This window comes from Mauremys mutica, unplaced genomic scaffold (genome assembly GCF_020497125.1).
Source record: "Mauremys mutica isolate MM-2020 ecotype Southern unplaced genomic scaffold, ASM2049712v1 Super-Scaffold_100166, whole genome shotgun sequence".
In the NCBI taxonomy this organism is placed as follows: Eukaryota; Metazoa; Chordata; order Testudines; family Geoemydidae; genus Mauremys; species Mauremys mutica.
This window is the reverse complement of record NW_025423279.1, coordinates 4056-67921: the sequence shown is the minus strand read 5'-3', so window position 1 is coordinate 67921 and position 63866 is coordinate 4056. Positions and strand designations below refer to the sequence as shown.

Below are 63866 nucleotides of genomic sequence, written 5' to 3'. Positions count from 1 at the left end.
AGGCATGTCTATCCAGCAACTAGACACCCATGGCTGTGCCAGCCAACTCCTGCTCATGGAGCTCAGGCTGCAGGGCTGTGTCATTGCTGTGTAGAGTTTTGGTTTCAGGTTGGAGCCTGAACTCTGGGACCCTCTCATCTTGCAGGGTCCTAGAGCCTGGGCTCCAGCCTGAGCCTTGAAGTCTAACCAGCAATGAAACAGCCCTGCAGCCTGACCCCTGCAAGCCTGCGTCATCTGGCACAGGCCAGCTGCCAATTTTTCTTTGCTGTGTAGATATACCCATAAGGGCCAGGCACACTCTGGCTGCGGTTCTTTTATGTCAGTACTTTCCCTTGTCTGTATGGCAGAGAAATGTTCTATTACATCAGACCATGTCAAGGCAGGTAGCATCTTTGAAATCCTTTACCTCTTGTGCTGTTCTGTATAGGGATCACTTGGATCCTGACACTAAAATCCGTAGCCTTTTCTACTTTCTCATTTTGTGTGCTTACTGCATTATTATTATGGCGCTGCTATTGGATGCTTGGGTTGTTTGTTGTTTTTAGTGTAATTCGGGTATAACAGAGCTTATGAAAACCCAGTTCTGCTACATTAGCAGAGTCCCCTATCTCAGTTACAGCAAAGGGCATATTGGTTTAAATATAAGCTCTGAAGTACAAGATGGGCGCAGGAGTTCTTGAGGTTGTTAGTTTTGAGATATATGCACTGAGGGTCAAATCCCACAAACTCTCTGATTGCAAAATTCCCACTGGAGTCAAAGGGAGTCCCACATCCTGAGTGACGACCTGAAGACTTGATCCTCCATTTCCTATTGACAGGGGCGGCTCTAGACCCCAGTGCGCCAAGCAGGCGCGTGGGGCGGCCCTTTCCCGGGGGGGCGGCATTTGGCTCCGGTGGACCTGCCGCAGGCATGCCTGCGGGAGGTCCACCGGAGCCGCGGGACCACGGCACCCGCCGCAGTCATGCTTGCGGCAGGTCCGCTCGTCCCAGGCTCCGGTGGACCTGCCGCAGGCATGCCTGCGGGAGCTCAACCAGAGCCGCGGGAAGAGGGGACCCGCCGCGGGACTGGGGAAGGGCGGCGCAGCGCACCGCGCTGCTTCGGGCAGCCTGATTTCTAGAGCCGCCCCTGCCTATTGATGTTGCAAATTGAGGTTTCTTCAATCCATCATTGAATTTTCTTAAGCAAAATTGAAGCCTTTGTTTATATAACTCTAAATGACCTCCAGGGGAGCTGTTGGGTGCTGTTAAAAAGCCCACTTATTTAGGCAGCTAAGTATGGATTTAGGATATTTACTTCAGGTTCCTATTTTTAAAAATCTTGGCCGTGTGTGTGTGTGTGTGTGTGTGTTTCTTTTAGTCCTTTTCAACCCTCTTGAAACTAAAGAAGGGCCCAAACTAAAACCCGAGATCTGCTCCCTTACTCCTTCTCAGGTGTATCCTGGATCCTGATCTGAGTTTTACCAGTGGCCTGTTTTATAACAGACGGAACCAATCACCCTTGATCAAAAAGATCCCAAACTTTGGAGAGTCCAAAATCCAGATTATGCAGCCACATAAAGTGAAATCCAAAGTCCTAACAGAATTTTTTTTCTCTCTTCAACACACAGGGTGAAATCCAGTCTGGTGTAGAGGCTCAGCAAAAGGCGTATGCACTAGTTATGTCCTGCTGAAGCTGGGGGGTGCAGCAGCCTTGTGGTAGCCCTTTGCACCAGTATGAATTTCACCCACCGATTACCTGTGACTGGGAAGCTGCGATTCTTTCTTTTACTTTTTAAAGAAAAACAAAGAGAATTGAAACCTTTGTTTAAAAACCTCTTCCCAGCCCAGTAAGGATTTACATGGACTTTGCACACAAATAATGGAGAAATATGGATCACATTTTGAGCCTACAGATCTGGACCGTGTCCCTTTTAGTCACAGAGCTAGAAAAATGTTGCTTGCTTGTTTCATGACACTAGCCAAATAATATGTATATATTGATTTGCACTAATATTTCTATTTATTGTTGCACACTCATGGTTTTCATGGATAAAAATCTTGCAAGGAATATTTATAAAATGATTTAATTGTAAATGAAATGTTTAGGTTCAGCATTAGGCAATCTAGTCAATAAATATTGTATATATGTGTAGGGGAAAGTGGATGAAGGTTTTGTTTGTTCTGGAATATTTTGCACATATTTTGGTACCAAAGATGCTGATAGCATAGAAAGGACACATTAAGAGCCTAAGTGCTGAATTGATGAAATTCCCTCCCATGCAGACAGCCAGCACGGAGCTCATACATTACTCAAATCATGCTGAAGTATAGTTGGGGGGTTTATATGGGACTTCACTTGCTGGCCCTCTACAAGAGGTGATTTTCACCCTTATAGAGAACTCCCATTCACAAAAATGGGAGTTTGGTGTGTGAAGAGCTTTTTGGTTCAGGCCCTTAATTAACTCAGGATTCTATGAAATCATCAGCTACCTCAGCAATGAACCAAATGTGTCTGACTTACTAAGAATTAGCTAGAAGTGCTGTGAAATGCATACAGATAGTTTCCCGGGTAGGTAACGCTCACCATCGCACATATGTGAGGATTATTTATGGAACTGTGGGGCCTCATTGTTTGTAGTCCTTTAGTTGTCTATACTTTCCTCTGGTAGAAAGTTACACTCTGTATGAAACCACAAGCCGTGGTTTTGAAACTCTGCTATAGCGCAGTTTTATCAAACTGTGAGGGGGAATGCGATTCTGATAGTAGGTATCCTGTTTGTTATATTGCATTTCAAACCTGTAAATCTGTGTTTTTATGTTAATTATTAAGAATGCTACTAATGCAGAAAGCACTCAAACTAAATAAATGCTATGAGGTTCTGGCTTTCAGAAGAGGGCTGCAGAGTTTCTCCATTTGATTGGTAATACATGTATTTACATTCTAAATCCTTATACAGAAATATAAAATGAAGCAATTGACATCTTGGCAAACTCAGCTAAATGCATCTTGAGTGTAAATCACATATCCCTAATACAGCTGGAGCAGCTGGTCTCTGTGCTGGGAATTAAGGGCTGGCTAGATGGCAGTTGGCTTCAATGGGAGATGAGACTGCCAAGCACTTTACAGGAATGGGCCTAAATGGATATGCCTGAGTTCTGGCCACTGAATCATAGATCCAGCTTCCTCCCCATTGTGAATCACGTGATGATCCCAGGCTTATGCCAATAAAAGCCTTTTGCCACGCGGAAATATATGTGTGGAGAATCCCAATTCTACCTGCAATTCCCATTACACAGCACCTGAAATGCAACTGTCTCTGGGACGGAGGGTGGCAACTGACCAATGCACTAGAGTGGAGAAAAGGAAATAAAGCCGCGTGGCTCTGCAGAACACAGCAAGCGTGAAAGTAGCTTGAATTGCTAGGGTGGGACAGGGCTGTCAATTCTTAGTCTCTGCCAGGGGAAATGCAATGATTGTCAAAGTAAGCATATGCACATGCATTGAGGTTCCTGCAGCGTAAAGCAGGAGAAAGATGAGGCTTATATTAGGGAATGCTCCTTTTACCTTCTGTAGTCTATGCATGTCCTGTTTGTGGACAATGTGCTAATGTTTCCTTCTAGAGGATTTAAATAGTAAAATAATGCTTGCCCCTTCTGTTGAAATGCTGCTAGGGGCCTGGCAAAAATAGCCCCAGACGGCTCAGCTGCGAATGGGATTTCATGTCCATGTATTGGGGGCAGGGGGCAGTGTTTAGGGAAGGGTGTGCTGCACTTTTTCATCTGGCATGTTCTCCGAAGGATGTAGCAAGGCACTGCCATTAAAGCAGCTGTGCTGTTTGTCCAATGTAAGGGAGAATATTCATGACAAAGCTAACTGTAAAGTCTCAGGATCCTTTCTCCTGGGATTATCCCAGCTGTTAGATCCCTTTGCACCAAATAATTAAATTATGCTAGCCATATCTGAGGTAATACATAAAACACAGCATTTCTATCCAGCTGCCTTAACAGAAACTAGGAGGAATCTTTGGTTAACATACACAATTGTATGTTCCATATCCATGCAGATCCTAGAGGAGGTTTGCAGAGAGTTCTCTGGGAGCAGGATCTGGCCCAAATACTGTAGCATCCTTTTAGCTCAGGTGAAATCAGGGCCGGCTCCAGAGCCCAGCGGGGCAAGCACCCGCCTGGGGCGGCCCTTTCCCGGGGGGGCGGCAGGCTGGGCCGGCGGACCTGCCGCAGTCATGCCTGCGGGAGGTCCACCGGAGCCCCGGGAGCAGCGGACCTGCCGCAGGCATGACTGCGGAGGGGACGCTCGGCCGGCGGCTCCAGTGGACCTCCCGCAGGCATGACTGCGGACGGTTCGCTGGTCCCGCGGCTCAGCTGGACCTCCCGCAGTCATGCCTGCGGCAGCTCAACCAGAGCCGCCAGACCAGCGAACCGCCCGCAGCTGCGGGAGGTCCAGCCGAGCCGCGCGACCAGCGGACCCTCTGCAGTCATGCCCACGGGAGGTCCGCTGCTCCCGCGGCTCGGGGGCGCCTCCCGGGCATGACTGCTTGGGGCGGCCAAATTTGTAGAGCCGCCCCTGGGTGAAATGACCATGGGACTTGCCTTATCACACACAGCTTGTGGTGTTCTGCCAATTTTTGCCATGTCTGTGAAGAGAGGTGCCTGACAATGGGAGGGGTAAGTAAAGTCATCATGATAAATCTAACCTTTGGGAAACTAATTGATTTAAGTGCTTTGCTTCATCTGTATAAAGGTATTTTAAATGCTAAATGGGAGGTGATCTAAATAGAAACCAGAGGGTGATAGCAATCTCAGCCCTTCCCTTGGGTTTCAGGGGCAGGGGAGTGTATAACTTCTGAAAAGGCACAATGTGAATGACAATAGAGAGACTACAACAATAAGATGGTCCTAAAGCTCTGCCTGACAAGTGCAACAAAACGAAAGCCACTCCAGTGACATCTGCTGTCCTTTGGCTGTGTCCAGCATGTTACCAAATGTTCAAATGCTTTTTTTTTCTTCTTCAAAGCACTGTCCTGTATTCAGTAGGGGAATGAGTGAAAGATGTAGGCAGTTAAGTATCGTGGAAAGCAGCTTAGTGAGTTACAGATAATGCAGCAAACAAATATTGATTAAGGCAAACTGTTCATTAAACAAGGGAAATCATTCTACCTAGGGGGCCCGAGTGTGGGGTGTTCTCTCCACCTGACAGAAGTTTCTCTGCAATCTCCTGTTTAGCCCTACAAACACTTGGAAACTTTCTCTCTAACAAACATGCTAACTCTATCTCACACACACACACACACACACACACACACACACACACACGCTATATCTCTCTCTCACTCACACACATACAAATTATATCACTCTCTCTCTCTCACAAACACTCTCTCTCACTCGCACACAAAAAATTTCACCCACCCTGCCCAGCAGCAAATACAGGAGCAGTGGGAGACATACAACTGGTTTCCTATTGCTCTGCTGACAGTCCAAATCTGCATTTCCATAGAGACTTGAACAAACCATCTAAGTCCTCCATTCAGCTGTCATCCATGTACCAAAACAAAACAATTTCTTTAGAGATCTTTCCCCCAATTCTCTCATAAGTGACCATGGGAAAGTAAAGAGACAAGGTGGGTGAGGTGATATATTTTATTTGATTATCTCACCCGCCTTGTCTTGCTAATATCCTGGGACCAACACAGCTACAACTACACTGCATACATGGAAAAGTAAGGCATGAAATCACTGGCACATATTCAGGTGGAAACCCTCTACAAGGAAGAAAAATCAGGCTACAGATTCAGTGGGAAATGTCCCAGGTGTTAGTCTGATGCCTGATTCAAAACCTGATTGTTGCTTTTAGAACAACCAAATCCCACAGTAGCAAATAGGTACCCACTGTGTTCCTTCCACACCTGATTCCATGGCATTCTGATCACAGTGACTAGTGCAATACGGAAATGTGGATTAGATCAAATACATTCAATCTTCTTCCCTCCCTGCTCTGCTACCTTACCCCCACCCCCACCGCCAGTGTTTAAAAACACAGGCTTGGAGAAAGAGATGTTGATCCTCTAACCCCTCCCTGATCCTGGCAGGGTCAGTACCAGACATTCCACTGTGGAACCCCAGGCAGCACCTGGTGTAATGGTGAAAACTCTGTTACTGTCTGGGTTGTGTCACCTTGTAAGTAGGGTGACCAGATAGCAAGTGTGAAAAATCGGGACAGGGGTGGGGGGTAATAGGAGCCTATATAAGAAAAAGCCCCAAATATCGGGACTGTCCCTATAAAATCGGGACATCTGGTCACCCTACTTGTAAGCCACTTAGGCCAAGATTTTAAAAAGTGACTAGTGATGTTGGGTGTCCACCATAAGACATCTTAAAGGGGACTGATATTCAAAGAGTAGGTGCCCAGTACTTTCTGAAAAGTGGGCCCCTTTGAGGTGAGTAAGGTTGGGCTCCCACAATGTGAGGTATGCAGAATCACTTGAATATCCTGGCCTTAACTTTTCTGTTCCTCAGTAATATGGAGCAATAATACATAGCCCCTGTTTATACCAAGTTTCTTAGCATTGGTGTAGCTACATCAGTTTAGTCACACTGGTAAGAACCCTGAATGTAGCTGAGTGGGAAGCAGGTTTGCATTCCTGAGACTTTTACTCCAGTTTATCTCAGTAATTTGCCAGAGTAAATCACACAGGTGCTAGCCCCATCTTGCACCAGATCAACCCAGCTACAAGGTGAAGATCGAAACAGCATCTCTACATACATGAAAAAAATCTTCAGTCTAGACAAAGCCTAGGGTCTGAGAGCCTTGGGGCAGGGACCGTATCTGCCTATAGGTTTGTACAGCGCCTCGTACAGTGGGTCCCCTATTCTGACTGGCAACGGTGGACACTGCTGGAATATTAAATTTTCATGCTGATCCTGTTTACCCTGCAGGGGACTAGTAGGACATCGTTCAAGCCTTTGAGATTCTGCATGGAAGGTGCTAGAGAGGCACAAAATAGATCATCCTCACGCTGCAAAGGGGACAGGGAGGGAAAGCCATTCTCTGTGGACTTCGACTGCCACAGAGGTTTGCAGACTAGTCAGCAGAGATGCAGGAGTTAGAAAAATACATTTCATGGATCAAAAAACTAAAATCTAAATTAGCCTTTCAGTAGTAAAGAACATTTCCTCTGTCCATGCCAGCTTACTGGATGTATTGCCACTGTTGGATTTAACTGGGCCTATTTTGAAGCATCTCTATAGAACTAGGGTCACTGTAACCATTAAAATCAATATTAAGCCAAAGAGGAAATGACCCCGGATTATAGTTAAACAATAGATCCAATTAAAAGGTATGATCTCTTAGGTGACTTCAAGATAGCAATCCTGTGAGAGGGACTGGGCTGAACTCATTCTGAGTGTAAGCCCAGGGAAGTCAATGGAGTGATATTGACCCAGTACATCTCTGTGATTTGCTGTACAGGGCAGCAGACAAGACACCAGGCCTTTTGGCAAGGTGGTAAGCACTGTACTCTGTGTGGTTTTAAGGGAGTCTGGCCTTTGTGCCTTACCTCCTCCAATCTGCTCCCAGTGCTGACTGGGGAATGATGACACTCCCTGGAGACGATGTGTTTGACCCACAGACTCGCTCTAAGTGGCTACCTGTCAGTTTCCATTTCAGCCCCACCTTACTGTTTACAGGAGTGCTGACCACTAGCTGACATATTACCTGTATTGATTCTCTAATAGCTGTCAAGGTGGAGAGAAAGACTATTCTAAGACAAGCGCTGAGCTCTTAGCTGAGTGGGATCATAAATGCCCCGTTAAAGGTTTCATTCAATAACAATCTTTACTAAAGTAAATGGACATCAGTGGCCTCCCCCTCAAGCCCCCTAATGCAAGGGCCATTATAAAATGGGCAGGCAGCACTGAAGCAGACTTATTTCTGCAGTATCAGTTTCAACAACATTTTCCAACGATTCCTTTAATGAAAAGCTGATTTTTTTTCAGGGCCATGAACCACCAAGGAAATAAGCAAAGCATCCATTCACCTTTTAGAGCTCGCCAGGTCTCCTTACGGCTGATTTCAGCAACCACATCTGTCAGTATGTAATTACAGTTTAGAAATGTAGCACTGGGTAAGAAAGCCGGTAGCAGCGTTAGCTGTAGTAGTAAATATGTATATTATAGTGGCAACCAAAGACCTCAGTCAGCATTAGTGCCCCATTGCGCTGGGTACTGCACAAACCCAGGAAAAAGACAATCTCTGCCCTGAAGGGTTCGCATCCTTCTCTAATATGCATCCACATAAAAAATATAGACACGTGGTCAGTGCTGGCCTAACTCTGCTCCCTCTGAAATCATTTAAGCAGCCAGACCAGTGCTGAGTGCTTTTGAGCCTAGTGCATGGTGACCCTGATCCAAAACCCATCGTAGTCAATGGGCGTGTTTCCATTGACTGCAATGAGCTTTGGGCCTTGGCTCAGCCCCACTAAGAAAATATGTGTAAAGATTATTATATTTATAAGGCCATGTCTACACTACCCTTTGTATTGGCAAAACTTAAGTCGCTCAGGGATGTGAAAAAAACACACCCCTGAGTGACATAAGTTTTGCTGGCATAAGTAATAGTGTGCACAGCGCTATGTTGGTGGGACCGCTTCTCCTGCCGACATACCTATGGCTGCTCGTGGAGGTGGTTTTATTGTGTTGATAGGAGAGCTCTCTCCCATCGTCATTGAGCAGCTACAAGAGCGATCTTACAGCGGCGCAGCTGCATCGCTATTCGCTACAGCTGTGCTGCTATAAACCCGCTAGTGTAGACATGGCTTAGTCTGGGCTAGATTTTTCCATTAGCCCCCTCTGCTGCCTGTAAGCATTAAGCTCTTTCCTTTCCTTGTCAGCTTAAAAAAGACATAAGAATCATCTGAACAAAACTGTATCTCAGTTACTTGTCTGAAGACCACACAGGGGAAAAGTCCACAGTGAAAATTAGATATGAAAAAAACCACATGGCAGAATTCATGCCATTGTTTAATTTTTGAAGCAGCTTCAGAATGTAAGGCTAACTAAAATAACTGTTAAAATGTTTTAAATCGCCTCAAACCATCTGTGCATTTGATCAATGGCACTTCAGTTTAATTATGTCTGTTGTGTGGATGGACTATACCCTTGTTTTCTCATTAAAAGCAATAATAAGAAAATCAAAAGTGTTATAAAGGTCTTGTAAACTTTACTCATTTTCTCTCTTTTGAATCTGTGGTTTGGGGCCCAGTCTTTGGAAGCAAGAGAATTTTATTAATTTAGTACAAATTGTAAATTTCCAGTTCTGAAATAGTATTAAAACATGTTACATTTAAGACAGAAAATGTTAATTTGTAGTTTTGTAATATGATTTTTCTACAAAAAAATAAAGTGCACCTCAACTCAGCTCTATAATACTAAGATTAGAATAGACACTAAAGTGTAGGCTGCCACAAAGTTATAACCAGAATATTAAAATCAAGCAAAATCATTCAAAGACCCTCTTATTTGCTTCTTTTAATCCACAATATACTATGTGTTGCATTAATAATCCCTTATTATGTGTTACATTTAGTCAGTGTTTTGCATATATACTTGCCACTCCTACCAGATTATAAATTAAATTTGATTTACCTCTTGTGATATAACCACATATTTTAAAAAAAAATCTTGGAAGATTCAGGAGTATGATCCTGTGGTAAACCAGGCAATATTGAATTGACGGACTATTACAGAAAACAGATACTAGAACTAATCATTATTTTCATACCTGATGTTATTTCTGTCCTTGGTAGCTTTAATGTGGTAAAAGTTAATGGCTGCAATGGAGTTCACTACTATTGTGGTTTCTTTTCAAGAGATACTGTGGCTTTAAAACCAGGTACTTAGTGCCTGCAGTTTATTTCCAAGCACAACTTGAAAGGATGCTGAGCAGATGACTTTACAACAATGACAGATGGTTGGCACTCTTCTTGTGGGGCTGCTGATTACGATTATGTTCCCTCTAGAGCCCAGTGGAGTAGTCACTGACTCACCCTTCCCAACCTCAGTTTTGAATTGGCATAAACTGTATTGTACCTTTCTTGATCTTTGTTGTGTTTCTAAATATGGGACAGTCTGTTTAAGTGAAAGCAAAGGTCTCTGAAGACGCTTCCCTGGCAGCAGATCTTGAGGACAGATTAACTATTTTCTCATACTGATACCCATGATACTAATCACGTCAGCCATATCGTCAGAGGCTCATTCACCTGGACATCTCCCAATCTGATATATGCTATCATGTGCCAACAATGCCCTCTGCCATGTACATTGGCCAAACTGGACAGTCTCTACACAAAAGAATAAATGGACACAAATCAGACGTCAAGAATTATAACACTCAAAAACCAATTGGAGAACATGTCAACCTCCATGGACACTCAATTACAGACCAAAAAGTCACAATTCTTCAACAAAAAAACTTCAAAACCAGACTCCAATGAGAAACTGCAGAACTGGAATTAATTTGCAAACTGGTCACCATTAAATTAGGCTTGAAAAAGACTGGGAGGGGATGGGTCATTACACAAACTAAAAACTATTTCCCCATGCTAATTTCCACCACTACTGTTACTCACACCTTCTTGTCAACTGTTTGAAATGGGCCATCCTGATTATTACTACAAAATATTTTTTTTCCTCCTGCAAATAGCTCACCTTAATTAATTTGTCTGGTTAGAGTTGGTATGGCAACCCTCATCTTTTCATGTTCTCTGTAAGTATATATCTTCCTACTATATTTTCTACACCATGCATCTGATGAAGTGGGTTTTAGCCCATGAAAGCTTATGCCCAAATAAATTTGTTAGTCTCTAAGGTGCCACAAGTACTCCTCATGCTTTTATCAGTGACCCTAAAAAACTAGAATGCCTTAATCTTAATAGCAGAGTGCCTATTGTCCTTTATCATCAGAGTAAACAGTAAAGAATCTTAAAAAGAAATAGATAAAGATAAAACAAATAATCTAGTGAAGTCTGTCATTCCCCACCCTTTCATTAAAGACCTACAGAAGTACTCAACACCTTGCAGGTTTGAGCCCTGTGATTCTGTGTTGCAGCCCAAAACATCTCCATATGGAAAACCTACTCCTAGAGCATGGAAACACAGCGCTTACATGGAAAGAACAAAAAGTCACGTTTAGGACAGGAGGCATATATGAATGTAACAAACTATAGAACCAAGGTTCTGTGGTGCTCATCTTCAATACCTTCTGCACAAAGAGTGGCCCAGGAGAGATGGGGATGGCTGTTTTGTTCGGACCCTAAGTGGCATCCAATAATGCAGGAAGGATTTGGATTCAGATGTGTGAAGAAAGGAATATGACAGGCTGGCACCTCCATGGGGCAAAATGTAAACTAGAACCAGACATCCCAACTACAAGTACAACTGTAACACAACATTTCCTGCATTTCTAACCTTTTAATTGTACTGTTATCAATAGGCAATAAATATACTTTCAAACCACTGATGTGCCTGCTACCTCAATTTCAGTGTTAAAGTTTTTCTTATGGGCATGCTTTTATAGGCTTGCATTCAACATGGAAAGAAGAGCTGCACATTGTTCTTTATCTGCAGTATTTTCTTTTATTTTTGATTGTTACTTGAAAACAACTTGTTTTCTGCAATACTGGCAACAACTGAGATGTTTTACCAATAAGCTTTGCCAGAATGTAGAGACTTGACATGGAATTGGGTGTAACTCCCCCAGTGGTTTGTTTATTAATCCTGATTACTCATGCTGTCACTGAGAAAACATGAGTGAAACTAACTTAGACTTGGGGAAACTGAAACTTGACACTATATTAACAAATATTCTTTTCCTTAATAAAAAAGAGTCCAGGTCCTCAGTTGGTGTAAATAAGCCTAGCTCCCCTGGTTGCAGTAAGTCTATGCTGACCTACACCAGCTGAGAATCGGACCCAAGACTTGTAAACTTTTTTGATTAATGAGAAGCTGCCATGTCATTCCCTGATCAACTTTCAGAGCAATATTTTGGTTCTGGCAACACCAAAGATCATGGATTATCACAGGTTAGAAAGAAGTCAATAGATTTCTCTTACCTATTGTCTTAATTCTATAATTCTATGAATTACAGATCTGTGAACATTGTCAAGCACATTAATACCCAACGTTCACTGAACTAACATGGCTCATTTCTATTTAAATTCACACAGTATGTGTAATAACATGGTTGGGACTGTTAAAGCAAGACTAGTACTTTGGGCATGCAACTAAGAGTCAGAGCTTTTGGGTTTTTTTCCCATCTCTGTAATGGATGGCTTACCAAAGAGCCCTATATGAGTCAAGGTCTGAAAGTTTTGGCCTTAACCTCTCTGGGTTTGTTTACCTATCTCAAAGGTTGTAAGAGACTCTCTGGGAACTGATCCTGTCTCTCGGTGGCATGGCATGCTAATCATAGAATGTCAGGGTTGGAAGGGACCTCAGGAGGTCATCTAGTCCAACCCCCTGCTCAAAGCAGGACCAATCCCCAACTAACTTCAAAGCCACCTCATGGTGGCAAACTTAACACGTAACTACCAAAATATTTGCTTGAATAAGAAATATTGACCCTAATGTGAACTGTAACTTTCTGCACAGCCAGTATAAACCATATCTTTTCAACTGAATGAGTGCGGTTGTATGTCTGTGAGGCTAGTAGGCGCAGTCCTGCACTCTCTTTCAGAGCCCTAATGAAGTCTACACTCCCATTGTTTTCTGAGGGAGTTTTTTTCCTGGTGAGTACTACAAAACTTGGCGCCAGTTCAGGGAACAGTTATCAGGAAACTAGATGCTACCTGAGACTGTGGAATTCCCCATCCCAGTAGCTGAAGGAACAACAGTCAGAGTTCGTCAGTACAAAAGTGAACACCACCTCTGCTGGTGTATAGGGTAGCTCTAGATCCTAGAGACAGCATGGCCTAGTCGGTAGGATTACTGGACTGGAACTGTGGAGATGTGGATTCTATTTGTGGCTCTGGTCTGCTAGGTGATCCTGGGCAGGCCACTTCACTGCTCTGTGCCTCAGTTTCCCCATCTGTAAAATGGGGAAAATATTACTGCCCTCCTCTGTAAAGCTCTTTAATATTTACTGATGAAAAGTTCTATAAAAGAGTTAGGCATTATTTATTATTAAAGTTAGTGGATCTATGCTGGTTTATATCAGCTAAGAACCTGGTCCAAAGATTTTGCATTACAGTAACTATTGCATTTACAAGCTCTTTTCCCTCCATAAGATGCTTATCTTACTGCACAGCAAATGTCTCAAGGTTATTGAAACTTGATACAGACACTTCGGAGGGGGGTGATTAGCTATTAATAGGAAGAATACCATTTATTTTAGCTTTAAATGTTTCTAGTCTGAAAAGTGACTGTACAAATATATTTGCAGATCCCTTTAGCTAAAAGCTCTCAACGATTTCTGTATCAAATGTGCTTCATTTACACACAAAAAGTTCTTTCCAACTTCCAGCTCTGCAAACTCATGCTTGGGTGTTTGAATCAAGCTGGATTCCTTCCATCTCATTCATCATCACCAATGATAAAGCAACACCTGTGTAATCCCATTGTCTTCAGCTGACTGGCATTTAGCAACAATTGCGTTGGTGATGCATAAGAAGGAAGCAAATCCAATAATGTTGGCTCTCTGGTTAACAGATTTACAAAAATCAGTAAACATTTATTTCACTAAAGTCAGCAGATACACCGGGGGGCAAGTCTGACTAGCATCCAGAATACCTATTCTGGAGTAAAGTCACTTTTATTCCAGAATAAAATATCTACATGGAGGAGTTCTACTAGCTGTGCTGTAGTCAGTTTTCCTGTATAGGCAAACCCTAAGTCAGAGCAACAAGAAACAAACCATTAATGCTTTACAGAGACAAGGTGGGTGCGGCAATATCTTTTATTTGGCCAAGTTCTGCTTGCAAGAGAGACACGCTTTTGAGCTTATACAGAGCTCTTCCTCAGGTCTGGACAGATATTAAAAGATATTACCTCATCCACCTTGTCTCTCTAGTATCCTGGGGCCAACACGGCTACAACACCGCATACAATTAACACTTTACAGCAGCTCAGTCTTAAATAGCAATAAGATAACAGTGTTTGCTTCAAGCGAATCCTCTCAAGGTCTATGGCAGCCAAGAACTTCTCTCCCTCATAGGCAGAAAGAGGTCTAACCATGCTAAAAACCATCTTATTACACATGGGAAGATCCTCTAAGGACAAAACTTACCTCAGTGCCCAGGGGTAAGCTTCACCCTTACAGATGTGAAAGTAGAATTAATTATATTGTAAAAATAAGAATGGATTAAAGAAATGTTGTATGTACCTTTAAGCAGAAATAAAAAATGTTGAAATACAGGTGCCAGGAAAAGAAACATTAGGCATCAACAAGGGTGCTAATGGCAAAACATTAACAGAAGATCAGTAATAGTAAGGAAATAAGATATGCATACCTAGCCCAGGTAAACTTATCTGATTCAAATTTATATTATTTGCATCATTCTGTCAAATCAGAATTTTTTCTATAGTGCTACTTCTTTAGTGCTAGTGCATCAGCATTACAGTGTGCTTAATTAAGTTAAACTGGTTTTAATAACGTGAATGTGGCAAGTTTTCCAATACTGTATGCTTATATTTGTGTTGCTAAGAGCAGATCAGGCACAGGGGCACCAGTTTAATAATCTTGCCTAGGGCACCAGAAATCCTAAGGATGGCCCTGTTTGAAGTGCTAAGTGTAGCCACAGCCGGGCGCACCATGAGGCTGCCAACGGCCGGCCCCAGCACTGGCCAGACCTGTGGGCTTGTGCTGATCTCCGCTGTGCTGCTGCAATCCATTTGCGTGGCGGTGACTTTCCTTTCCTTCACTAATGAGCTGAAACAGGTAAGTACCACGGCGGCGATCTAGGTTGCTGGATCCAGCACTGCTCAATCTGCAGGCTGATTTGGCCAGCCTACAGGCAGTTCCTCGTTCTCTCTCTCACTCTCCCTGCAAATCTAGCCACGAAAAACCAACGCATCGTGTGTGCCCTTGTCCTGCTCAAAGGAAGGTTGTATGGGTTCCTGCACGAGTGATCCGGTTCCCACTGACGGCAGTGGCAAAACTCCCAGTGTTTGCAGGGAGCAGGATTGGGCCCGAGCTGAACTGTAGTGTGGCAGTGTTTATTGTAGCAGGCAGGGCCGGCTCCAGAGCCCAGCGGGGCAGCCGGTGGACCTGCCGCAGTCCCCTGCAGCAGCGGCGGCGAGGGGGGGGGGCGGCAGTCATGCCTGCGGGAGGTAGGGTGACCAGACAGCAAATGCGAAAAATCGGGACAGGGTGTGGGGGGTAATAGGAGCCTATACAAGAAAAAGACCCCAAAATCAGGACTGTCCCTATAAAATCGGGACATCTGGTCACCCTAGCGGGAGGTCCACCGGAGCCCCGGGAGCAGCGGACCTCCCGCGGGCATGACTGCGGACGGTTCGCTGGTCCCGCGGCTCGGCTGGACCTCCCGCAGGCATGACTGCGGCAGCTCAACCGGAGCCGCCGGACCAGCGAACCGCCCGCAGCCGCGGGAGGTCCAGCCGAGCCACGCGGGACCAGCGGACCCTCTGCAGTCATGCCCGCGGGAGGTCCGCTGCTCCCGCGGCTCGGGGGCGCCTCCCGGGCATGACTGCTTGGGGCGGCCGAATTTGTAGAGCCGCCCCTGGTAGCAGGAAAGCCTTAGAGATCCAGCGCTTTTGCTTTCATTGTAGGAGAAGTGGGTTAGGCTGGGTTTGTTTGCTCTTTATGCAGAACACGAAGGTCACGAAAAGAGAGGTTTTAAAAACTCACCTTAGGCTTTTATTCCCCCCCCCCCCAAACAGAAATGCGCTTTTCATTAATGGTCCAAAGTCGCTTTTCTTCTCTCCAATTTGTGCCTTGTCAGCACTGCTGGAACATTAGTAGCGCTCGGGGCTAGGAGGAGAGTCAGCCTTCTCACCCGAATAGTCACACGCTTAAAGAGAAACCCAACGACACTACTTTGCTTTCAGACAGTGACTAATCCTGATAGAATTTCAGGCAGACACAAGCTGATCATTGCCCCCACGCAGAGAGTTGGGGAATGTCTGTGGAGGGGGCTGCGCCTTCCACACTCTGCAACCACAGGTTCATCTATCAGCTCAGCCATTTATCTTTTCTTTTAAGTACGTATTTGAAGGTCCATGCAACGTTTGGCTGGTTGACTTTTGCACAAGACTTTAAAAACCATGGTCCTAGATGGACATTCATGACCCCATGGCAGTTCTGTAGGGATAGTGGGTTTGTCTAGGTGTCCATCCACGTTTCCTATCCTGCCATCCCTACTATAGTGTGCTGTCCATCTGGGTGCTCTCCCTAGCTCCAGAGGTGGCTGAACACAAGCAGCATTCTAGGTATATCATTTCTGTAGGGTTTTGAGATCCTTGCATTTGAAAGGTGCTGTATAAGTATAAAATACTATTGCAACCCTTGAATTTACCACCTGCAAAATTTAGTAGTACTCTACTCACCGCTTCTTTTGAGATGGCTAAATCAGATGGTTTGGGAAATTCTTATCAGATGATTTGCACCACTCTACAATCAATACCAGACTTCTTAAGTGTATAAATCTGGGGACCTGTCTGCTGAATTTGTTGCTCTGATAGCTTCATATCTGGTGAAATTAGGAATCTACAGAAACATTTCATTTGTCTTAAGAAAATAGGTTACACTGTACTGGCGATAAGAGAGAAATGTAGGCAAAGTTGTTCCAACCCTCGTCTACTTGGTTCAAAGTTCTTTGTTATCAAACTTTTGAACATCAGTGTTGAGTCTGAACTTTTTATGAGTTTAAACTTAATCCAGACTTGATGTCTCTATCTGAAACTTTTAATCAAAGTTCTGACCTGCGAACTACTCATGACACCTCCCGCTCCCAACAAGTAGCCATTTCCCCCTTTGTCTTTTCTAATTTACATTTTAACCTGTTTTGTCCTGTAGAATCTTCATTGATTATGCATGACCATTATGATCTGTTAATCACTTTGTTTACTTCTGTGTATAAACATTAATGCTCACCCCTAATAAACTTGCCACACTTACTCCGAAGCTTTTCTCTTAAGCTAAGGATGGTGTGAGCCCGTTGATCAACGAATTATTGTCTGGTCTCTGACAGTTTTCTGAGCCCTATACCAACTCCGCACAAACTCGGGTGCTGGAGAGGTGAGTAGGACTTGCTTTTTACCTAACATCAGCAATTAGTAACCACAGCACCTTCTCCTAGTTGCTTTTCCTCCAACTATGTATGGTTTGAACTTTTGAAAGAGTACTTTACTATTCTGAATAAACCACGTCCAACAATTTTTACCTCAGATATAGCTCTTATTATTGCAGGAGAATAACTAACCCTTTTGTGGTGTGAAGGCTGACTCCAGTCCTTCGGGTGCCTGCTCATGTCCATTGCACATTGTGTGAGTGCTCTCCACAAGCACCGGTGCGGGACGTTTTTCCACCAGCAGTATCCATAGGGGAGCTGCTCCGGCCCCCTCTGGAGTGGCGCCCACATGGCATGGTATAGGGGGTGCTGCCGGCTCCCCCCACCCTCAGTTCCTTCTTGCAGCCAGTGGCGGTGCATGGGACGTTTGCCGCTCTTACTAGCGTTGCTTAGGCTTTATTCGTGTGAACTAGAGTTCTTGTAAATGGAGTGTTTTATGAGGACAAGGTCCAGCTACGGCCCCACCCAGCCTTCCTACCAAAGGTGGTATCTTCCTTCCACATGAGCCGGGACGTATTCCTGCCTGTGCTCTGTCCCAGGCCACACAAGACTGGACGTCCAGGGGGCCTTGGCTTGGCAGAGCTGTATTACAGTCTGTGTATCTGTGCACTCCTACCCACCTACACAGGAACTGCTGGGTCACCTAATGTGGAATGGATATGAGCAAGCGCTGGCCGAAGAAAAGACAGTTACCTGTTCCGTAACTGGTGTTCCTGGAGATGTGTTGCTCATGTCCATTCCACGACCCACCCTCCTTCCCCTCTGTCAGCGTTTCCAGCAAGAAGGAACTGAGGGTGGGGGCAGCTTCCAAGTTTACACAGATCCCTGTGTGGGCAGTCAGGCCATGCTCCTGTCTCGGGAATTCACTCCAGCTTGGGATCCTTGCTGCCCTGCTGTTGTCCTCCCCATGAGGTGATCAACTGAGGTCTGTGTGGTGACAGAACTGGTTTGTAACAGGCTTGTCTTTCACATTCTCCTCTCAGGCTTGCTGGCAGACTTGTCTGAGGATCTGACAGAGGTGAAGCACAGGGACTACCCAGAAGAACACAGGCAAATCAGAATCACTCCTCTCCTGCAGCAATGGGTTGGCTGGAAGCATCAAACTGGCAGCTTCACGTTTCCTTGATCTTGCTACTCTCCATGCACACAAAGGGTAAGGAGAAAAAAGTGTTCCGCAATGTAATTCTGACAGGGTGGTGAGCTGAAAGATAACCGCTAACTGTTCAATTTTATTAGGAAAGGAAAAGTTCAGTGTGGAGAATCGCAGCTTAAGAATCTCCAAACCACAGTGCAGTCTGGGAAAGTACAGCATTTTAGCTGTCAGTACGGCGCTCCTGCAGCGCACCCCGAAGGATCCTCTTGCGCACCCCACTTAGGAGACCGCTGTATTAAACAGTTCAACGTTCTGTGACTCACCTACAATCCTTCAGTACTGGACATGTGGTTTGTTTTGCAGGATTTTTTTTTTTTGGTGCTTTAGGGAATCTTACTCTGGCTCCCTAATAAGACATGATACAGTTAAACCAAATGGCCAGAAGAAACAGCAGTAGTACCTTTGTATAGTCAGTTTGCTCTCAATGATTTAATGTGTGATAGGAAGGTAGTAATCAGTAGGAGAAAATTAACTTCATGATTCTGCTCTGTGCACTGAGCCCCAATAAAACTTTGGATCCCAACACCCTGAACAGCTCAAGGTCCCACCTTCCCTATTGACAACTATCTTGGAATATGGTTCTTAACTTAGTGATTCGGACCCATCTCTCAACTAACATAACATTTCTTTGGTTTTAGGTGCCTTGGCTGGACCAGTTGTTGATTCACATGTAACAGCAGTTTGGGGGAAGAATGTCACCCTGAAATGCCTAATTGAAATAACACAAATCTCATGGGAGAAGATGCATGGTAAAAGTAAACAGCCCATTGCTGTTTGGGGGAGGGATAGCTCAGTGGTTTGAGCATTGGCCTGCTAAACCCAGAGTTGAGTTCAATCCTTGAGGAGGCCACTTAGGGATCTGGGGCAAAAATTGGTCCTGCTAGAGAAGGCAGGGGGCTGGACTCAATGACCTTTCAAGGTCCCTTCCAGTTCTAGGAGATTGGTATATCTCCAATTATTACCTATGCTCCGGGTGGCCCATATGCAGGGGCGGCAGGGATCCAGCATGGGAGCTGAGAATGAACAGGGGGGCCTGGGAGCTGTAGTTCCTTCGTTAGCTCCCTACCTATAGAGCCAGCCCTGGAGCAGGGAAAGAACTACATTTCCCAGCATTCCCTTGGCTGCTATCAACAGGAAAGGGATGGGGGAGTGAGGTACTGAGACCTCATGCTGCAGCTTGGTGTGAATGGAGAGCTACACTGGGAAGGGCAGGGAGACCCCAATTCCCACCCCCTGACTGCCCCCCCCAAACCATCCAACCCCCCTGATCACCCCCTGAAACCCTGCCCCTGACTGCCCCCCCGGGACCCCACCCCTTATCTAAGCCTCCCTTCTCCCTGTCCCTGACTGTCCCCTCCTGAGACCCCCTCACCTTAACTGTCCCCTGACTGCCCTGGCCCCCATCCACACCCCTGCCCCCTAACAGACCCCTGGGACTCCCACACCTATCCAATCACTGCCTGTCCCCTGAGCCATCCAACCCCCCAGCTACCTGTCCCTTGACTGCCCCCGGGACCCCCTACCCCTTCTCCAACCCCCCAGTCCCCTTACTGTGCCGCTCAGACCAGTGTGTCTGGCTCTGTGCAGAGCCCAACACTCTTCCGCAGACACGCTGCTGCGCTCCCCTGTGGAGTGCACAGCCCCGCCCTCCCCAGAGCGCTGCTGGCGTGGCATGCTGAGGCTTCAGGAGTGGGGGAGCAGAGGAGGGGCACTGGATGCTGCAGACCCCGATGCAAGCGGCTCAATCTGGCTGAGCCACTATGTCAGCCATGCTGCGCTCTGCATTGGGAGGAAAATCCCGGACCTTCTGAGAGTTTGATCGCTATTTAAAACCCCCAAAGCCGGACATGTCCATGAAAATACGGACGTATGATAACCCTAGTCGTATGCTCAAGGAGTAGGCTTTGGCCCAGATATCCCCTTCAGAAGACGTCACCAGACTGGATTAGGGATACTGGTGTGACCTCGCCTTGCAGCCCCCAAAGAAGGAATTGGGGGGACTAAATGGACAGTGCCCCTCTCTATCTGAAGCCTGGCAAGGGAGGTACATGGATCCCACTAGAATTTAAAATGAAAAGTAAGGGATGGGAGGCTCTGGACCTGGGCAGCTTTAGATACAGTACCAAGCACTTAGAAAGCAGCTGCTCTACCCCATGTTATGCTCTGCAGAAATAAGCCCATTTGTTTTGTGTCTTTCACTTCTCAGGTGCTCCTTATTGGACCCATTTAAAAAGGATGGAGAAGAAGCTGCTAGCTGTGCCGGCAGCAAGTACTGTTCGCTTCCATTGCCCTGCAGCAGGCAACCCCACCCCATCCATATACTGGCTGAAAAATGGCAAAGAATTCAAGGGAGAACATCGAATTGGGGGCATCAAAGTAAGGCATTGTGGGTCTAATCTTGGCTATGCTGTGTTCATTCATCTCTGGAGCTATTATTGATGGCTCGATCGGAGCCAGCGTTCACTGAGCAATCCTGATAGGGGCAAGCAAGCATGAGATCCCTGGCTTTACATAGTAAATATTTCCATGACCATTAGGGCTTGTGACATTTTTCTGCTCAAGATGTTTTTTCTATGATATGTACAAATTGCATTTCCCGTAGTACTGCCCATAATCCTGGCAACTTTGTCATAAGTGAGAGAGAAGGATATCAGTGTGTATCTTCATAAACCACAGTCACTGTGGTTCAGAATGGGGGTATTTTTGATAACCATACTAATTGTTCAAATAACTCTTAAAATTAGCTGCTGCCCGTTCTGGTGGAATTCCAACTCTGAGCATTTGCTCATGTTGCTAGTCTCTTTTAAAAGTAACCTTGAAAAAAATAGATCAGGTGTATTGCTGTGCTCGCTGCAATAACTAGATGCAACAAGGTACAAAGAGATTGGGTTTACATTTTTGTAACTTGCATAAAAACCTGAGTGATACCACTGAAATCAGTGAAGTGATTCCTGACTTACACCCATGTAACAGAGATCAGCATCTGATCTAAGCTCTTAAGCAGACCTCTCTCTGTCATCATTCAGACGTGTAACACGAGCCCGGCAGAAATACTGAGACTCGATTCAGTAACATTCTTGTGGTGAAATGCTGGAAGCCCCTTTGCCCTGGGTAATAGCAAAGAGGGACCGGTTGGCAGTGTGATTTTGATGTCTACAAACAGAGCCCACAGACACCGAAAACCAGTAAATGAATGCCTAACCAGGCGACGTATCTGACCACAATTTCTGTGCCACCTTGTAATTGTACATCAAAATAAGGCAGTAACTTAGCAGGAAAATCAGTTGCTCTTGATTTTTTTCCCCCTCTTGTACTATACAAATGCCTTCCTGTTTACCATTTTGGGGAACAGAATAGTTGGTGGGATGGTTATAAACACAGCAGAGTCATAAGAAAGAAAAATCTCTCTCTTTCCAGACTGTTTCCTCCTCCTTCACTCAGGCTCCTCCTGGAAGAGCTGAATATGTTTGTTTCACTTAAACCTTTGAAGCTTCCTAATCAGCACATTGTGGTTTGTTGACAAGGTTGAGGGCACACAGGCAGTTCTAGATCTTTGGAGAAGTTAAGGCGAGAGGAGAATCAGGGAGGTAACTCCTCTCTGCAACTGATCTGATAATAGATAACATTTCCAAGTCACCCAGTGCAGCACAAACATTTTGTACTAATTACATGTAAATACTAATGTACTAATGTACTAATTACATGCTCTTTCAGGCTTGCATGTGCATTTATAAAAATGTGTGATGACAGCTGCACTAAATTATGCTTGCAGAATTAAACCTAAAGGTAAAAGTAATTCCACTTCCCACTTTCCTGTGGTGTGAATCTACCCTTGAGTTCAGATAGAAAAGTTTCATCCTCTGCATCACAGTCACATCTCTTGCACCATAGCACTTTATTTTCTCTAGAGGCACCTTCCAGCAATAAGTAAATGTTTAAAAAGCTATCGGAGGCAGTGTGTGGTCTGTTAAACCAATAGGAGTGTAATCCCTCTGTCTGCCTAGAAAAAGATCTCTCTCTCTCTAGATACAGAAACATCGCTTTGTTTCTCTCTTTCTTGCCTCCTACCCTTGTAGAGCTTAGATGGATAGATATGCCCATTTATATCAGGTGAGGATCTGCGCCAGAAAGAAAGTAAAAAATAAATCAGTTCAGTGCATCATTTATTGAAGATTAAGCTCTTCAGGTACGATGGAGTTTCTATCCCAGGATTTAGGCCCGGTAAAAGTGAATGGCCAGATCAACAGCTGGTGGAGCTTGGACAGTTTACACCAGCTGAGGATCAAGCCCAGTGGATTAACCTGCAAAGACCAGAATCACAAATTAACATTTCCTCTTTCTCTTTTTCTCCAAAGTTCAGAGTAGTTTAGACTTTGCTCTTTGGAAATCCGTGGCCAGCAGAAGAAAGCTGGAACTTGCAACATGCAAGTTTGGATTTTTTTTTTTTATTAATATCCCATCCTAACCTCTAATTTTTACCTCTGGTAAAAGGCATTTAGATACCCCCTAATGTGCATCAAAACTCAAAACGGGGGAAGAGAAGACTTCCAAACATGGCTGAAATAAATTATATACAGTTCATTCTTAAATGGCAGAGGAGTGAAATTCATATGACTTATCACATGAAATTTCCCAAAGAGAATTAATATTATAGAATCCTTGCTGGAATCTATAATATTGTAAGCCTGTGTGTGTTAAATGACCCTAGAAAGGAATGGGGGGCTGGAAGGGGGAGACTGAGGATTATCCCTTCCCCAGACCATTGCACCGGCTTGCGTATCAGTCTAGCAAACACAGTCTTAGTTTCTAAGTGTGTCTGCAAATGTTTGTCTCTCAAGGAGCCAAGAGTGACAACCAGGGCCACCGAGAGCGGGTTCGGGCCCCAGCGAATAACAATTTTCAGGCCCCCCAGCAAGAGTGGACTGGCTAAACAGGGCCGATGAAGCTGGGGAAGCCAGGGTCCCATTCTAGACTGCCGGGCCCCGGTAATTTGTACTGGCTTCCCCCTACCCTCTCGTCAGCCCTGGTGACAACACCAAATAAACCAGAGGGATTTCCAGTGTCTCACTGATTTGATTAAAGTCTGCAACGAGTTACTTCATGTTTCTAATGGTTTATCGAGTACACTGACTGCCCAAAATTGGGAACATCCTTCTTGTGATCCCCTGGGTCTGGACTCAGCTTTTGACTAAAACTTTTCCTTAGTTGTTTTTAAAAAACCTTTCCAGACACCTTCTGTGTCACAGGAACAGAGCTCTGACCCACAGTTTGAATCTGTATTCAGAGCCCACTTCCCCAGAGCTCAAGTCCCATACAATGAGGTGATGGACACTTTATATCTAGAATAGGCAAGACACGTGGTTGGATGTTTGGAGTGTTTGGATCTAGGTTTATGACACATGCTTCGTATCTGGAGCCAAGCTTTACCAGAGTTCAGATCCTAGATACTACCATGATGGGTGCTTTACAAATGCCTAGGAGAGAAGGATAAAGAGGGGTGTGAAGATGCAAGGCTATGATATAAGCCACTATAGAGACAGATCAGTAACAGGTTTAGATCCCCACCCCAAGTTCTGGCATCAAATCTGGTCCAGTTTCAACCAGAAAATTACTTGACAGAATGCCCAGTGAAATCTCCAGGAAGAGCATCAGAATTGAACCCATCATCGTCAGCAGCCAAAACCTTTCTTCAGTCAAAACCTTTCTGTCTTTCTATTACGTATACATTTAAATGCAGTGACATGCTTTGTTGTCAACACTTAGAAACAAGTTAGGAATGTAGGCCAGTCAACACAGTTACTTGAGCAGATGCCGAGATACAAAAGGTGGGGGGAAAGTATAGTTTTATGGCAAGAGCGTGACACCCTCCATTAAAACCAAGCCATATTTGCTTCATAGCCCTTACACCCAATGTCCAGTGCAGTAACGCTGCTTTTGACAGGTTAATTGTGCTCTGATTCCTTTCAAACAAGGCATGGGGATCCAGATAACAACTAGTGAAAGATGGTTACAGTGGCTCCGTTTGAATTCACCTGCTGTAGCTAAAAGTGCTGACAGCTGATTAACCACTCATTTTCTGCATCAGCCCTTGGTTTTCTGTAGTGTGCAGAACTGGCATCACTGATGCCAGTTGATTCTGTGTACCAAGAATACGCTCCAAAACGCGTTGTTAAAATACTGTTGACAGCTGTATGGGGGCAGTTGGCTTCTAACTGATGTCCAGAGGCTTGGGAAGGTTAACTAACTCTGCTCACGGGGATTATGCACACCGAGCACGTGTGCATGTGCACGTGCATGAATCACTTTGAGGCAAGGACGCCAACATTCATTTTCCGCCCTGCAACTGATGGGCCCCCTGTCACCTTGGCCAAGTCACTTAAAGTGGACACCATTGGTCTGAAATCCAATCAGTTAAAGAAAAGTACTATGTACTATACTCGAGCCAGTGTCGGACACCCTGGCAGTTTTGTGCTTTACACTCATGGTTTTCCTATGGTTTTTAATGTTTGTCTCTCACCTGTTACCCACTGGAAGACATACCCATTGAGAAAGGGAAACAGATAACTATATAAAGGAACTAGTGAGGCTGACTGTACATAAAGTGCTGCCTAATACCCAGAGTAAACAAACTGTAAAAAATAGAATTTTTTTTCTCACTGGTCTCTTTCAGTTCTAGTGATCGGCAGGTAGGTGTTACTGGTAACACAAGTAGGTTAAAGATTTGCCAAAAAAACCAACCCCAAAGGTGTGGTTCTTTAAGCTGATGGAGTCCATTTAACTTCTCTGGCCCTCAGTTGACTGGAGTATGTGATGCTATCTTATTTAATGTCTTTGAAGCACTTTCAGTTCCTCAGATGAAAGGCACAAGATAGAAGTGCAGCTAGCAATTATTTGTTTTACCTTAGCTCCTGTGAGCTCTAGCTGTAGACCTGGCCCTCATTGTGCTTGGTGCTGTACAAACGTAGAACAAAAAGATGGTCCATGTCCCAACGGGCTTACAGCCCATTATTTATATTATGGGAGCATCTACAGCCCGCGGCAGGATCCGCGCCTGTAATACAGCCCACTGTACAGTTGATTCATTGGGCTTGATTCTCACATAAAGACCACTTTCCACCAGGCAGGCAGCGTAAATTGTCCTTAAAGTGGTCATAACTTACATTTACAGACGTGCTGCAGCCCTAGCACGCTGGCAGAGTGGGGAGCGGGGGAAGAGGCCTGGGAATAAACAAGAATGAGGCCCATTGTGTTTTGCCATTTGTTCATTGATTATAATGGTCCAATGAAATATTAGCTGGTGATATCTTATGATTGGCTGATCTGTTTTTTCCTCCCTCTAGTTACGGCATCAGCAGTGGAGCCTAGTGATGGAGAGTGTGGTTCCGTCAGACCGAGGGAACTACACGTGCATTGTAGAGAACAAATATGGCAGCATTAGGCACACTTACCAGCTAGATGTAGTAGGTAAGATTTCTCTACTTCCTCTTCACTTCTGATACACAGTCGTCATCAAGATGGCTTATGTGCAATGATGATTTTGGGCTTAATCATATAGTCCGTCCCCTGAAGTGAATGATGCGGGTCCATAACCACAAACCCAGCTGGCCCTCCTTCTCAGCAAGCGTTCAAGGAGTGAATGCACTATCCTGGACATAATGCTTCCTGTTCAGGACTGAGGCACGTTGACTGGGGCAGTGTCTGGGAAGCCTACGCTGCATCTCCCCAGGCGTACCCTTTCTGTGGGTAAGCAAAGAGCTGTGTTCTCAGGGGTTGCTCATCCAGCACCTTTCATGAGCCCTAGCCCAAGCTCCTGTGCAGACATTGGTAGTGGCACTGAAAGCCACAGACAGGCATGTTCAGTGGGGAGAGGTGTTAAAAACGGGTTCCCCATTTTCACTTCAGAAAGGTTCCGCCACCGGCCTATTCTCCAGGCTGGACTGCCTGCCAACCAGACTGTGGTGGTAGGGAGTCATGTCGAGTTCCACTGCAAGGTGTACAGTGATGCCCAGCCTCACATCCAGTGGCTGAAACACGTGGAAGTCAACGGCAGTAAATATGGATCCAACGGGGCATATGTCACGGTGCTAAAGGTTGGTAGACTAATTATAAAGTGAGAGGCAAGTCAGCCAGTCTAGCTCCCTGATAATGTAGGAATGTTCCCTAAAGGACGCTTTGTAATGGAGATCCAGAATTACATGATAGCATCAAGAGCTGTATTAATAGATAGGTTTTGGTGTTGAAATTGACATTAAAACAATGTGTCCCTCCATAAATATTTTTCTGTAGTAAGTCACCGTTTATCTGGTCAGCACTTTACCCTTTTCTCCCCCACACTCACCCTACTAACCAACAGTCAGTCCTGTTGTGGGGGCAATTTTTCCTTTTGAATTTTTCAAAACAGTCAGTCCTGTTGTGGGGGCAATTTTTCCTTGCTTGCATGCTTCATTAGTGGGACAGCGTAAGAGCCTGGAGAAGGGAACCTTTTGCTTTTACGCCAGGTTTCAAACGGGAATGAATAAATAAATGTGGAAGATGGGCCACTGAGAACAAAGAAACAAAAAAATCTTCATCTGCTTTTGAATTTTTCAAAACAGTCAGTCCTGTTGTGGGGGCAATTTTTCCTTGCTTGCATGCTTCATTAGTGGGACAGCGTAAGAGCCTGGAGAAGGGAACCTTTTGCTTTTACGCCAAGTTGCAAACGGGAATGAATAAATAAATGTGGAAGATGGGCCACTGAGAACAAAGAAACAAAAAAATCTTCATCTGCTTTTGAAATTTGCCTGTAAATCTGTGTGGTGTCCTCAAACGTGCTGGGAATGTGGCTTATCCTGTGTTTTTCCTCTTTCTATATATGTGTATTTTTCCCCCTTGTAGACGTCAGGTGTTAACACAGCGGATGAGGAGCTAGAAATTCTGTACTTGCGAAATGTTACTTTTGAGGATGCAGGGGAATATATTTGTCTCGCTGGCAATTCTATGGGGTTTTCACATCATTCTGCTTGGCTGACGGTTCTACCAGGTATTTCCTTCTGCGCTGTGCCCTTTCTTTCCTCTTGGTGATGCTTCAGTGTTCAATTTAGAAATGCCACAGCTCATCTGCTAAGCTGGCTCACAGCCATGTAGCTTGCTGCACAGTCTGTACGTGTATGTATAGACAATAGTGTGAAAGTAGAATGAATTATATTGTAAAAATAAGAATGGATTAAAGAAAATGTTGTATGTACCTTTAAGCAGAAATAAGAAATGTTGAAATACAGGTGCCAGGAAAAGAAACATTAGGCATAAACAATGGTGCTAATGGCGAAACATTAACAGAAGATGGGTAATAGTTAGTAAGGAAATAAGATATGCATGCCTAGCCCAGATAAACTTATCTGATTCTGCCTCCTTTGTTATCTTGTTAAGTTCTCACCCTTTTATCTGTATAAATAAGATAGTTTGTGTCTTGCATGGTGCTCACATTATCTGGGTGTTATTAGCAGAGCGCTGTGCTAATAAAACAGAGTGGTCTGACAAACTGTGAGTCCTGAGTCTAACTTTGACAATAGCCATGCCCTGATTATGGGTGGAACCCCCATTTTTCACATTGCTATGTTCCTTCATGGGCGCAGTCACTGAGAGCCTGATCCAAAGTCCAATAAAGTCAGTGGAAAGACTCATTGAAATCAATAGGCTTTGGGGTGGAGCTTGAGTGGTTCCATATCCCCTTTGCCCACAAAGGATTAGTGTTCCCCCGTGAGTTTTCTTCATTACTGTGCCCATGAGTGCAGCTGTACAACTGCTTTCAAGTCACATGCACCCAGCTTACCCAGCTCAGCATTTAGCCCAGAGTGAAGTGACTGTGTGAAAGGAAGCAGAGTAATTTCACTATAAGGAGTTCCACTGCTGATTAAAGAATCATGGTGCATCTTCTTTCTGTTAGTATGTTTTTGGTTTTGCCTTGACCCCTTGTAAATTCAGAAGTGCCTGGACTGAAGGGAGCAGGTGGGGAATCATTCTTGATTTGCGCTTTGCTTGAGGGGGGTTGCAGGATTGAGCTCTGAGTGCATGATGCTAATTATGTTCTAGCCATCAAAATGATTGCGCTCATGCCTGTTCAAGGGGCCTACGGGAAGTTCCGACTTTCTGGAATCCTGGGGTGGGATTTTTGCTAAAATTATTGGGATCATCTGTCCTTCCTTTACTTGTCCGAACAAAATATTTACATTATGAATTATAATATAATTAAGCCAAGTTTCCCATTTATCCTCCCCCAAGTATCGTGTTTTTAACCTCACCATACTTTGGAGACAGGCGTGATTCAGGTGGGATAAACTGAAATCTTAGCTTGAGTTGCCATGTTAATCCCTTGTCTGGGGCACATCTGTTGCCAGCATTGGAGTCAAAACTGATGAGTGAAATAGAGGAAGGGCCTGATCCTGCATTGTTTGCAAAAGCAAAACACCTGTTGTAGGCATTCAGAGTTGTGGATTTGGGAGGGCTCCTGTGTCAAGTCCAACGGGGTTACGCATAGACAAAGAGGTGTCCAACCTAGGTCTGATCCAATTCGCACTGAAGTCAATGGGAAGATTCCCATTGGTGACAGTGAGTTTTCGCTCAGGCCCTACCAGAATTTCTCGCACTACATGTGTACATGTTGGCTGCTGTCGCCTGTCCTCACTTCCGTCTCTTGTTACTCTACAGAGCTAGTGGAGGCGGATGATTCTGGCTCCGTTTTTGCTGTGATCCTCCGCTGTGGGGTTGGCTTCGTTTTCTTCTTCTTGGTGGTTGTCATCATGATTGTCTGTAGGGTGAAAATGACCAACAAAAAAGCCATGAACACCCCTACTGTACAGGTAACAGAAAGTAGATACAAGATTCCTATAGCCCCAACCTACCTTTACATTTCCTTTCTACGTTAGGAACGTGACCCTATGTTTTTACTCAGGCAACAATCCCATTAACATCAGCGGGCCCTTTGCCTGAATGAGGGTCAGGCCCCGTGTCTCAGTTTGTTTCACTTATTCATTTATTTTTTTCAGTGAAAACTTAGTGAGTGGCAGTTAACTCTCTTTTTAGTTTGCAATTATTGTTTGTCAGAGGCCAGCAATTCCCCAGAGCCCTGGGCTTACCTAGGACTAGTAAAACAGACCCTTAAACCAGCCCTGCTGGCCACTCGTAACAACACCCCAGGGAAAATGGACCTTCCAGAGAATAGCCTACAGTCCTGTGCCCGTAGCCAGCATGAAGGGGAGGAGTGGGAAAAGAAGTGCAGTCCTGGTCCTGGTCCCACTGAAGTCACTCGCAAAACTTCCACTGATTTCTGTGGGTCCAGGATTGGGCCTTCTTTCCGCAAGGGACAATGATGGCACTCTGTACAATAAAAATCCCATCCAGTCGTGCATCAGGGACTGGCACTGCAGAGCAGTAAGCGTAGGAATTAAAAAGGACTGCAAACCCTGCTGGTTCAGCCTCTCTGGCTGTAAACCACCTATTGGGACTGGAAAGCTGGGACTGACTCCATGGACACAAACACACTCCATGCATATAGGCCAGAACTTTAGCTGCTCTAAACTGATGTAGCTGGTGTAAATCAATAGAGTACTGTCTTCAGTGAGGCTGCTCTGGTTTACACTGTCTGAGGATCTGGCTCTGCCTGCCTAGATAGATACACTCCCATAATATGAGACTGATATTTTTAATTTCCAGGTTACAATTGATTGTAAGTCTTCAATAATCAAAGATTAGTTCAAAGTGATTTTCTTGGCTGGTTCCTTTTCAAGCACCGCTGCGTGTATCTGACACAGAGGCAGTTGGCAATAACATTTTATTTGCTCTATTGAAGCCGGTGTCATTGGAGTCAAACCCTTCCATGAATTCCGGTACCCCGCTGGTCAATCTCACCCACCTCTCATCCAGCGATGGGCTGAAGCTAGCAAATGTCTCAGAGCTCGAGCTGCCTGCTGATCCCAAGTGGGAATTAACAAGATCTCGGTCAGTTAAACGTGTCGTTCTTCTGTCTTCATTCCAGTCCTCAGCCCGGTCACACATTAATTCATTTGTTTGTGTCTGTCACTTCAGCCTGACTCTGGGGAAACCTCTGGGTGAAGGTTGTTTTGGTCAAGTGGTGATGGCAGAAGCGACTGGGATCGATAAGGACAAACCAGACAAGGCCATCACTGTAGCTGTCAAGATGTTAAAAGGTACAGAGAACAGCACCATGAAGGAATGGCAGGAGTTGGGGCTGTTAGGCATTTGCCCTTGGCATTTATCTTGGTTTGGGGTTCATTTTTTATTTAAAAAATATGACTACATAAGAAGAGCAAACCTAAGGCCAAATTCTCCCTTTGGCTTCCATAACTGATGCTTGTTTCCACAGATTTCTGTTAGGTGGGTCACAGGAAGTGCTGAGTGTTATCTTAAGGGTACCTAAGCGGATACAGCATTGGACTTGGCTACAGGAGACCTGGGTTCAGTTCAACCACAGGTTTCCTCTATGATGTTGGACAAGTCACTTTCTTTACCCTTTGTCGGAGCACCTGGCCTTTAAAATAGGGATACTGCTTCCCGATCTCATGGGGGTATTGAGTATAAAATCCATTCAGGGTTGTAAAGTGCTTGTCTACTTGGGTGATGAGGGTCATATAAGCACTTCAATAGATCTTCCTATCAAATTGAACCCTGGCCAAGCTCCCTGAGATTACATCTCAACAGCTTAAGAAGAGGCAAAACAATGAGATTGGTTGGGCTCCTCCAGATTCTCCTGTTTTCCCTGCCTAAAGCACTGAAGCTGCAGTGACTTGACTAGCTGTGGAAAACACCTGGAGGGGAGTGGCATGGCTAAGCCAAAGCAAGAAGTGCTGAGGTTCTGCGCAGTATTAATACTAACACCAGCTGCAACTTTTTTCAAATGAAAATTTTTTCCATGAGAAAGTGGGGTTTGACAAAACCTCATTGATCAATTTTGATTAAACTTTTTTTGATGGGGAAGATTTCAACATTGCCAAACTGAAACATTTTGATGTTTTGTGTTTTGGTTTGATTTTGAAAACTAACAAAAAAAAATTGGTTTTCCAATTTATTCTGGGGGCTTTTACCCCACGATTCCAGACATATTTTACCTGCCCCTGGTTCTTTTCCAGTACGAAAAAAATTGGAGAAAGTTTGTTTGTATGTATGGGAAAAGGTGGGGTAGAGTGGCGGTGAAGCCCCAAAAATCCTAAAACTGAAGTTGACAATCCAATTTTTTTTTCAGTTTCTAAACATCAAAACAAAACTCACAATGTTTTATTTCCGTGTCAAAATTTTTCAGAACTTTTTGTTTGGCAACAAGTTTTGATGTTTCAAGTTTTCACCCTGATTTGGGGCAAAAGCAAATAGGGATTTTTAAGAGCAGGCTGGACAAACACCTGTCAGGGATGGTCTAGATAATACTTAGTCCTGCATGAGTGCAGGGAACTGGACTAGATGACCTCTCGAGGTCCCTTCCAGTTCTGTGATTCCTGATTAACATTTCCTGCAGGATGACCAGCTCTCAGAAATGCTCAGATGGCCACATGGCCAGCCTCCGTTCACTGAGTGTATAACATACTGTATAGTACTAATGCAATCTAGTTATGCTTTTACTCTCTAGACTCTAAGAAACGCCTATTCCCTTCCTAACAGTTTCTTTCTCTTTTTTCCCCCCGTCTTCTCCAGATGATGCTACTGACGAGGATCTTTCTGACCTGGTGTCCGAAATGGAAATGTTGAAAATGATTGGGAATCACAAAAATATCATTAACCTCCTAGGCGCCTGCACGCAGGATGGTATGTTTCAGAGAAGGCCATATGCTACCATCGTACTTCATGATTTCAGTGGGAAGCAGTCCCATTCTGCTCTGTGGTGCACACCGTACTAGCTCAGCCTTATGTGTACACAGTTGCTTTTCCATACCTCTACTGCAGGTTTCTGGCCCAGCAAGCAGAGGGGTTTCCTCCTGTAATGTAATATTGTGCTACTGGAGCCTCTTATTCCGGCTGTGTAGAGGCCAGGAGGATTTCACCCTTTCTTCATGCATCTGAATTAGCCACAAGATTAGTTATGTCTGTGCACACAATTAAACTGCTTTGCTCAGTGAGAAGTTGGGTGGCTTTTAGATGTTGGAGCAAATATATATATGGCTCTACCTGTTATCGATACTGGTTTTTCAAAAGCTTTTCCTTATTGTCCTCCTTTTTTGGGAAAAAAATGGAGCTGGAAGCAGAGAGAGTGGTGGTTGGACTGTCATTTATTATTATTTACTCCCTGAATGCCCAAAATATGCTGGCTTTGAGTCCCAGCCCTGTGGGTTTAGGCAATTCACATAATACTCTCTATGTCTAAGCCTTCCCAGCCATCAAACGGAAAGGATAATGCTCGCCCACAGGGCAGTGAGGCAGTTGAGTTAATGTTTGTGTGTCGGTTCTGAAGAGAGATGTTTGTCAGTGGCCGCTTGGCTAGGGAACCTGACCCGAGTCCTGTCCCTATCTAACCTTCTTAGGTACTTCGGTGGCCCTCAATACTATAGTATCTGAGCACCTCATAGTCTTTAATTCATTTACCCCCAGAACACCCCTGTGCGGTAGGGAAGTTCACAGATGGGGAACTGAGGCACAGAGACAAAGTGACTCACCCAGGGTCATACAGGAACTTTGTGGCAGAGCTGGGACTTGAATTTGCATTTCCTAAGCTAGTGTTCTAACCATTGGCCCTTCCTCTTCAGTGCTACATTTGCGGCTGACCTGCCTCATAGACTCTGCATCAGAAGGGACCGTCATGATCATCTAGTCTGACCTCCTGCACAACGCAGGCCACAGAATCTCACACACCCACTCCTGTAACAAACCCCTAACCTATGTCTGAGTTATGGAAGTCCTCAAATTGTGGTTTGAGGACCTCAGGGTGCAGAGAATCCTCCAGCAAGTGACCCATGACCCGTGCCCCATGCTGCAGAGGAAGGCAAAAAACCTCCAGGGCCTCTGCCAATCTGCCCTGGAGGAAAATTGGTTCCCGACCCCAAATATGGCGATCAGCTAAACCCTGAGCATGTGGGCAAGACTCACCAGCCAGCACCCAGGAAAGAATTCTCTGTAGTAACTCAGATCACACCCCATCTAACATCCCATCACAGACCATTGGGTATATTTACCTGCTAATAATCAAAGATCAATTAATTGCCAAAATTAGGCTATCCCATCATACCATCCCCTCCATAAATTTATCAAGCTTAGTCTTGAAGCCAGATATGTCTTTTGTCTCCACTACTCCCCTTGGAAGGCTGTTCCAGAACTTCACTCCTCTAATGGTTAGAAACCTTCATCTAATTTCAAGTCTAAACTTCCTAGTGTCCAGTTTATATCCATTTGTTTCTTGTGTCCACATTGGTACTAAGCTTAAATAATTCCTCTCCCTCCCTGATATTGGTCAGGCTAAAACAAGCCAAGCTCTTTGAGTCTCCTTTTATAAGACAGGTTTTCCATTCCTCGGATCATCCTAGTAGCCCGTCTCTAAACCTGTTCCAGTTTGAATTCATCCTTCTTAAAACATGGGAGACCAGATGAGGTCTCACCAATGCCTTATATAACGGTACTAACACCTCCTTATCTTTACTGGAAATACCTCACCTGATGCATCCCAAGACCGCATTAGCGTTTTTAACGGCCATATCACATTGGCAGCTCATAGTCATCCTGTGATCAACCAATACTCCGAAGTCCTTCTCCTCTGTTACTTTCAACTGATGTGTCCCCAATTTTATAACCAAAATTAATCCCTAAATGCATGACCTTGCACTTTTCACTATTACATTTCATCCTATTACTATTACTCCAGTTTACAAGGTCATCCAGATCTTCCTGTATGATATCCCGGTCCTTCTCTGTGTTAGCAATACCTCCCAGCTTTGTGTCATCCGCAGACTTTATTAGCACATTCCCACTTTTTGTGCCAAGGTCAGTAATAAAAAGATTAAATAAGATTGGTCCCAAAACCGATCCCTGAGGAACTCCACTAGAAACCTCCCTCCAGCCTGACAGTTCGCCTTTCAGTACGACCAATTGTAGTCTCCCCTTTAACCAGTTCCTTATCCACCTTTCAGTTTTCATATTGATCCCCATCTTTTCCAATTTAACTAATAACTCCCCATGTGGAAGCATATCAAATGCCTTACTGAAATCGAGGTAGATTAGATCCACTGCGTTTCCTTTGTCTAACAAATCTGTTACCTTCTCCAAGAAGGAGATCAGGTTGGTTTGGCACGATCTACCTTCTGTAAAACCATGTTGTGTTTTGTCCCAGTTACCATGTACCTCAGTGTCCTTAACTACTTTTTCCTTCATTTTTTTCCCAAGACCTTGCATACTACAGATGTCAAACTAACAGGCCTATAGTTACTCGGATCACTTTTTTTTCCCTTTCTTAAAAATAGTAACTATGATAATGAGCTTGCAATTTTATTTGCCAGTTACTTTAATATTCTTGGATGAACATTATCTGGGCCCCCCAATTTCATCCCATTAAGCTGTTCGAGTTTGGCTTCTACCTCGGATGTGATAATATCTACCTCCATATCCTCATTCCCATTTGTCATCCTACCATTATCCCTAAGCTGCTCATTAGCCTCATTGAAGACTGAGGCAAAGTATTTGCTTAGATATTGGGCCATGCCTAGATTATCCTTAACCTCCACTCCATCCTCAGTGTTTAGCGGCCCCACTTCTTCTTTCTTTGTTTTCTTCTTATTTAGATGGCTATAGAACCTTTTACTATTGGGTTTAATTCCCTTTGCAAGGTCCAACTGTACATGGCTTTTGGCCTTTCTCACTTTATCCCTACATGTTCTGACCTCAATAAGGTAGCTTTCCTTGCTGATCACTCCCATCTTCCATTCCTTGTAGGCTTTCTGATTTTTCTTAATCACCTCTCTGAGATGCTTGCTCATCCAGCTTGGTCTACAACTCCTGCCTATGAATTTTTTCCCCTTTCTTGGGATGCAGGCTTCTGATAGTTTCTGCAACTTTGACCTGAAGTAGTTCCAGGCCTCCTCTGCCTTTAGATCCACAAGTTCTTCAGTCCAATCCACTTCCCTAACTAATTTCCTTAATTCTTTAAAGTTAGCCCTTTTGAAATCAAAAACCCTAGTCCCAGATCTATTTTTGTTTATCCTTCCATCTAGTTTGAACTGAATTAGCTCATGATCACTCGAACCAAGGTTGTCCCCTACAACCATTTCTTCTATGAGGTACTCACTACTCACCAAAACCAACTCTAAAATGGCATCCTCTCTTGTTGGTTCTTCAACTACTTGGTGAAGGAATCCATCAGCTATTGCATCCAGAAAAATCTGAGCCCTATTATGATAACTAGCACTTGTCCTCCAGTCCATATCTGGGAAGTAAAAGTCTCCCATGATCACACAATTCCCATTAGTGTTTACTTCATTAAAACATTAAAGAGGTCTCTATCCATATCCAGATCAGATCCTGGCGGTCTGTAGCACACCCCAAGCACTATCTCAGGGGTGGCTCTAGTAGCTTTCTTCCCCAATGTTATTTTTACCCAGACAGACTCTATCTTATCCATTCCTTATTTCTTTAGTCTACCTCATCATTGATATACAGTGCTACTCCACCACCTTTGCCTTTATTTCTGTCTTTCCTAAACAGCACATACCCTTCAATACCTGTACTCCAGTCATGACTACTATTCCACCATGTTTCTGTTATCCCTATAATATCCGGTTTCACTTTCTGCACCAGTAGCTCTAGTTCCTTCATTTTTTTACCTAGGCTCCTTGCATTAGTGTACAAACATCTTATTTTTTTGCCGTTTGGCTTCACTGACATTCTTTACCCGATTAGGCACAGACATTCTACCACCAGTATCCAGGGACGGCTCTAGGCACCAGCAAAACAAGCTGGTGCCTAGGGCGGCAAAATATAGGGGGCGGCAAAAGGCTGGGGCCCCAGCTCATCCTGCCGCTGCAAGCCGAGGAGTGGCCCGTCCCCTGCAGCCGGGCAGGGCCGCGCTACCGGCTCCGCTTGGGGGAGAGGGATGGCCCCTTACCGGTAGCGCGGCCCCGCCGGGCTGCAGAAGACGGGCCGCTCCTCCTCCGCTTGTTTCCCAGGTCCTAAACAGCGCTGCAGCCGCTTGGCTGGGGGAGGGGGGGCGGGGCTGGTCGCCGCCCCGCTCAGAGCCGCCGGGGGTGGGGGGGGGGGGGCCAGCGCCGGGCCGAGCGGAGGCAGCTGAGCTCAGCCTGGAGCTCGCGGCCCCGCCCCCTTCCCACGCGGCTCTGAGCGGGGAAGAGCTCAGCCCCGTCCGGAGCCATGCGGCTGCCGCGCGGTGAGCTGGGGGTAAGCAGCCGGGGCGGGGGGAGTGGCTAAGGGGCAGGGAGTCCCGGGGACACACAGGGGGCAGGGAGGGGGCACAGGTTCTGTGGGGGGGGCGGTCAGAGGCCAGGGAAGGGGGGTTGGATTGGGGGGGTCTCAGGGAGGTGTTTGTCAGGCACCTCCCGACCCCATTACCCCCCCAGGCCCAGCCCCTCTGAGGTGGGCACCCCCCCAAACCCATCCTCCCCACCCAGCCCTGATCCCCAGCTCCAACCCCAGCCCCTAGGACCTGGGCACCCCCCCAGCCCCATCCACCTCACAGCCCTGACCCCCAGCTCCGAGCCCAGCCCCTCTGATCCAGACACCCCCCTCACCCCATTCCCCCCACAGCCCTGACCCCCAGCTCCGAGCCCAGCCCCTCTGATCCAGACACCCCCCCTCACCCCATTCCCCCCACAGCCCTGACCCCCAGCTCCGAGCCCAGCCCCTCTGATCCAGACACCCCCCTCACCCCATTCCCCCCCACAGCCCTGACCCCCAGCTCTGAGCCCCGCCCCTCTGATCCGGACACCCCCCTCACCCCCTTCCCCCCACCGCCCTGACCCCCAGCTCTGAGCCCAGCCCCTCTGATCCGGACACCCCCCTGACCCCATTCCCCCCACAGCCCTGACCCCCAGCTCTGAGCCCAGCCCCTCTGATCCGGACACCCCCGACCCCATCCCCCACTGCCCTGACCCCCAGACCCCCAGCTCTGAGCCCAGCCCCTCTGATCCGGACACCCCCGACCCCATCCCCCACTGCCCTGACCCCCAGCTCTGAGCCCAGCTGCTCTGAGGTGGGCACCCCCTGACACTCTCTCCCTCACGCATGCCCGCCCGCTGCGAGCCCCGACGCGTTGTGTCGGGCACCCCCCGACCCCATCCCCCACAGCCCTGACCCTCATCTCCAAGCCCAGCCCAGCCCCTTTGAGCACCCTCCGACCCCATCCCCCCACCCCAGACCCCCAGCTCTGAGGCGAGCCCCTCTGAGCCAGACAACCTCCGACCCCATCTCCCCACAGACCTGAGCCCAGCCCCTGTGAGCCGGGCACCCCCCAGAGCCCAGCTCCCCACCCAGCCCTGGGCAACAGCAGCACCACCTCCAGGCAGTGACAGCCCATTGGCACCAACCATCACCATCACCCAGCAACAGCCCATTATGTAATTGCAAATGTAGACAGACCAGTAAAGCATTTAATGTTTTTAAATAATGTATTTGGTGTATTTTCAAATTATTACAAATTAATTTTCACTAGTTATTTTTTACATTTCCAAATACATGTTACTATAGTATTGCAACTTTTTTTATGGAAGGGGTCCCCAAAATTGCTTTGCCCTGAATCCTCTGGGCGGCCAGGGAGGGAGGGAAACGGGGTCCCCTGGAGCCGAGCCCCAGCTGCGATGGCGGCGAGGGGCTCCTGGAGTGTGTGAGGAGGTGAGCGGCCGGCTGGGTTCGTCGGTGCTGAGCAGGTAGCCCCGCAGCCGGAGATCCTCGCCTTCCCTCCTGCCAGGGCTGGGCCAGGGCACCGTGAGGCTGAAGAGCAGCAGGTCCAGGGGGCTCTCCAGGTCTTTGTGCCGCCAGCATGTCGAGGGTGAGGGCGGTGAGCACGAACTGATCCACCTTGGCCACCAGCAGTGCTGCGAAGCCCAGGGAGGGGGCCGTGTTCTTTATGCCACCCCGTAGCCGTGCCGCCACCTGGAAGTACTCCCGCTCCGCGCCGCCCAGCAGCTCCACCCGCATGGGGACAGAGTCACAGCTGGGCCAGGCTTCTGCTGCAGTGTGCTGGTAGCGGATCCCACATTTTGGGGGGAGGCCAGTGCTGGGGCAACAGGGGGTGTGAGTGGGGGGTACTGGTGGGCGGGGGGGGCTCATGTCTGGGGGCGGGGGGGGGCAGCCAAAATTTTTTTTGCTTGGGGCGGCAAAAAACCTAGAGCCGGCCCTGCCAGTATCACCTATTAGACTGGTATCTACACTATCCTTCCTCCTTATGTCCATTCTCCTACCCACGGCTGTATCCTTTCTTGCTTTGTTTTCTTCCCTCTCAATGTTAAATTCCGGCATGGAGATTACCTGGACATCTCCCCCAGATTCCTAGTTTAAAGCTCTCTTAATCAGTTGTGCACCAGCCGCCATCCTAGAAATCTATTTCCCTCCCTACTTAGGTGAAGTCCAGCCCAAGAGAACAGTCTTCCGCCCATGAATGCTTCCCAGTGGCCATACATCCCAAAGCCCTCCTTATAGCACCACTGCCTGAGCCATCTGTTGATCACCATAATGTCACCTCACCCCCTCTTTCCCTTTCAGTAAAATGAGGCTAGTGACTCTCACTCTGCTTTGCAAGGCGCTTTGTAATTATGATGTAAGAGCCAGATTGTGACTGTTTTTTGTTGGCAGGCCCACTTTACATTCTGGTAGAATATGCGTCAAAAGGGAACTTGAAGGAATATCTCTGGGATCGTCGGCCGCCTGACACATTTTCACTCAACACCTGCAAGCTGCCAGAAGAGCAGTTAACATTTAAAGATTTAGTCTCGTGCGCCTACCAGGTGTCCTGTGGCATGGAATATTTGGCATCTCAGAAAGTGAGTTGAGTGACTTGGAGTCTGTTATTTATCACGTACATAAACATATGTGTCATGTGATAGGTGTGCACAGTGCATTGTGGGCAAATATATGACTGGGTTCTACCCTTAAGAGCCTAGTACAGGAATTATTTTTTTCAGTAAGAAATGCATTGCTGCTTGCAAAGAAGCATTGTTAAGGGACCTAGAAGTCCATTTGTGTATGATCACATCCATTTATGAGCGATTTTAGCTGGGTGCCCCTTTGCTGTAATCAACAATCCAACAGTAAGACTAAGCTTGATAAATGTGTGGAGGGGATGGTATGATGGGATAGCCTAAATTTGGCAATTAATTTGGCAATTGATCTTTGATTATCAGCAGGTAAGTATGCCCAGTGGTCTGTGATGGGAAGTTAGATGGGTTGGGATCTGAGTTACTACAGAGAATTCTTTCCTGGGTGCTGGCTGGTGAGTCTTGCCCACATGCTCAGGGTTTAGATTGCCATATTTGGGGTCGGGAAGGAATTTTCCTCCAGGGCAGATTGGCAAAGGCCCTGGAGGTTTTTCGCCTTCCTCTGCAGCATGGGGCACGGGTCACGGGTCACTTGCTGAAGGATTCTCTGCAGCTTGAGGTCTTCAAACCGCAATTTGGGGACTTCAGTAACTCAGACATAGGCTAAGGGTTTGTTATAGAAGTGGATGGGTGAGATTCTGTGGCCTGCATTGTGCAGGAGGTCAGACTAGATGATCATAATGGTCCCTTCTGACCTTAAAGTCTATGAGTCTATGATCAAGTATCAGAGGGGTAGCCGTGTTAGTCTGGTTCTGTAGAAGCAGCAAAGAGTCCTGTGGCACCTTATAGACTAACAGACGATTCAGACGTCTGTTAGTCTATAAGGTGCCACAGGACTCTTTTCTGCTTCATGAGTCTATGAGTAAGTGTGTGAACAGTTTGGCAATACATGGACATTGCAGAGTCCGTATGAAAGGCAGACCTCAGTTGCGTGTTTTCAGTGAGCAAATACAAATGTCACACAACAGAAACGTCTAAAGGCAGAAGTAATTGACTATCAGATGTCCGACCTTCAGTCAGTCTCAGCCACTAGCCAGAGGTGGCCACAGTCAGATTTAGAGCCATGCTGCGCTGTACGCTGCATCTTGGTGGCGTCAGCATGACAGCAAAATTGAAAGTCACTTTGAGAGAGAATCTCATCTCAGACAATAGAATCAGGAGCCTCTGTGGCCCCTTTTCAGTACTGCTGAAAGTGCAGAGCATCAAGGCTGAGGCAGAGACACAGCCTGTGACAAACATTCATTTGTTAGAAGAGCAGTATCTCTGGTTAGTTACCAGGTGAACGTAGACTCCCTTGGAGTTAGCCCAGCGAAGGATTTGACCCATTCATAACAAGACCTGACACTTACATAGAGCCATCCGTGGGCTCCGAAAGCACTTTGCAAACATTGGACCTGACACTAGTCTCGCAATTGACAATCAGGCCCATCTTACAGATGGGGAAACTGGGACATTAGTTTATACACAGTGAGTCAGTCGTAGAGCAGGGAATCAAATCCTAGTGTCTTGATTCCCATTGCCCTCCTGTAAGTAAACCATTAGCCCAGACTCTCCTCCCTGGTGGTGGCAGCTTGGTGTTCAGCCCCGGGATCTAGCCGATCTCCAGTCCGAGTGTCCTGTCCTGAGAGAGCAGATGAAGAAGCACTGCTGTCTTGCCTGTGTGTGTGTGTGTGTGTGTGTGTGTGTGTGTGTGTGTGTGTGTGTTTGGTAGATGTTGCTTAGAAGCCGTTTGTCTGAGACTGCATGTGGCAGCGATGATCTAAAGGGCGAAGAATTAAATGGTGCAGCTTTATTGGCTTTCAGGTAAATGAATCGGCATAAACCACGAATCATAAGCAGTTTAACGAGCCCATATTTATCTCCATGCTCACCTTTCACAGTGCATTCACCGAGACTTGGCAGCCAGGAACGTGTTAGTCACTGAAGACAATGTGATGAAAATAGCCGATTTCGGCCTAGCCAGAGATGTTGGCAACATCAGCTGTTACAAGAAAACAGCCAGTGTGAGTACACAGCTGCCAAGTGCATGGCAGGTCCCAGCGGTGGAGGAGTCAGCAGCACACGCCCTTGGTCCACACCTTCTTTTTAAACAAATTACTGCATTGAGAAAAACATTGGGCCCTGATCCAGCAATTGGTAGCAGGCAGACAGGCCCCTGTACCCACAAGGAGCCCTGTTGAGATCATCGATAGTCCTGCTGAAATGACAAAAACACCCCATTTGATTTCAGCGGGATCACAGTGAAGCCATTGGGTGAATTCACTCTGTGGATTTCCCCCTACAGTTCAGACTAAGCAGCATTTTTGCACTGAGTGAAATGATCTCTTCAAGCCAGCGAGGCCTGTGTGTGTTGGTCCCACTCTATTTTGAAACTGTCCAGCCCCACAGCTGCGTTCGTACACGATGGATGCTGTTTTTCATGCAGAGATTTAAATGTCTTGATTCATTAAACCTGTCTTGGCAGTGAAATGCAGCATGCAAGAGGGTGAGGGTGTTTATAATGCAGATAGTCAGTGAAGACCGGGGATCAAATGTTATATTCTGTTTACATGTGGCCACTACTGCCTGCACAGTGATCAGGGAAGCAGATGTGGTGACTAATGAAAATGTTTCAAACTGGATTAGAATAGAAGATTCAGATAGTGCCCTTGTGGCTGAGTGAATATGCTGATGGAACATTCCCTTTGTCTTCCTAATTACAGGGTCGGCTGCCTGTGAAATGGATGGCTCTAGAAGCATTGTTTGACGGGGTCTACACTCACCAGAGCGATGTGTAAGCATTATTTGTATTCTCTCTTCTGTAAATTTCACATGCTGTAGCTTCAGTGATCCAAAATCGTAGTTTCAGCACGTAGGTAATGCAGCAATGGACACGTCAGTTTACCTAAATTAGAGAGATAGAAAGAGACACACAATCTCTATTTTAAAAAAGAAAATGAAGGAGGCAAAATATATTTTGAAAAAGTGGACTTTTAAATGTAGCACAGCAGCAGTGCCAAGGCATTTAACATTAGACCTGTGCTGATTTTTGTAGGGGGTTTCTGTTCCAGTCCGGCCAGTGAAATAAGGGTTGTAACAAGCAAGCTTTGCTATCAGCTTGCACAGTGGCCTGTGGTTCCTAGCCTGTGATTCAGTGAAGCTGGGCATGAATCATTGGATTTGTTCCATTCAGTGGAGCTGGTGGAAGACCTAACGAAGAGCCAGGGGTAATAAATGGGCTGTCACCTATCTGATTAAATGCTGATTTCAGTTTCAGACGTGGTGCCTGGGAGTTCTTTGCTAGTGAGTTGGATCAGCAGAGATCTCCAAGTAACTAGTGAAAATGGCCTAGGCAATTAGTCATGCTATTGACGTCTGTGTTAGCTGTGCATGGCTGCACTGAAATAAAGCAAAAAACCAAACAAACTGAAAAACCTCATTGAATTTTAAACATCTTTCTTTGGTTCCCAGCTGGTCTTTTGGAGTGCTGCTGTGGGAGATCTTTACTTTGGGGGGGTCTCCATATCCGGGAATTCCAAGCAAGGAACTCTTCAAATTCTTAAAAGAAGGCAATCGGCTGGACAAGCCAGCAAACTGCACTCATGACCTGTAAGTGAGGGAGGGAGTAGCTTTATGGCTTCATTTCTAGAAACCTTGGCTGACGCACGAGTTTATTTTCCTTCTTAATTCAGTTTCTCCAGGGTGTGTGTGTATAAATATTGCTGCCCATTCCTTTGTCTGACCCCCACTTACTACTGTTTACTGGTCCTGCTGTGCGATTGTCCGGCTGGCTCCAGATAGACTTACCGAGCCTGATGCATTTAGACTCATTACATCACCGACAGTCAAAATATGCAGCTACGCTTGCTATGCTTGGTCGATTCATGTCAACCCATGCCCAGCTCAGGTCTGTGGATTTGCCTAGGGAGGCTCAGGCATAAGCAGACTAAGCAATCGCTTAGGTCCCCAAGCAGTATTTGTTGGGGTGGAGCAGGGGAAGAGGATAGTCCTTCTTTGAGCCCCCAGTGGGCTAGCAGTGCCTCTGGTGACTTACCCTTCGAATGCAGCATTTCCTGCCTGATGTATTTGTCTGATTGCAGCAGTACTCCGCTCCCGGCACGTTGGCCACTGTGCAGACAAGAAACACTTTCTCTGGCCCTGAGACCATTGCTAGGAGGCCGGTTCTGAGCCTCTGAAAATGGCATCATTACGTTTAGTTTCCTTTCTTGTTGTTTCAACTTCAGTAACTCCCTAAACAAATGTGAATTAAGTAACATTTAATTGCCTGCGTGTAACTCCAGTCAGTACGCTGGGACTGAGGCAGGACAAATCACTATTCGGTGAGTGTCGTGCTAGCAGTACTCCATTTTAAGCCTGTTGTCTCGCCGTTCCCAGCTGTTGTCTTTTAACTCTTCCCTGGTCCAGTTGGCTTTGCCTACTCCACACTGTGGACAAACTGTGGACAAACCTGCTGTAGGCAAAGCTTTTCCTGCTGTATGTTGGATTTCAAAGCAGACCAATCTGTATTAAATTGGTATTTGCTCTTGTCTCTGTGGGAGGACGCCCTCTCCTGTAAACATCATTGGTTCCTGCTTAAGGGAGAGGGCACTCAAGACCAATAGGGCCTGATGAGTGTCCTCTTGCTCCTAGCAAAGTGACAGGGCGAGAGCCAGGCCTTAGCATTGTTTACCATACAAACCAGATTTCCGACTAGGACATTAGGGGCTTCTGTTTGGATAATCCAATGGCTTCCTAGTCAAATGTGACAGTTTATGGCTAGCTTTGTGATTTGCAGGTCGCCCACCTTATTGTAAAGGGGTGTGCGTGCATGTCAAAGAAGTTGAAGTGTGAATTTCCTCCTCCTTGATTTCCCTTTGGGGCCTCTGGTCCTGCTGCCAAGGCCATGAATGCTGGGGCTACATAGAGCACCAAGCCATTGGCAACCTTAGGCCTATGCTGCCAAGGACTGTGTGATAGACAGCTACAGTAATAAAACTCCTGATAGACCCAGCTGCCTTTCTCAGTACTCTGTAGCCTGGGCTTTCCCTCCCTCTTCACACCCAGTTTCCATACCTGCCCCTCTTGGGCTCCGGCACTGTGGGTTCCTAAGGCCCCGTGCTGGAGAGGTTTACCTAGGGGATCCCCTTTCTTTACTTCTGCTGCAGGCATACCAGCTGGGTTGTGTTACGCCCTGTAGCAATGCACAGACTGGTGGCTGTATCTGGGCTGGGCAGTGGGTTCAGGCACAGAAGGAGCTGCATGTCTCACTTTGTTTAGAGCAATGCAAAGGAGTGGGGGCTGGTTCTGCCCCAGCAGGTGCATGGGCCAAAGCCTGGCTGTGCTGGGACATGTAGATCTGCACACGTGCTCTTCTCTCTCCCCCACCCCATCACAGGGAAGGCCTCTTGCTCTTTGTTCTCCTCAGGTACATGATCATGAAGGAGTGCTGGCATGTAGTCCCATCGGAACGGCCAACCTTTAAGCAGCTAGTGGAAGACCTGGATAGGGTCCTGACTGTAACACCAACGGAGGTAAGTGTTTCTCTCTGGCTAAAGATCAGTCCTGAGCAGAGATGGGCCTGAACCAGAGCCCTGCAGTTGAGCTCTGGAGGTGGCTTGAAATTCAGACCTGGCCCCTATCTTTATAATTGGCTAAGCCAAAATCCCAGATCCCCAAACCCTCATGCTTTGGGGGTGTTCAAAACCCAGCTCTGGCATCCCCAGCTCTAACCCTAATGCTTGTGGTAACTGAAAAGTGTTGCAGCATCATTAGCTATCTCTCCTCCCTCACCCCCGACCATGTAACCATGTGACTTCTCTCCTTGCAGGAGTACCTTGACCTTCTCCGTGCCATTTGAGCAGTATTCCCCCGCCCGCCAGGACACACACAGCACCCACTCTTCGGGAGACTATTGCGCAATGAAGGCTGTTCCGTGAAACTGCTTGGTAATTCAAGAAGCTTTTTGTTGTTGAGCCATAGAAGTTTGGGGTTATTTTTTTCCCCATTTTGCTGTATAAGAAGTCTAAAAGCACTGTTTCTCCTGAAGGAACTAATCTCTAGCCAAGATGATTTGAGATATATATATATATATATATAAAAAAAAAAAAAACACCCCCCTGTTAAATGTAGGGGTGCTGAATTCTGGACCACCGGGAATGGATTATCGAGTGCCAGAGTTGCCATTCTGTGCCTGCAATATAAAGAAGAGGAAAAAAAACCCTTTCTTTTTCTGGGGAGGAGAAGTGTAAAGAATGTAGAAATTCTTTGCTTATGCAATCTGTTCATGAACCTTTTTGGTGAAGCTGAAGAGACACATTGCCTGCAGGGATTAATATATTTATATAAATAGCTGTATTTTTGTTGGTTGTTTTTTTTTTTTTATAGTCACTTGATCATTACCCAGCTACTTATATAAAAAAAACCTCCCCCCCCCCCACAAAAATCCCTTTTTTTGACATAGTCACAATCTCAAAGGAGTTAATGGTTTGGTGGCAAACAGCGGTTTGACTGTAATAGATCATAACCCTCTCTTGCACTTGGGCTGCGGGTGACTGGTGTATACAGAAGAGTCAGAACATTCCAAACGGAAGGGCAAATGCATGAAAGTCATTGTAATGTGTTCATTTTGGGGGTCATAGAGAGGAAAGCGTCAAAGTGGTGGGTATAAAGGTACCACATGTCTCCAGGGAATTGCTAAATAATTAAATCAGAAGCAGAATTATGGTATGTCTATACTACCCACCGGATCGGCGGGCAGCGATTGATCCAGCGGGGGTCGATTTATCACGTCTAGTCTAGACACGATAAATCAACCCCCAAGCGCTCTCCCATTGACTCCTGTACTCCAGCGCCGCGAGAGGCACAGGCAGAGTCGACGGGGGAGCGGCAGCAGTTGACTCACTGAAGTGAAGTGAAGACACTGCGGTGAGTAGATCTAAGTCCGTCGACTTCAGTACATTATTCATGTAGCTGAAGTTGCGTAACTTAGGCTGCTGCAGCGGCCCAAGCTCTGCAAAGCCAGTGAGTGGACTCGGGGCGGAAGCCACCAGGATGGGATGGGGTGGGGTGGGGAGGGGAGGGTAGGGCTCGCGGGGGGGCTGTGCACCCTCCAGGGGAGTTCAGGAGGCAGGGAGAGAGGAACCTGTTCTGGGGAGCAGCCCCTGGGCACGGCTGGCCCCTGGGGTCTATAAAGGCTTATTGGGATTTGCCCCTCAATGAAGTGAAGTGCAAGGGGCGGGAGCGCAAGGTGGAAGTTTTGCCCAGGGTTTTGCCCTGCCTCAGGGGGTGCGTGCACCCCAGGTGAAGAACCACTGCACTAAACTGATATCTGCATTTTAATTTAATTTTAAATGAAGCTTCTTAAACATTTTAATAAACTTGTTTACTTTACATACAACAATAGTTTATAGACTTACATAGAGAGACCTTCCAAAAATGTTAATGTGTATTACCAGCACGCGAAACCTGAAATTAGAGTGAATAAATGAAGACTCGGCACACCACTTCTGAAAGGTTGCTGACCCCTGATCTAGACCATTCCTGGCAGGTGTTTGTCAGGTGCCTGACCCCCCCGACCAGTCAATTTTTGCCCCCTGCTCAGAACCTGGCTGCCCCCCTCCTCTGATTTGCCCCCTTTGCCTCTTTTTAACCCCTGTAAAAAGCACTCGGCACAATCTTACACTTCGTAAGGGCAGGATGAAGGGCAGTGGCTTCAGCAGATGTTACTGAGCATGCTCACTTCACCATAAGTAGCACATTCCTACAGGAAGCAGGTTTCTGTACTGCACCTGCGGGAGAGTTAATTAATCCACCCCAATGGGTGATAGCAGCTATGTCTGTGGGAGCAGCTCAAAAAATAAATAAATTCCAATTGACGCTCCTTCGGCAGGAGGCAGGCAAATGGGAAATGCCAGCCTGAGGGATTTTCCTGGCAGATAAGATTTCCAACTCTCCCGGACCAGATGCCATTGCCACAAATGGTGTTTGCTCCAGGAGAATTGGCAACCCTAGTGTAAGATGAAAAATTTTCCCCACAGACCCTAGAAGAGGCTGAAAAGCTGAAGAACAATCAGCTCTGGTCTGAGCATGAGCAGCAGGTATAACAGGCCAGGGGAAGGGAGGTTAAGCAACGGTGGTTGAAGCATGAAGGGACATAGGAATCTTTAGCGCATCTGGCATGTAAATACCTTGCGATTCCGGCTGCAACAGTGTCATGAGATTGACACTTTGAACTTGCAGCATTACCTCCTGCAAATGGAAACAAACCTCTTTGTTTAAGCAATTGGCTGAACAAGAAGTAGCACTGGGTGGAGTTATGGACTCTGAAATTTTACATTGGTTAATTTTTGAATAAAGGTATTTTTTACATAATTCTACATTTGTAAGTTCAGCTTTCATGATAAAGGGATTGCACAACAGTGCTTGTAATAGGTGAATTGAAAAATATGATTTCTTTTGGGGGTGTTTTTAAGTGCAAATACTTGTAATTAAAAAAATAAAGGGATCTCTGTACACTTTGTATTCTGTGTTGTAATTGAAATCAATATACAGTAACTACTCACTTAAAGTTTTTCTCTGCAACCAGGAAAGCCAGAAACTTCCTTTGTTTAGGAAAGGAAAGCCAAGAGTCTCACCTCATCACATGCTTCCCGGAGCTGGGGCTTTCACAAAACACACCAAATACAATGAGACTCATTATAAAATCATGAATGTTGGAAACACCGCAGCTTCTTTTCATTGAGCCAGAGCTGTCTTAGTGTACATGAGAATCAGGCCTTTGAAACATTGATATCAGCTTAACCTAGGTTTTGTCTTGTGAACAGAGCCGGCTCCAGACCCAAGCGCGCGCTTGGGGCGGCCGGTGGACCTCCCGCAGGTACAGGGCCGGCTCTAACATTTTTGCCACCCCAAGAGAAAACAAAGAGTGCCGCCCCCCCTCCCGAACGTCGCGTCGCATCGCGCCGCCCAAGTCCCCGCCCCCCCCGAGCGTCGCATTACGTCGTCCAAGTCCCCGCCCTCCCAAGCTTACCCCAAGTCCCCGCCCCCCAAGTGTCGCGTCATGCCACCCAAGTCCCCGCCCCTGAACGTCGCACCGCCCAAGTCCCCGCCCCTCCAGCATGGCGCCCCGCCTTCCCCAGCCCCGCCCCCCCCGCGCCCCCCCGCCCGAACCAAAAAAAACAAAAACAAACCCCGAGTGCCGCCCTGTCCCGAGGTGCCGCCCCAAGCATGTGCTTGGTAGGCTGGTGTCTGGAGCCAGCCCTGTCACAGGGGGATGCCTCTGATTGCAGGACCAGAGCCCTAGTGGTACATTTTTCACTGAATGCTTCAGAGGGAGCCATGGCCGCAGAGAACCCCCTGGAAAGTCTCCAGGAGGAAGCTCCACGTCCCATTTGTCTGCAGTATTTCACAGAAGCTGTCACTGCAGTGCAGGCAGGTCAGACAGTGCTGGGAGGGATCCGATACAGCTGTCTCCTGTCTGCAGAAACTGTGCAACGGAGAAATGTCAGGCCCAACAGGCAGCTGGGAAACATGGTAGAAATCGCCAATTGGCTGAGTTTCCAGGCAGCAAAAGGAGCAGGAGGGAACAGGGTGTGGGGGGGAACAGCAGAAGGCTCTGAAACTTCTGTGAAGAGGATCAAACTTCCATCTGTCTGGTTTGCCATCTGTCCCGGGTTCAGAGAGCTCCCACGGTGGCTTCCACAGAGGCGGCTGCCCAGGAGTACAAGGTAGGGAATTGCTGTCAAGTTTAATGGGTAATAACTTTGGATTTTAATTACAGGCTAATTTCACTGAAAGTTCCCTGGCACAGGCATGACGCATCATTCAGCTCTGTAAACCCTTCATGGTATGGGAGATACTGTAACAAAATAACTGATTTGACAGAGTGGCAACAGAGGCAAGTCTTTAACGATACCTGATGTGGGAAAATGTCCTCTGAGATTCTGATGGGGATTCCTGAAAATCGTCATCATATAAAGAATTCTACCAATCCCAAAGGATCAGACACATCACCCACCAAATTAATGATACTTCAGTTCTTCCCCAAATACGCGCTTACAGCCAATTCTTGTTAACGAAACTATGATTTACTAATAGAAGAAAAGACAGTATTGGCTCAAAGGTCATTAGACATATAAACATGAATAGAGCCCTTAGGTCAGTTTCACCACAGAGATGGTGCGTTAGAATTGAAAAGAGTCCTTTTCAGAATCATTTCATCACATTCTAGTCCAATGTCCAAATGTTCAATATCAGGGCAGTGCAGAGGGGACTGGAGATCTCAGTCTTACGACTCAAATGCCCCCTGAATAAAGCTTAAGAACATCGGAGATAAAAGGATCAGGTCTCAAGAGTTTACACACACATTTTTGCAGCCTCTCGACAGCAGGCAGCCCTTGGGTGAACAATAGGTTTTGGAAGTAACCTTCTATTTCGCAAACACCACAGGTAATAAAACTATACGGATTAACATAAGGTAATTATCCATAAAGCCATTCATAGACAGTTTACCACAAACTTTAAAGAGAGATATATACAATGACATTATTAAACCCAAGTTTAATCTAAGTGTTATTTCCCTCTTGTATGGATTGTCTGATGTTTAACAAGGCCGGAACCTCCGTGTGTAACTTTTCCCACAGATTAAGCACTGATGGGGTCTCTCTCCAGTGTGGATTGCCTGATGTGCAACAAGGTGTGACTTCTGTATGAAGCTTTTTCCATAGTCGAAGCTCTTATGGGGCCTCTCTCCAGTGTGGATTGCCTGATGTGGCAGTAAGATTTGATCTGTGTTTGAAACTTTTTCCACAGTCGAAGCACTTATGGGGCCTCTCTCCAGTAGAGATCGCCTGATGAGCAACAAGGTGTGACTTCTGTATGAAGCTTTTTTCCACAGTCGAAGCACTTATGGGGCCTCTCTCCAGTGTGGATTGCCTGATGTGCAGTAAGATTTGATCTCTGTGTGAAACTTTTCCCACAGTCCAAGCACTTAAGGGACCTCTCTCCAGTGTGGATTGCCTGATGTGCAGTAAGATTTGATCTGTGTGTGAAACTTTTTCCACAGTCGAAGCACTTATGGGGCCTCTCTCCAGTATGGATCGCCTGATGAGCAACAAGGTGTGACTTCTGTATGAAGCTTTTTCCACAGTCGAAGCACTTATGGGGCCTCTCTCCAGTATGGATTGCCTGATGTCTAACAAGGTCTGACCTCCGTATGAAACTTTTCCCACAGATTAAGCACTGATGGGGCCTCTCTCCAGTGTGGATCGCCTGATGAGCAACAAGGTGTGACTTCTGTATGAAGCTTTTTCCACAGTCGAAGCACTTATGGGGCCTCTCTCCAGTGTGGATTGCCTGATGTGCAGTAAGATTTGATCTCTGTGTGAAACTTTTCCCACAGTCCAAGCACTTAAGGGACTTCTCTCCAGTGTGGATTGCCTGATGTGCAGTAAGATTTGATCTGTGTGTGAAACTTTTTCCACAGTCGAAGCACTTATGGGGCCTCTCTCCAGTATGGATTGCCTGATGTCTAACAAGGTCTGACCTCCGTATGGAACTTTTCCCACAGATTAAGCACTGATGGGGCCTCTCTCCAGTGTGGATCGCCTGATGTCTAACAAGGTGTGACTTCTGTATGAAGCTTTTTCCACAGTCGAAGCACTTATGGGGTCTTTCCCACAGAGGTTCCCTGCGATTCCCCGTGCCCAGGAACTTCCTGCTGTTGGTTCCCCTCCTCGTTCTCACTCACTCTCACATCACCTGCTGGGAGAGAGACAATCCGGACAGAAGTCATTGTGCTGGGGAGAAATTAAGAGGAATATCACCAAGGGGAAACCCAACATACTAAAGCTGCACAGATGGAAGCAATTGGATTCTGCCTCCACTTCCCACCCAAACTTTCACAGAGAAGGAAAGTTGGAAGGAAAACTCCTGCAGGTAACAGGACACATGGAAAGCGATGTCAGTGATACCTGCTGGCTGCAGCCCTGCCCTGGGTGAGATGAGGAAGGAACTAAGGGCACTTATTGATACTACATTTTTGGGATTCTCAACTTTTTTTCTTCATTCCCCAGATGGTTTGAGTGTCAGTCCTCACCTGTGTGGGCGCCTCTCGGGATCCCTCTTTCCTCACTGGCCTGGAGATCGGGCACCCACGGCTCTTCCCCTCGTTCCAGCCGGGTGATCAGGTCAGGTTTGGGAAGGGGAAATCCCGTGCAGGGAGTGAAATCAGAGCAGATCAGGATGAGTGGAGGATTGAGAGAGCATCTGTCAGAAAGGACATTCCATGGGTGGAACCTGTCCCTGTGTTGTGTTGGGGAATGTGGAATCTAAGAGGATGGGAACGTGGTCACTGAGCCCCCTTGGGGGAGGCAGACGTCTGGGGAGGAGAGGGGAATTGTGACACACACCCAGCTCCAGTGTTAAACCCCTGCCTATTTCTAAACCTGCGGAGTCCAGAGCCCTCCACATAGCTGAGCTGTTCCCAAGGAGGAGGGAGAAGAGGGATTCTGTGAAAGACCGAGAAACAACACAGACAGGACAACACATGGCTTCTCCACCTTGCAAGCTAGGAGGGCTGGGTGGGGATGGTTTAGTATGTGCCTTAGGTTTTGACACCCTGGTCTCACTGGAGAGTGATGAGGGAAGAACCTGACCGGTGTCAGACATGCAGACCCGCCTCCAGCTTCCAATAACCATGGGGCCAGGAATCCCTTTGTGACAGTGTACCCCATAAGGCTTTATAGTGAGGTGCTCATAAACGTATGTATGATATAACTGGAATAGGGTTTTGCTACATATGCCATGTAACATATCTGTGTAAAGGTTATGATCTACTGGTTATGTTTCATCCTAGTTGTGTGCAGGCACCATTTGTGTGTTCAAAGTTATGAACACCGGCTCTATAATTGCTTGACTTTCTAAATAGCCTTAGGTAGAACATTTGCTCACTTCTTGGAAAAGGAATGTGCAAGTTCAATGCTCAATCAGGAAGAACTTAACAGACAAAAGAGCTTGGAAGACTCCAATCCACATAAGAAGTCTACCTGAGGATGTTCAAGGTAGCATGTGGGTAATGGCTGCTACCTGTCAAGGCCTGAGTCATGCATGGGCAGGTGACTTGCCCATGTGATTCCGAATCTCCATTTTGTGACTGGATTCTACACAGGGTGAGGAGGGGGTCTCCACCCACAAGAGAAAGTCTATTTAAACCCCTGGGAGACCCCTCCATTTTGTCTTCAGCTGGCTAAAGAAGGAGCCTCTTCCCCACCCCCCACCCCCAGGATACTTGAAGGAAACTGGAACAAAGGACAGTAACTACAGAAGGTGAGAGTGATTGCTGGACCCAGGCTAAAAGGAGATTAGTCTGTAAAAGGGAACATTCTGGAACTGGTGAGGAGCTTATCTGTATTTAGTTTGATTAGACATAGATTTGCGCGTTTTATTTTATTTTGCTTGGTGACTTACTTTGTTCTGTCTGTTACTTGGAACCACTTAAATCCTTGCACAAATACAGACGGATATCATCTTCCTTTCCAAATGCAAACGGATGGACATCATACCAAATGGACTAAAGGTAAAAAATCCACTGCTGTCTACATACTACACAGACCACAGTGAGAGATTATGCCATACGCTATCAAAGAAACTGAGGAACCACCTGATCAGCATCCTATACAGCAAACAGGAAAACATAAAAAAAGAGCTCTCCAACCTGGAGACTCTCATTAATAACCAAACTTCCATACAAACGGACTTCACTAAAATAAGACAGGAGATCTACATCACTCACTTCACCTCTCTACAAAGGAAAAAGGACTGTAAGCTGTCTAAACTCCTACCTGCTACGTGGGGCCACAACCGTGGTACCCCTAACCCACCCAGCAATATCGTCAATCTATCCAACCACACACTCAGCCCAGAAGAAAAGTCTGTCCTATCTTGGGGACTCTCTTTCTGCCCTGCCACCCCCACCAACATGATACAGTTCTGCGGCGATCTGGAAGCCTACTTTCGCCATCTCCGACTCAAAGAATACTTTCAGGACAACACTGAACAGCGCACTGATACACAGTTACCCTCCCACCAACCGCACAAGAAGAATAACTCCACATGGACTCCTCCTGAGGGTCGAAATGACAGTCTGGACCTATACATTGAATGCTTCCGCCAACGTGCACAGGCAGAAATTGTGGAAAAACAACATCGCTTGCCTCACAACCTACCTCGTGCAGAACGCAATGCCATCCACAGCCTCAGAAACCATCCTGACATTATACTCAAAGAGGCTGATAAAGGAGATGCTGTTGTCATCATGAATAGGTCAGACTACCAAAAGGAGGCCGCCAGACAACTCTCCAATACCAAATTCTACAGGCCACTTCCCTCAGATCCACTGAGGAATACACTAAGAAACTGCACCATCTACTCAGGACACTCCCTACACTAACTCTGGAACAAATCAACATACCCTTAGAGCCCCGACCAGGGTTATTCTATCTACTACCCAAGATCCACAAACCCGGAAATCCTGGACGCTCCATCATCTCGGGCATTGGCACTCTCACTGAAGGACTGTCTGGATATGTGGACTCTACTCAGACCCTATGCCACCAGCACTCCCAGCTATCTCCGTGACACCACTGATTTCCTGAGGAAACTACAGTGCATTGGTGACCTTCCAGAAAACACCATCCTAGCCACCATGGATGTAGAGGCTCTCTACACAAACATCCCACACACTGATGGAATACAAGCTGTCAGGAACAGTATCCCTGATGATGCCACAGCACAATTGGTTGCTGAGCTCTGTGCCTTTATCCTCACACACAACTATTTCAAATTTTATGACAATGTATATCTCCAGATCAGTGATACCGCTGTGGGCACCCGCATGGCCCCACAATATGCCATTATTTTTATGGCCGACCTGGAACAACGCTTCCTCAGCTCCCGTCCACTCACGCCCCTTCTCTCCCTACGCTACATTGATGACATCTTCATCATCTGGACCCATGGGAAGGAGACTCTGGAAAAATTCCACCAGGTTTCAACAGCTTCCACCCCACCATCAACCTCAGACTGGACCAATCTACACGGGAGGTCCACTTTCTAGACACCACGGTGCAAATAAGTGATGGTCACATTAACACCACCCTATACCGAAAACCTACCGACCGCTATGCCTACCTTCATGCCTCCAGCTTCCATCCCGGGCACACCACAAGATCCATTGTCTACAGCCAAGCACTGAGGTACAACCGCATCTGCTCTAACCCCACAGACAGAGACCAACACCTACAAAATCTCCACCAAGCATTCTCAAGGAAACAGATCAACAGAGCCAGACGTGTACCCAGAAGCCTCCTACTGCAAGACAAACCCAAGAAAGAAACCAACAGGACTCCACTGGCCATCACATACAGTCCCCAGCTAAAACCCCTCCAACGCATCATCAGGGATCTACAACCCATCCTGGACAATGATCCCACACTTTCACAGGCCTTGGGTGGCAGGCCAGACCTCGCCCACAGACAACCTGCCAACCTGAAGCATATTCTCACCAGTAACTGCACACAGCACCATAGTAACTCTAGCTCAGGAACTAATCCATGCAACAAACCTCGATGCCAACTCTGCCCACATATCTACACCAGCGACACCATCACAGGACCTAACCAGATCAGCCACACCATCACTGGTTCATTCACCTGCACATCCACCAATGTAATATACGCCATCATATGCCAGCAATGCCCCTCTGCTATGTACATCGGCCAAACTGGACAGTCTCTAAGGAAAAGGATAAATGGACACAAATCAGATATTAGGAATGGCAATATACAAAAACCTGTAGGAGAACACTTCAACCTCCCTGGCCACACAATAGCAGAGCTTAAGGTGGCCATTCTGCAGCAAAAAAACTTCAGGACCAGACTGCAAAGAGAAACTGCTGAGCTTCAGTTCATTTGCAAATTTGACACCATCAGTTTAGGGTTAAACAAAGACTGTGAATGGCTTGCCAACTACAGAACCAGTTTCTCCTCCCTTGGTTTTCACACCTCTACTGCTAGAACAGGGCCTCACCCTCCCTGATTGAACTAACCTAATTATCTCTAGCTTGCTTCTTGCTTGCATACATATACCTGCCCCTGGAAATTTCCACTACTTGCATCCGAAGAAGTGGGTATTCACCCACAAAAGCTCATGCTGCAAAACGTCTGTTAGTCCTATAAGGTGCCACAGGATTCTTTGCTGCTTTTACAGATCCAGACTAACACGGCTACCCCTCTGATACTTGACACTTAAATCCTACTTTCTGTATCTAATAAAATCACTTTTTACTTATTAATTAACTCAGAGTAGGTATTAATAACTGGGGGAGCAAACTATGCATCTCTCTGTCAGTGTTACAGAGGGCGAACAGTTTATGAGTTTACCCTGCATAAGCTTTATACAGGGTAAAACGGATTTATTTGGGTTTAGACCCCACTGGGAGTTGGGCATCCGAGTGTTAAAGACAAGCACACTTTTGTGAGCGTTGGGGCAAGTAATTCAGACCCTGGGTCTGTTTTGGAGCAGACGGGAGTGTTTGGCTCAGCAAGACAGGGTGCTGGAGTCCTGAGCTGGCAGGGAAAACAGGAGCAGGGGTAGTCTCTGCACATTGGGTGGCAGCTCCCAGGGGGGTTTCTGTGATCCAGCCCTTCACACTCTTACCCAGCGAGGTCACCGTCTGGTAGTTCTCCTGCGTGCTGTCCCAGTAGAGGTCCAGCAGAGCCCCCTGCCCCTGGGTGAAACACACAGCCACCTCCTCGAAGGTCAACGGCATCTGAAAACAACAAGATTCCCCCACTCAGCACCTGCTGCCCCAGCCACAATTCCACCAGTCAAGGGGTAGGAGGGACAGAGAAGCAGAATCCTCCCCCCACCCTGCTCAGAGCAGCCAGGAGGCTTCAGGGAGTGGGTAGAAAGTAAGAGCTCCTTGTCCCCCCCCCAGCACACGGAGCAGGGCAGGGTCTTTTTGTTTCCCACACACCTGCCAGCCACAGGTTGATAGGAGAAGCAGAGTTCTGAGCCAGGGACAGGAATCCCAACAGCTTCCCTTGGTATTTCACGGCAGCCTCTGGCCAGTGGGCTCAGGCTCCAGCACTGGGAGTCAGTTTTTCCCAGCCCTGCCCAGCGGGGTGTTTCCTGGTTCCGAAACTGACCTCCCCCACCACCAAAACTCCCTAAAAATCCCCTACCTGAGCTGGCTCCATCACAGCCATTTCCCTGCCCTGTCTCCTGGAAGACTGGACGATCTGGAGCAAAATGTGGACGCGATTCCTCAGCCTGTCAGAGGAGCAGGGAGATTGGGCAGGTTTCATAAGGGGCTGGAGACCATGTCACTCCCCGATTCCCCCCCAGGCTGATTCTAGGACTCTGCCATGCTGGGAAGAAACCCAGTTACTTCATTACCACCCCGGTCAGACCCCCTCCCCCCCATTAGAACTAACCCCACCAAGTCCCTTCTAAACCTCCCCAGAACAGCATCTCTGAGCCAGCGGGCCTTTGCTCTCATCAGGCAGCTCAGCCACGGACACTGGTAACAGGGGCTGAACCTGGCTGTGCCACTGAGGGCAGCAGCTCTGGGACTCACAGACACAGGGAGCCCCTCCCCTTGTAGGCCAAACTCCCCAGCTGATCCCTGAAAGGGGCCCTTTGTGCAGAGTCATTTCCCTGCCTGGCTCCAGCCCTTTCCCCAGCTCTCTCCAGGCTCAGGAGCTGGTATGGTTAGAGGGGTTCCTGCCACTGGAGAAAGTGCCCCTGGGCTGGTCTCAGAGGGGTGCGATGAAGCAGGAAGGTTCTGAATGTTTTCTGTGAATACTGTGTGTGTGCATCAGTTTCCCCGTGTGTTACTCAAGTATCAAGCCCGTAGGATACAGGTGTGTGATCATTGCAGAGGCCTCTAGAGGGCAGGTGTGACTGCACAGTGGACGCCTGGGCATAGAGAATGGCCAAAACTCTGTATCCTGGCAAGGGATGGCTGGAGCCAGTCCTCTGCAAGGAGCCAGCCTAAAGTGTGTGTGTGTGTGGGGGGGGAAGTGACCTGTTTTCCTGGGAAAGACAGAAAGCACGAGCAGCTGGACATCACTGAGGAAGGGGGGCTGGAAGCGGGTCAGTCTCCTGGTTTGGGACTCAGTGGGGAGAGTCCAGGGCTCGGGACTCTGGATTCCCCCCCAGATGGACTTTGCTGACAGCTCCTGATTTCTGTGCAAACAAGCTCTGTTCTATGCTGTGTTCCCAGCGACCAATAAACCTTCTGTTTTCCAAGCTGGCTGAGAGTCACAGCTGACTGTGGAGGTGGGGTGCAGGGCCCCTGTGAGGCGTGGGTCAGGCTTCTCCTCAGGCTGCCCCGAGGCTCAGGCTGGGGCCGTGCGCCCTGTTTGTTTCTTGTTGCTCTGACTTAGGGTTTGCCTATACAGGGGCTCAGAGCAGGTAGTTTGTAACCGGGCTACAGACCCCTGACCCTCTGCATAGACAGAACCGAGGCCGAGCCGGCAGGGGAAGGGGCAGGGGGGGGGAACCTCCTTCTCCCAGGGCTTTATTTTTAATAGACAGCTAACAAGTTAACAATGGCTGAAGGATGAAGCCCCCGCAGCGCCGATGAATCTGACCTAACGGGCAGGATCAATGGGGCAATAAGGGAAACAAACCGGGGTCATGACACATGAATTAAAGAACACGGGGTCGGGGGAGAGGTCACCGGCAATGGACCCGCGCTCCACCCAGGCAGAAGAGATCGAGTCCGCCCCCCACTTCCCCCTTTGATTTAGGGCTTCCTAGCGCCGCCGCCCTTGGACATATCCACGGCAGCGCCTTAAACAACCCCGCAGCTGCAGCCAGGGGCGGCTCTAGAAATGAGGCTGCCCGAAGCAGCGCGGTGCGCTGCGCCGCCCTTCCCCGGTCCTGCGGCGGGTCCCCGCGTCCCGCGGCTCCGGTGGACCTGCCGCTGTCAGGCCGGCGGCAGGTCCACCGGAGCCAAATGCCGCCCCCCCGGGAAAGGGCCGCCCCACGCGCCTGCTTGGCGCGCTGGGGTCTAGAGCCGCCCCTGGCTCTGAACCCGCTCTCTGCAGGTGCAGCCTCCGGGCGCTGGCTGGGGGCTTTGGCTAGTGGCTTTTCCCCAGGCGCTGCTGCTGCGGACTGAGCGATCCCGCCCAGGGGAACGTGGCTGGGTTTGGGCTGAACCCGCCTGGGCGGGGGTGGGTCTCGTTGGCCAGCTTCGATCGCCCCCTCGGCTCCAGGCCCAGCCGAGAAGGCGGCTGCTGCAGAGGCGTCGCCCCCTCGCACACTTTGCTGGGTTACGCTGAGCCAGGGCAGCTCAGTGGCAGGACATCACCGCCGCGCATGGACCGGGATCTTGCCTCCCGGGGCTGCTCAAGCCGAGATCCCGCTCCAGTCCGCATTCGCACCCGGCCAGCACAGGCCACAAAAGCTGGCCTGTGCCGGTTCCGCCAGCGGGACAGCACTTTGCCCATTGTCATTCAGCGCCGATGTCCAGGGCAGGGGCCTGCGAGGTAGGAGGCTGCGGAGAGGAGGAGGCTAGAAGTCAAGACCAGGGCCCTTTTCTTGCTGTAAGGGGGTGACAGGTTTCTTATTTCTCTCTCACTAACTGTACACAGAGCAGGAGCCAGATCGCAGAACAACTCCTGCCAGGAGAGAGATCTGCCTCAGGCATCAATACACCCCTAGGGCCAGAGCCCTGCTTCTCTAGGGAGATCCCGAGGAGGATTTACACCTATACATTCCTGAGGCAGCTTTAGCTAGAGCCGTGGCTAACAGCTTCCCCATCATATAATGACGCACATGTAACATTGATGTAGAACATGTAAAGCAAAAAATCTGTAGCTACAGCTGCTGAAGAAAAAATCAGCAAGCCTGGAGTTAAGGTGAGGAAATCAATTCCTAAGTAACACAAACACTAAAAATACTAGAAATCCAGAGTTAAAGATCATGTACAATCTTTATCTAAATCACCACTCTTTCATCAAGAGCATTTCCATCACACCTAAGAAATCAAAACAGCCTTAGTTCTGACGCCAAGAAATGTAAATTCAGCCTTCCCAGCCCTCTATCATTCAATAGTTTTATAGGCTTAGAGCACAGTTAGGCCATTTCTGAAGATTTCTACCTTCTCACGGTTTATATCTCTTTCACATTTGATGTTGATATATATACACGTGTTCGCAGTGCAAGGTAGAATTTTACCAAAGGATGGTGAGGGATTTATATATGCCTGTTACTACACAAAATAATTGCTGAAACCGCAAGAAACATTTTAGAATGGTCTTCATAACTACAAGTCTGATTTCCGCCTGCTTCATGAACTTTAAAATCTGAAATAGAAAGTTATATTTTCATCTACATAACTACAACAAGACTGCATTAATCTGGAATAGGCACCATGGGAGACTAGTAGGGGAACAATATAATCTGAAATGGAAACTTCCTAATCAGATCTTAAAGTACAATATTATGAGAACTAAAAAACTATCTATACATGGTTCGTGCTAATTACTGAAAAAGTGCGTACTTTCTCATTTTTACTATATAATTATAAAATACATCAGTTGGAATATAAATATTGTACTTACACTTCAAATTCACACCTTTAGTTAATTCAGCTTCCTTAATTTTCCAAGAAGAAGTAATGACATCCACAGTTCAGAGGGCCTGGCAATACAGGGCTTTTCCTCCTAAACGGGTTTGCAGCAATATCATGTTACTCCAGTATAACAGTTTTTGGGCCATTATTCAGAATTTTTCATTATTATTCACCACATAAAAAAACCATAACTCCCTATAGAAACCAGGAGAGCAGAACTGACTAATGATTTCTTTGGAGCCAGGTGAAGGCATTCACAGAAGGTCGAGAGGTATTCAGAGTACTGAGGCCTTTACACAGGCAGAGGTTTGTGTCTACAGTAAACATATTCAGACAGTTTAAAAAACCAACAACTCATCTCTGAAGAGACTAGAATGGCCTTTTATGTAAGTGTGTATTTAGGCCATTGCTTTAAAAGGGGCCCTATGTACAGTAACATTCCTTCTGGTATTATTCATTCAACGCCTCCATTTACTAGGTGCCACTGGCTTCCTCGCAAATGCTGATATAAGCAGGATTTGAGAGCAATCACCACCTTCCAGGAGATGCTCAGTCTCTTTCCAGTGAAGTCATTGGGAATTTTCCCCCATTGAATTAAATGGAAACAGAATAGGGCCCTTAGCCCCTGCTCCTGACAATACTTAAGCATGTAAGTAGACTTTATTTGTGTGTGTCTCCACTGCGTTCAATTAGGCTACTTTGTGAGTAAAGTAGGCACATATGTAGCCTGGGACCCTGGACTATGTGCTGTTTGGGGGCAGGAACTAATCTTATCTAAGGGCCCCGTCTTACAGCATTTGCTCATCAGAGCCCATAGACTGAAGGTGACATTGTATAAACATTACTTGAATTCAAAATAGTGCCAGTAACAGTATCCAGTTGTAAAAGTGAAATATTCTAAATAATTTGATTTTAAAATATTTGCCAGTTCTTTGTGTTTTTTTAAATTAAGCCAGGTTTTTTATGTGCAAATTCAAATATGCACCTCAGATTAGTATTTTTATAACAGCTAAATTGGTCTGCAAATATTTTGCATATAAGCAATTAGAAAGCGTTTCCTTTTTACCTTTAGAGTTTGTCTCATGGGACCCAACCATAAAAATTTTACTTGAGTGGTTTCTCTTTGTTCGAGTCACCTCATTGGATTTCAGAGGGACTAGAGCTGGTCAACATTTTTCAATTAATTTTTTTGTAGGAAAAAAATTGGCCTTTTTAGGAAGAAAAGTGTTTTATAAATTATTTTAAAATCTTTTAAAAAAATCGGACTCTTTTTATTGAAAATGTTATCAGCTCTATTACTGAAACGGCTACTGAAATATGTCCTTTACCAAAAAAACATTTTTTTGTCTCTAGTGTGCAGATGAAAGGACAGGTCCAGACACGGGTTGTAGCTAATGTAGACCATTTTATTCAGAATGTTGTTCACAAAACACACACCCCGCTCAGTGACATACACATTACTTTGGCTCTTGCCTTTGGGTGGAGCTGGCTTCACAAGAATGATCATTGCCCACCCACAACAGATACCCAAACTATCCAGTCCTGCCTTCTAGATTCCCTTCTTGTTGGGCTGCTCCCCTCTTTGTCCAGCAGGGAGTATGTCAGGAATAATGCTACTTTGCACTTCTATACCAGCTGCCATGTAGGAAGCTCAGGCCGGGTCTACACCTAAAAATTAGATGAGCCTAGCTACATCACTCAAGGCTGTGAAAAATGTTGCACCAAGCACCGTAGTAGATTGTCTGAACTGCCAGTACAGACCACGGCTAGGTTGATGGAAGGATTCTTTCACTTATCTAGCTAAATTAACTGCATTGATGGATGTACAGTGCTGCAGCTATGCCACCGTAGCGCTGGCTCTGTAGCAATAGACATGGCCTCAGAGCACCTTACAAACATCAGTAAATTAAGTTTCACAGTATCTCATAAGGCAGGGAAATATATATTGTTATTCTCATTTTATAGGTGGGGAAACTGAGACACAGAGGGTTCATGACTACAGCACATTCGACAGTTGTGACAGAGTTTGGAATAGAATCCAGACCCTCTCTCCTCATTGTGCTTTGGCTACAAGACCATTCCTCCATTTGGCCAAAGGGTGTAGCTTAGACGAGAAGCAGCTACCCTTAACGAACTAGAAGCAAATAGTCACAGCGGTAATGCATTGGTATGCGGAATTGCTTTAGGAGTCCAGCTCATTACAACCTCTAGGGACGTTTCTACGCTAACTGGGATCTGTGATAAATAACCTGCTACCAGCTTTTAATCATAGCCTGTTAGGGCAGATTAGAAATCAGAGTGTGTTTGGTGTCATGCAGGTGTTTCTTTAGCATATTTTTATAATTTTGCCTGGAAGTAATAAAACCAACCCTTCTTCTAAAACACTAGTTTGGTTCAGAGACAAGAGGCAGGATTTAGGTGGTCATTTGTAGCATCCTGTTCAATGCCACGTGAATACATCTTTAGAAAGTCAGACTACTTGTAGAGCCAGGTGTTAATTAGTATGAATGAGAGTGGCAGAATCTGAATAGGATGGAAAGTCTGATCTGTCAGACTTGATTTGCAGTTTGCACTGTAAGAATCAAAGCTGAGAGGGTATATTTTCCTCATTGCATTTAGGTTTCAATCATTCCCATGCATATGATGTGTACATAAGAATATGCCTATTTGTCTCATGAATTCTTGTTTAATGCTTTGTTTGCAAAGGAAAAAAAAATAATTCGCTCCTTTATCAGCTTTTGTACATTGTAAATTGGTGGAAGGCAGTTGCTGAGACTTCTCAGCTTTCAAAGCTAATACTATTGTCAAGAAATCTGGGTTCCTTCTAGAATGAATGAACTCTAACTGAACAATGAATCATGTTTTTCTCCAAAATCATGTTCAAACAGGGGGAGGGAGGGTCAATTCTTCTATTGATACACATGAAGTCGACGTGTATTTCTCTCTCCTAAATCCTCTTCAGAAATAACCCCGCATCCTGTGATTCCTTGATGTGCAGATATTTGGCATAGCTCCTTCTGAAACTGCTATAAAATGACACAGCCCAACATAATTGTTTTCTTTTAGAGGATAATAGCAGGAACAGTTTCAGCTAAGACAAGATTATTGCAAGGTGCGTCTTGTTCAAAACAAGGACTTCAACATGAATAGTGAAAGGATGTCATTGCTTGATCATATATTAAGTACTCTTTGAGCTTTTTACAGTCATGTTTTAGTTTAATAAAAATAACCACTTTTTTCCTCACTTCTTTCCTAGAAAAAGTTGATAGAACATCTTGACAGTCCAGAACTCTTGACTTTTGTGTTTTTTATCCTAAACAGGGACCTCCAATTATCTACAAAATGTCTTAGTTTGCATATTTGGTAAAGCATGGGTAATGGTAGTTCAGTGCCTTGCCAGTATGCCTAGGGTGACCAGACGTTCCGATAAAATTGACACTGTCCCAATATATAGTTGTTTGTCCCGTGTCCCGACTGATGTACGGTCAAGACGTCATTTGTCCCGATATTTTGGCTCAGGGCTGGAGGATTACCTGGTGAGCACTCACCTGGGGTCCCAGCAGTGCTTATTTGGGGTAGCTCCCAGGAAACGGCAGGCGGCAGGACCCTGCTGCCCCTAGGAACAGGGGTGGCCGGGGGGGGGTCTTTGCCTACTGCATCTACCGCAAGTGTTGGCTCCATCGTGGCCAATGGGAGCTGCGGGTGCGGACACGGCACAGATCCCCCCTGACTGCCCCTGAGGCGCTGCGTGCTACTCATGCCCCCAAGTAAGTCCCAGCCCCACAGCGTCCAGC

General features: G+C 46.6%; 1 pseudogene; it reads left to right on the top strand.

The window, feature by feature from the left end:
- Positions 1–20664: 20664 nt before the first annotated feature.
- LOC123359655 lies at positions 20665–45367 on the top strand (annotated as a pseudogene).
- Positions 45368–63866: the final 18499 nt, after the last annotated feature.